Source organism: Anabrus simplex, chromosome X, assembly GCF_040414725.1.
Source record: "Anabrus simplex isolate iqAnaSimp1 chromosome X, ASM4041472v1, whole genome shotgun sequence".
Lineage (NCBI taxonomy): Eukaryota > Metazoa > Arthropoda > Insecta > Orthoptera > Tettigoniidae > Anabrus > Anabrus simplex.
In genome coordinates, this window is record NC_090279.1 from 140109172 (window position 1) to 140181260 (window position 72089).

General features: G+C 40.0%; 1 protein-coding gene across 1 annotated transcript; it reads left to right on the top strand.

The window, feature by feature from the left end:
* Positions 1–2645: 2645 nt before the first annotated feature.
* Positions 2646–60329, top strand: LOC137503364 (zinc finger protein OZF-like). The gene is made up of 6 exons (XM_068230923.1): positions 2646–2957; positions 8881–9010; positions 12848–12943; positions 43653–43735; positions 53116–53863; positions 60129–60329. Exons 2-6 carry the CDS (start codon positions 8945–8947, stop codon positions 60327–60329), a joined length of 1194 nt encoding a protein of 397 aa, XP_068087024.1. The 5' UTR covers positions 2646–2957; positions 8881–8944.
* Positions 60330–72089: the final 11760 nt, after the last annotated feature.

A 72089-nucleotide genomic window follows, 5' to 3' on the forward strand; every position in this document is an offset into this window, starting at 1 on the left:
AGATCGAATCACGAATGAAGAGATACTGAATCGAATTGGTGAGAGGAGATCGATTTGGCTAAATTTGACGAGAAGAAGAGATAGAATGATAGGACACATCTTAAGACACCCAGGACTTGTTCAGTTGGTTTTTGAAGGAAGTGTAGGTGGCAAGAACGGTAGGGGTAGACCAAGGTATGAATATGACAAACAGATTAGAGCAGATGTAGGATGCAATAGTTACGTAGAAATGAAAAGGTTAGCACAGGATAGGGTGGCATGGAGAGCTGCATCAAACCAGTCTATGGACTGATGACTCAAAACAACAAAACAGGGGCTTTACGTCGCACCGACACAGATAGGTCTTATGGCGACGATGGGATAGGAAAGGCCTAGGAGTTGGAAGGAAGCGGCCGTGGCCTTAATTATGGTACAGCCCCAGCATTTGCCTGGTGTGAAAATGGGAAACCACGGAAAACCATCTTCAGGGCTGCCGATAGTGGGATTCGAACCTACTATCTCCCGGATGCAAGCTCACAGCCGCGCGCCTCTACGCGCACGGCCAACTCGCCCGGTATTGTTTTTACTAACCTAAGGGCGCAACTTACATCAGTGCAAATAGAATCGTGGGAATATGGATCCCCACTAAGAACACTAATTTAATTTCACTTTATATACACTGCAGTGGATAAATAATTTGATAAATCTTCGTATAAACTTTAGCACTAACCCAATGACAGAAAAAACACGCACCAGTAATATAACCGCGAGATTAAAAACCGCACAAAGCAACTGAAAGAGCCACCAACTGATTCATTGAGACCTCCCCTATTACCAGAGTAAATGTCCGGCTCCATGGCTAAATGGTTAGCGCGCTGGCCTTTGGTCACAGGGATCCCGGGTTCGATTCCCGGCAGGGTCTGGAATTATAACCATCATTGGGTGTACGTGTTGTCTTCATCATCATTTCATCCTCATCACGACTCGCAGGTCGCCTACGGGCGTCAAATCAAAAGATCTGCATCTGGCGAGTCGAACATGTCCTCGGATACTTCCGGCACTAAAAGCCATATGCTATTTCATTTCACCAGAGTAAATGACATTGTAATGCGGGATAACATTTAGGGTCAGTCAAAGATTCTTTGACTCACCTACGAATTCCTTATTTTTGACACAAAAGGTAGATGGATATTTTAATAAGCATGTGTGAGATAGATTGCCTCCACTTACGCTTTACTTTCGAGCCCAGACGATGCTACTCTCTAGTGGCAGGTTCGCTTACCACGTTTAACATAAGCACGGCCGACTGGATCCCCCGCTGCGCTCCAAGGAGCTAGCTAGAGCGACGCATCAAGTCGGCCGTGAACATAAGGGTAGCAGGAGACATCGAGTAATTCTACCCCCTTGCGGGAGAGGAAGTAACTATAAACGGGATCAGTGAAAGTTGATCCAGGTTTACGGTATACTCCGCCGGCTAGGGGGAGTGTTGCAAGCTTGGCTGCGCCTGCGTATTGCTTCCTTCAGGCTACAGGCAAGGGCTCACTTCACATGAGCACGAGCCAGGTTCCCCGGGGGAACGGCGCTAGGTGTTCGACAGATGTCGTCTTGATTTTCACAAAACACAAATTCATATCGTACTCAAAACAACGAAAAGGCACCAGGATAATTGTACTGTACATAAATAATATTCCTTACAGTTCCAAGCTACGTGCTGGAGCCCGGTAGCACGTACTGACCGGCCGCCACTGATTAATGGAGTTGGTTCCGCTTATTATATACCTTCTCTAAATGTTAAAGAGCAATATGGTTTGCCTAGTGACTGTTCGATTTTTACAGCGGAGTTACTCGCTATACAGCAAGCTTTACTTCTTGTTCAGCGACAGGGATATACGAGAGTTACAATCTATACGGATTCGCTGAGTGCATTGCAATCTTTGGTTTCGTATGAGTTATCCTTTAATTGGTATGTATACAATGTCAAGAGTCTCCTTTATATGCTTGACAACGTCGGTATTTACATAACTTTAGTATGGGTACCAGGTCATGTAGGTATTGAGGGCAATGAAAAAGTAGATTGTCTTGCAAAACAAGCTTCTCGTCTTCCTGTTCCGAATACTAACAATATTGTTCCAGCTTCTGATTATGTAGTTGTTATCCGACAAGACTGGCAGCATTTTTTTCGACAGACTGCACAAGTCAAAGGTAACTTCTATTATCATTTACAACCAACACTTTTAGTTAAACCTTGGTTTAAGCGAGGATCTTATACTAGACGACATATTATTAACATCATTCGGTTACGGTTTAATCATGCCCTTACACCACAATATAGATCACGTTTCCATTTAACGCAGGATACAAACTGTTTGTGTGGTACAAATATCCGTAATGGCGACTCCAACCACATTTTATTTGAATGTTCTTTATATGCTAACCCCCGTAAAAAACTTTTGACTAATCTTAAGCGACTCAAGCAGGTTTTTCCAACCAGTGTTTCTTGTTTGCTCTGTAATCCTACAGTCGAGATTATTCGAGTGCTAAATTTGTTTCTAGATGAAGCCAATATCGTGTTATAATTCTGTCTGTAATATCGGGTGAGCATTGCTCATGCTTTTGAAGGTTCCATTTGAGTGATTCCTTATAACATTAGTGTATTACTTGCGAGTGCTATTTTGGATTCTTCGTGTGGGTGAAGCTTTAGACACAGTGTGTTTGCAAGACTGGAAGTTTCCCGTATGCAAACAGTATGCTCTAGCAACATAGGGTTGTTATGTGATATAGTGAAGATCAGTGTTTTGTGTTTTTCTACTTGCAAGCTCAAGCATCCATTATTGCACTGCAGTTTTTCATTTATACCAGTGTGTTTATATGAGTAAGCGAGTATTGACTGGGTGAAATGTCGTAGACACAGCCCATAAGCATCAGCAAGCAAGCAAGCAACTTTTCAATAAATGTCATATATTCTGGAGTTGTCACTGGTAATACATCCTTTCCTAAATTCAGCCTCTTTTACTGACTGATACAAATCAAATCCGTTCTTCAAGAGTTTGTTTTAAGTGATTAGCAATGGCAAACTACCTCACTCCTCATCCTGTCTAGTTCGCCTCATTTAGGCTCTGCCATTGGTTTTTGCGGTTTCCCTATAACTGCATAGCCTTTGGTAGTGCTATTTGAGGATCTAACCAGCCTCTGCGCTGATGACCTAACAAACTGTAGAATACATTAAAATGGTATTACCGTTAATAAAATATTATTATTATCAGGTTTTGTCTCGAAGTGTGAGGTATGTTGTTGTATCAGGCGCATGTTAACCAGTTGTACAGCTTATGCCGTTAATTGTGTTTCAGATTTTCTTCATTGAGGAATTGTGATTTCTATCACTTTACACTTATTGTCGGTAATGTTCAAGTTTCAGTAATTTACTTTTGCCAAACTTATAGATCTCAATTGAGAACCGTTAAAAGTTAATGCTAATGTTTCTCAGTTTCAGCATTATACAAATTTTTAAAATTTTCTTCATTTTATTTTTATTTAAGCATTAAAAATGTATAAGCATATAACTAGCTTTCTTTTTGAAACCTCCTGGCCTTTGCGTTACAAGTACCTGCAAATCGTGTGTTGTAGCAATATATCGGATATCTAAATTTATTGGAATGAGGAATGAGGTGAAGAATTGCGGATATTAGTTTCAGAAAAAAGTGACACGATAGTGTATCGCCGGGCTGAGTGGCTCAGACAGTTAAGGCGCTGGCCTTCTAACCCCAACTTGGCAGGTTCGATCCTGGCTCAGTCCGGTGGTATTTGAAGGTACTCAAATACGACAGCCCCGTGTCGGTAGATTTACTGGCACGTAAAAGAACTCCTGCGGGACTAAATTCCGGCACCTCGGCGTCTCCGAAGACCATAAAAAGTAGTTAGTGGGACGTAAAGCAAATAACATTATTATTATTAGATAGTGTATCGGTATCATTTTAATTATTGTGTTGCTGTGTTATTTGCCTCTTTGTGCGATTTAAAAGTGGCGCTATGAATGTTTGGTTGTTCTTTACACTGTAGGCTGCGAAAGATTTTAGTACTGGTAGTGTTCGAAATCTTGAGAGTTGTTCTGTGCAGGATATCTGTGAAAATATCTGCATATGTAGATTTCTTAGTATATCAGTGTTGTTATGAAGATTCTTTTGTATCACATCCTTATCCCACAACAGCTATATCCGGTATTTACTCCTCATGTTTTAGTTAACAGTAGGCTGCCTCTCTTTCGTAAGATATTTCCTGATTTATTGGTGTGTAAAAGATCTTCTTCATGGGCGTGTGGCAGTGAGTTTGCATGGGTTCAAATCCCAGGATAGGCAGCCCTGAAAATCGTTTCCGTGGTTTCCCCATTTACTCGTTAGTTAACCTTATTTAACGCAGCTACCTTCTTAATCCTAGCACTTTCGCTTTGACTTGTTAGGGCAATATTAAACCAGTAGCAGGAATGGAAGAAAAATCTTCAAGAACATATTGTGGCTCTGGAAACTGTAAAAGGTAGTTACTGTACGCGCACTTTTTAGTGATAGATTTGTGTATTCGGTGAGTAGTAAGAAGGAAGCACTGCCGGTTCCGGTAAATACTGCCAACTGAATGGAAATGAAATTTGAATTGAATCGATAATATGATCGATCGATATGAATTTTCTAAACCTTTATTATCTTAACGCCAACAACTGTGTCACACACACAATATATAATACTATATAATATTTCCCGATGCGAATCTTGTTCCTAGCATGAATTCTATAGTTTGGCTTTGCTATGTAAACAAAACAGTACGAGTACTTTAAGTGTACGCCAGATGTCGCACAGCGATGACAAGCGATTCTTAGTTTGTGTTTCAAAAGTTGCCAATACGAATCTCGAAGATAACCGAAGTCGATCGATTCAGCACTAGCGTGTAAATCTATCGCTAAAAAGTGCGCAGATAGTACTTGAAAGTGAAATCAAGAATATATTAATAGAATAACCAGTGAAGGCCTGAACAAGTAGGCCTAGTGTCCCCTACGTTGCAGTATACAAAATACAATTGATCATAGTTTCCTGAATAGATATGTGTTTCCATAGAAATGTGTTTCCTGGCAATGAGTAAGAATCAACGCAATTGGCCACAGGAACGAGCTCGTGTTACGTGTGTACATTATGTTTACTTTTACAGTAAAATATCACAAAGTGAATAACAAGCACTGTTATTGGCTGCAATGAATTCAGTTAGGCACCACTCGACGTATTCAACACAGACTAGTTTCATACCATGTAGGGAACAAACTGCAAAACATTTAAACCAGTTGTTTGACACAGAACTCCCTTCAAGGGGTGCTGTGTTAAGCAACCCTCGGTTGTGTCATAAGACATGACGTGCACAGACAAATAAAGAAAGTGCACTTAAGTAAAGGTTCGATGAAATGAGCTGGTAGAAGTGTTGAATACATTTTTGGCTTCATTTCAACAGATTCTTCTTCTTCTTTTTCCATTTCCAGTCTTTTGGATAGAGTTGTGAATTAAGGACCTCCTCATCTCATTTTTCTGTCTCCACAACTCCCTTATTTTTTCCAATATTTTTTTTCTACTTTTACTCCTCTCTTCTCTGTACTCTCTTTCCCCGCATTCATCCACCTCTTTCTGGGCATTCCTCGATGTCTTTCTCCTTTTATTTTCTCTGTAATCACTCTCTGGAACTCTACCCTGTCCCATTCTCATCATATGTCCATACCATTTCAGCTTATTGGTCTCTATCATGTCTTGCAGTTTGTAACGTGCTCCCGATATATATGTTTTCTTACCTTGTGCATATTCATTGCTTCCTCCCAGTGACATTGGACTGCTACGCTTACCATCCATCTGTTGCCTTGTCTGCCTCACGACTGTGTGTGTGCTTGCTATCCTCTCCCCGACATCCCCTGACGTCATCATTGTTCCCGCACATTCCACGCCTGGCTCTCCGGCCTATATAAACTTGCCGTTTCGCCTTGATCGGCGATCAGGTGTGAGCATTATGCTATTGTAAGCAGTGGGAGTTTTATATCGTCCGCGGCTGGTCCGTGCTGACTTATTTAACCTGTGTGGAAACCTTCTATGTCTCGCTGGGTGAGCAGACTCATGTTTTATTTTACATATTCATGTTGATATTCTTTCTAGCTCCTCACACACTTTGTTACAAATATCAAGCTTGTAAAATTTCGGCCCTTTTTTGGACTTTACTTTCACTATGGAGCACTTCCTTCATTTCTGTGAACTTTGACAACTGTGATTGGGGAGTTTTCCTTGGCGGACCAATAAGCGAGCTGGAACCTTACATCATGTGTTGAAATGAACTTAACCTTCAACGGGTTTTTGCAGGCTGATCGCTGCCTGTTACCTTAATGCCCTCACCTGTGTTTTGTTTTTTCTTTATCCATTTTCACTACCTCTCCTTCTACCGGTGTATGCCCTTGTTACTTCCTATTCTTCTTCTTCTTCTTCTATGAGAAATTAAAAATGCACTAGAAAGATTAGTAATAGTCTGCAAATTTTCATAGGTGTTCTTTCTATTCAATGGTTTTAAAATTAATGTCAAGTTATTCTTCTAGTTAAGTGAAATTCGTATTCGAGGGATTAAATATTGTGAAATATCCATGTGGTGGTTTCTATGCATTGCTATCCCAATGTTTACTGAATGTATCATTCCACTAGTAATATTTTTTTGATGTATATTCGGGGTACGTCCTTGTTACGATATTGGTACCATTGTAACTATTTGAATCTAATCATCTGTCCACATTCTCACAAAGTACTTGTACATACGCCTTATTTTCTTAACTTAATCTTCTAACATGTCTACTATTCCAGTACCTGACCAATACCAAAGATTATGAGTTTCATTGCCATGTATCGTGTTTATAAGCATTCTTTTGATGTTGCTACAATATATGTCATGATTCTTAAAACCTGATCCCTTGGGCTTTTTATTTGTTTGGTGTCCCCTTTTTATTCCTATGCTCCTACTATGGAATACCTCTCTGGAAGGGCCTTGATTTGTGTTCTGCGCGACTAACTGCGCATTGCCTCGTGCACGCTTCCACTCTGTTTGTCCTGACACGTAAACATTGTGCTCTGTCATATGATTGAGGGAGACTCTCCTCTCCTTTTTTTTGAGAAATCGTGTTTTAGAACTGATCTATGCTAAAAACATAAAAGGTAACAAGTTTAGGGAATCCAATTCTTTCCCTGATTTCTATGTTTCTGACTTTATCCCTTCATATCCTTCCTATTATTCCTCTAAGGAATTTCATCTTAGCCTCTTGTATTCTGCTTTCATCATAGTTTGCTGTTGTCCATGTGCCTGATGCATATGTCAAAATTGGTGTGTAATACATAGGGTGCAACATTTTCTTTCATTCCTTAGGGACGTCCCAGTTCCAGACTATAGATCTCACACATTGATAGAACTCATTGGCTTGTTCAATTCTCTTTCCAATTTCTTAATTTATTTTCCCATCTTCTGCAATTACTCTCCCCAAATACTTGAAGCTTTCCACAACTTCTAATGGTCTTCCATTTACTTCAATATTCCCACTTCCTTCTCTATTACCTCTCATCACGACTGCTATCATATACCTCTCCACACTTATGTGCATTCCATATACCTCTGGCTCCTAATTCTATACAATATCTTGTTCTTGTACTTCCATTTCATCTTCTCTCCATACTACTATGTCATCTGCAAAGAGTAAGGCCTTTGTTTCTTTGCTTTCCATTTTTTGTTGTATACTCTTGTGGATTTCATCCATGGTTGTAATGTAGAGTAGAGGGGATGATACACATCCTTGTTGAAGTCCTGTTTCTACTTAGAACCAGTTTGTTTGTCCCGTCATAGTCTTCTTACTACTTACTCACTTTTCGTGTATGGGTTTTATAATTGGTTCTTCTCCTGTCCCTCCCTTCTTCTTTATAAATCTATCGAAGACCGCTTGCCCTGGTACACTGTCATATGCCTTCTCAATATCTAAAAATGTCATCACTAAATCCTACCTAAACTCCTATCTTTTCTCCATCGTGTTCTTTAGATTCAATGCATTGAAGAACTTAAAATTGATGTTACACTGAGTGTGGAGTACGGCACTGCATGGAAGTGAAACATGGATAATAACTGGTGCTGAGAAAAACAGAGTTGAAGCCTTTCAAATGCCGTGTTATTGGAAGTTGTTGAAGATCAGATAGATAGAACATGTTAGAAATAAGGAGATAGTGAATCAGCTTGATGAGAGGAGAAGAGTTTGAGAGAATTTGATCCTAAGAAGGAAAATTTTGATAGAACAGATCTCAAGGCACTCTGATCTTGTTCAGTTAGTTTTGAATCAAAGTGCAGAAGATAACAATGTTACGAAGATTCCATGATATGGACCTGGGTCATCAGAATGATATGCAAATGGAATAGTCACTGAATTTTCAAGAAGTTTTGTGCATTTTGATCAAAGTCAATGTAGTTTGATTTTTAACAAGAAAACCCGTCTGCTGTGGTTTCACTTCCATGTAAAACTGTATGTTATATAGCTATGAATACGATATATGGTGTCATGTAAAACTAGGGATCCTTTGACAATGAACTCGATATTGACAGACATGTTAACTTATATTTCATATGGAAGTGATAACTGTATTTGAAGTCATGTAAAACTGGAGGTTCTTAGCTCTGATCATAGTATCAGTCATAGAAAACTTGTGGTCCTATAGGTATGTTCACAAAATCCACAGGCATGTGAAATTTTTTTGGCTTTTTTGTATGATCATGATATTGAGAGTCATGTAAAATTACAAGCTTATTGCTTAGTCTGTTGAAAAATAACCTAAGTAACAATAAGGTAATACATTTTTCTGGTCTGTGTTTCAGTGTAACATCATTGGAAGAAATCATAAACCCCAGTACCTTCTAACTGCTTCAGTTGCAGTGTGAAATGGACTTGCAAATAAAGATCAAGGAGGAACCAGCCTGGCTTGAAGGAACAACAAATGCATCACTTGTAAGTCTTATTCCACATAACTTCATGGAGGTCAGAATTTAACCCTTACTGGCTGAATAAGGTTGGCAGGGGCATAATTTACTATGTGCTTCCCCAATATTAACATCAGCAGTCATCTTTTGCTGCTTGGGCATCTAAGTATGGTATGTATCTGTTTTGTTTCTTTGTCTGAGAGTATGCCACAGTGTGCTACACAAAGCTGCCAACACTTACAAACTAGAAACAACAGTATTGATGTACATCCATGAGTCCAGCTAGTGACAAAAGCATTGTTCGTGGGACAAGGAAAGGGGTTCTGGTGGCATAAGCTCCCAGATAATTGCTGCCGAGTGGACAATTGGCCTCTAGCATTTACTAGGGAGATGGCAGTGCATTCTATGTTTGATAGTGGCAAAAAGCTGAATTAATATTGCGGGCTTGATAGTGAAGGAAGCATGGTTAGGTCCAACTAGTGATGAAGTTGTGATAGGCAGTGTCTCAAGATTGAGGCTTCAGGGCATTTCATGTGTTAAGTACCCTTTGACTGACTGTCTATTGTCTGTTGGTTATTAAAATTGATTTATGGAGGGTGTGTGGTAATGTCTTTATTCTGCTCGGTTTGGTAATGGAATCTTTGTGGGATTGACATCATTTCCTATCATATGTCAGCCAATTGCAGTGCTAGTAGTTGCTGAAGTGTTGGAAAATGGTGGGTGCTAGATTGAATTAAGTTATGGCCAGTAGGTCCATGGCTCTCGGGTGAACATATTTTTCCTCCAAAAGAAATTCCAGGTAAGATTTGCATCATTTAAACTTTTTTATATTGTCACTTATGTTGGGTGAGCACATATTAAAATTCTGCCTTGGCAGTTTACTGTGAGTGTAGCTTGTCTAAAGCAAACACCCTGATGAAGGTGGAGATGCAGTGAAAATTATTTAGAAGAAGCATGATTTTTCATCATCTTTCCTTGCTCTATCTGTTGCTACTCTAGTCACAGTCCATTGCAATCTTCTGAGTGTGTGACTTTCAGTTCTGTGGCTCTTCATCTGATAGCTCAGAGGGTAAACTGATGACATACTAATTTCGTGTTAGTGAGTGTGATTCATGTTCGGTCTAGAGGTATTTGAAGAAGCTGAATTATCCCAGCACACGTATGTAGTTATACTGGCAAGAAAGTGAATTCCTACACATCATTGTGGCACCTCAGAGTCTTTGAAAACCTTGAATGTTGGAAGAGAGATATTCAATGAATAACTGTGACTTGACAGTAATAATCTATTGCAAACAGTGTGAACTGCTAATTTATAGACCATATATTGCCCAAGACTTGCTTAAAGCTAAAATTCTGCAACTAATGCACGCTGCTCTCAGAATAATTGTGTGCTTGTTGAGGTTTTCTTTTCTCTCTCTACCCCCTGTGGGTTGGGATGCAGACGAAGAATACATCCACAGTATCCCCTGCCTGTTGTAAGAGGTGACTAAAAGGGGCAACCAAGGGATGATTGAATTAGAACCATGAAACTACTTGTGATTAGTACCATCACCTGGGAAAGCCATGGGTTGCCTTTACTTGCAATTAGTACCACTATGTTAGGTACACAATAGGTTTGTGATTAGTAGCAGCAGAGCGCGGCTCACTGTGGGTTTCCAGTGCCTGTGATTAGTACCACTATATGCGGAACATAACGGGCGTATGTTGCCTGTGATTTGTACCAATTTGTAAGAAACACCACGGGTATGGGCATCGCCTATGCTTAGTACCGCTTTATGAGCGTCACTTTTGGTCAACATTGCCTGTGATTTGTACCCATTATTTGAGGAACACCACGGGATAGTACTAGTCCCTGTGATTAGTACACCTATGTGAGGTGCACCATGGGTTTGCTGTGCCTATGAGTGTCGCCATTATGTGAGAAACACCGTAGGTCTATTTTACCTGTACGATGTACATTACTTGTAAGTAGTACCATAAGTTGTTGGAACACCGTGAATTTACACTACCTTTGATTAGTACCGCAACTTGAGAAATGCCATGGTTCTACTTTACTAGAATTAAATGCCATTATGAGGAACCGTTGACCTGGATATAGAAACCCTTTATACAACAAGCATCATTGATTCAGGATCGTGCTTTGGTAGGAGTCCCTTGGTCGGTAATATAGTTTCTGGGAAGGTGAGGCATTGCAGGTCTGATTCACTAATTGTTTTAAATTCATATTCATCCATTCGTTCTTCATCACGTTTTGAATTCTGGTCATTGGGTGATTATTGTACTTTTAAATTATAATTTCATTTCGTCTCATTTCGTACCATTAATGGCCGATGACCTAGATGTTATGCCCTTTAAACAACAAGCATCATCATCATCATCATCAAACCAGTCTACTAAACAGAGTGTTGGGCTGATGACCTTCGATGTTAGGCCCCTTAAAACAAGAAGCATCATCAAACAGGATGTCAACACAGGTGTGATTACTCTAGGTTACTCTCACATCCACAATCTGCTGGAAGATATGTGTATTAAGGAAAGAGCAGATTTGCGTATGGCATATTAGAGATAAAATAGCTTAAAATCTGAATGTAATTTCTCTTATAATAAGTATTTTGCTCAGACTTTGAATTCATTTAGAAAGGCAGGATAGTGATTAGCTTATTTTATTTCTCACATACAGGTCTATGTCTATGTTACTTATAGAACCTTGCATAAATCTAGAATACATGATTTTTTGAGAAAATTTTCTTTAATATGCCTCTTCTTAGAGGGCTCCAACACTCTCAGGATGTAAGGAACATAAAAAATTAACTTTTCTTTCCCTTTGTCATTATTTCATTTTGTCATTTTGTGCATCATTTTTCTTCCTTTCCTTAGTTCAGCCACTGTTCTTTTTCTATATTGAATGGGTTAAGTCAGTATATTCCAGAACTGTATAACTTACTATAATTCACTTTTATTAGTAATTGAACTTATATTAGAACATCCCTCGCCCACATCTTTATTACCAACGAGGTTCTATGAATCCAAGTGAGAAATTTCAAGGTGTTATTGTAGATCATGAAAGAGCTCCTGAAACTGCAGATGTACACTCCAACATTGTTGACTCTCTACTGATGGTGTTCTCATCCCCACATTTCTTCACGGAACACAACATAACATCCCCTTATTAGTACAACATTTTATGTGTAGTTGCATTGAGTTTGGGCTACATCTTTCCCTGGTATATGACTGTGATAAGCTTACTTCTTTCATGTTTGTTTTTTCTTTTTACAATTGGAAGCATTGAAATATGCTGTTTGAAACAGAACTGTCTCAATGCTTTATGTAGTCCCTGTGAGCTCAACAAAACCGGAGTAGAGAATGTGATTCAAATATTTCAAATTTTTTAAAAATCTTTCTGTAAACAGACTCTATGCTGAGAAGAAAAATGATTTAGAACAGTTTTAACACCTGGAAGTGGTTCAAACAACCTCTATGATTTGATTGATATGATTGGACATATGACAACAGTTCATGCGATTTACTTTTTATGTCTGTGGCAGCTTACTCCCAAATTCTGTGCGAGACGGCCTCAATTCCATGGCCAGTAGGATATCTTCTGTTATGGCTAGGAAATGTTTCTCATTTTATATTTGGTTCTCAGTCTGATCCTTTTTTCTAACATAAGGAGTGATCAGGGATATCAGCATCATGCTCAGTACAACCTTTGGTTTTAACAATCCTCTGCTGGTAGAAATCTTCCTTAAACATTAGTGAAATTTTGAAAGTAACTGTCAGGTAATGCTTTATCAAGCTCATTTGTTGGTGACTTTATTTGTAGATGTCTGTTATGTGCATACCTAATATATCTAACTTTCCACAGGAAAATATTGAACATGTATCAGGAGTGATAGCTCTGAAGAAAGAAGCCAAATCAGAGTTAAGAGAGCCAGGGCCAAAAGAGGAAAGCTCACTTGAGGTAATGTGCATAATTTGATAACCCGTCGTCAGGTAACGAAAATACCGTATTACGCGAATAATCCCCGCACCTTCATTTTAGGAAGGATCATTTTGAAAAAATGAAATGAACTAAAATTACTTGCATTGAAGGAGTAACATAGGCACAAACAAAATTTTATATGACTCCTCGAGTTCCACCTGGTCTTTTTTTTTTTGTTGCTACTTGCTTTACGTCGCACCGACACAGATAGGTCTTATGGCGATGATGACACCTGGTCTTTGTGCAAATATGAACATGACGGATGTAGCTACTTTGCCTAAACATATTAGAGTTGATAAAAATGCATAATCACTGCTATAAAATATATATGTCATGAAAATTAGCATGTAGTCCTTCTTACGTGACAAGTATTTAATTAATCTGAACTTGCAATGGGGTTGATTTTCTGTAGATCGGAAGATTCTTTGTCTCTTTCATTACTAGAATCCTTTCCTAAATTACTTAAAAATTCATCACACTCCACGTCTAAAACACTGTACGAAAACTACGTGACCCTGTAGTGTGTTGAAAATCTTGACGCAAGTAAAACATACACCCAAATTTTGTGCCTAACATTAAAAAAAAAATATGCAGGAATTATTCGCGTTAATACGGTAGTTAGAAAATGGCTCAACAGATATCAGTGTTTGACTCTTCATTTCAATGCATACAATTGATAGGCCTACGGAAAATATACTTTTTTCATGAGATTGACTGTTTACTTACCTAATTTTCACTTTTCCTTCAAGTTGTTCCACGATCTTGCGTTATGTATTGTGTAGCAGTTAGGATTGCTCCAAAGACCTCTACTGTATATCATTTGGGAGCTGGTATGATTCCTACTGATACTTTTCACTACTTAAATATTTTAAACACAGATTTTCTATAAGATACATTCTTTTGTTACTGGATATTTTATTAGTTGCTTCCAATTGAAACACCTTCGTAATCTTATTGATTATATTAATTACTAATTTCTAGATAATACAATTATTTGTAGATAAAAGTTGAAGGTGATGCTTGCTTATTGTGAGCATTCACTTACATGCTACACACATTGTAGCCATCATGTGGCAAGTGAAAAACATTGTTAATTTTCCGAATGTTGTCTGCTTACCAGGCTAGTTGGCAGTGCAGTTAGGGTCGCGCAGGTGTGAGCTTGCAGTGGGTTCGAACCCCACTGTCAGCAGCCCTGAGGATGGTTTTCCATGGTTTCCAATGTTTACACCAGGCAAATGCTGGGTCTGTACCTTCTTGAACGCCACGGCCGCTTCCTTCCCACTCCTAGCCCCTTCCTTTCCCATCGTCGCCATTAGTCCGATCTGTGTTGGTGCTACGTTAAGCTAGTTGTAAAAAAAAAGTGGTCTGTGGTGTTACTTGTCCATTGTGACTTATAATATTACTTAAACTTGCAGGGTCTTACTAATAAAAAGTCCTTATACCGTTGTTTAACTCTTGTTTAGTTATACAGTGAATAAACCCTGTATAAGCGTTTTACATTTTTCTTACTAATAAACGAGGTATGCGCATTGTATTACTACACAGCACGTATACACTCGTTCCAAGGAGTAGGAATCTCTTCCTGTAGTTCACTGACGTATTTCGCACGTTCACCGCCTTTATGATCGCTTCTGCTGGTTATCTACGAGCAAAACTTTCCGGAAAGTCGCACAGTAGCACGGCATATCGAAAAGGCAGTGGCAACACTAAGTGAGACAGCTGGAAATTCGCTTATATTGATATCAACATTTCTTCAGCTTGCTTGTGTAATGATCGCCAAAAAAAGAAATGGAATGGCTTAAGAAGAGATCAATAGCTCTTAACTGGGATAGTGCGGAAAACGTAAGCAATTGTAATTCAATCGGCGGGTTGAAAAGGGTACACATTCCAAAATCCTTACTTTTCAGGTGAAAGGAAAACCTGTTTTGTAGCTAAACAAACGGTTAGATCAAAAAAGTTTCTATTAGGCATTTATACATCACATTTCTACTTATTCAACTACAAAGTATGGAAATCATATTACGTACGGTTTTCAAGTTTTACCCTTTTTTATGTCAAGGAATATGTCCCTTTTTATACTCAAATTTGAGAAAGATCTAAGATCTTTCTAGAGGCAGATAATGTATAATAAACTCGCAATTTAAAGTCTATTAAGCAGTAACACCTTATTACACAAACATACGCCCAACCATAATTTCTTTTATAGTTATTCATTGTCATTCCGTGAGACAGCTGGAAATTGACTTATATTGATATCAACATTTCTTCAGCTTGCTTGTGTATTGGACGCTAAAAAAAGAAATGGAAAAGCTTAAGAAAATATCAAAAGCTCCTAACTGGGGTAGTTCGGAAAACGTAAGCAATTGCAATTGAATCGGCGAGTTGAAAAGGGTACACATTCCAAAATCCTTACTTTTCAGGAGAAAGGAAAACCTGTTTTGTAACTAAACGAAAGGTTAGATCAAAAAAGTTTCTATTAGGCATTTATACATCACATTTCTACGTATTCAACTACAAAGTATGGAAATCATATTACGTACGGTTTTCAAGTTATACCATTTTTTATGTCAAGGAATATGTCCCTTTTTATACTCAACTTTGAGAAAGATCTAAGATCTTTGTAGAGGCAGATAATGTATAATAAACTCGCAATTTAAAGTCTATTAAGCAGTAACACCTTACTACACAAACATACGCCCAACCATAATTTATTTTATAGTTACCGTATTCATTGTCATTCCGTGAGACAGCTGGAAATTGACTTATATTGATATCAACATTTCTTCAGCTTGCTTGTGTAATGGACGCTAAAAAAGAAATGGAAAAGCTTAAGAAAATATCAAAAGCTCCTAACTGGGGTAGTTCGGAAAACGTAAGCAATTGTAATTGAACCGGCGAGTTGAAAAGGGTACACATTCCAAAATCCTTACTTTTCAGGAGAAAGGAAAACCTGTTTTATAGCTAAACGAAAGGTTAGATCAAAAAAGTTTCTATTAGGCATTTATACATCACATTTCTACGTATTCAACTACAAAGTATGGAAATCATATTACGTATGGTTTTCAAGTTATGCCACTTTTTATCTCGAGGAATATGTCCCCTTGTATACGGTAGGTACTCAATTAAGAAAGATCTTTGTAGGGGCAGATAGTGTATAATAAACTCGCAATATCAAAGGTCTATTAAGCTGTAACATATTTTTACACAAAAATACGCCCAACCATCATTTCTTTTATAGTTATTCATTGTCATTCCGTCTCTTTAAAGTGTTTTACTTTACGAAGATGTCTAGCTTCCATAACCTCTGAATGGTGTACGGTACCGTATGTCTTCTATGTTTAAAATACCGTGAAGATCATCAGTGTTATCGTCATTCTTTCAACGTGTGTTCAATGTTAAATGGATAAGTCGAATATTTTACAACGATTATATTACTGTCGACAATAAATACCACGAAAATAAACTGCTCGCTCGTTTCTTTTTTCCGCTACACGCTGCTATACAACGCTTATACTAGGGTCCTGGACTGTATAAGCAATTCAGTGAATAACTATAACAGATGTATACACAGGAGGCTTATACACGGTTTATTAGTAACGAATTTCGCGTAAACGGTGTATAAACCTTGTATAAAAGTTATACACCGTTTATTAGTAAGACGGGCAGTGAATAAATAAGCTATTCAAGAGTGATCTTGCCTTTCTCTTTCATGCTTTGTAAGGGATAGTACTTATGAATAGGCATGGTGTGTTCACCATTACTCACCTGAACATTCGTTTCATGAATTAATCCGTCACTACCAGGATACACATTTGATCACTGCCATCATCCATTGCAAAGCATGCGCGTGGGCTTCTTTCAGTGTGAGCATGTTGCTATGGGGTATTTCATTGCCCATTTATTGAGATATTCCTTTGACCAGCTCTTCCAGGAGTTCTTGGTGAGCTGTTGTATATATACCCATCTGGGCAAGTTACTGATGAGAGAGGAAGTATAATCATGATCAGGGGAGTAGTAATTGGCTCTCCTATAAGGAAATGGGATGTAGTTAGGTAAGAAGTATCAAAAGGGTCTTCATTTAACTATAGCGAGGGGATGTATGTTTCGTAAGAGTGGTCTATTCTTTATTGATGAAGCAATAAGAATCCATCACTCTTCTGAGGCGATATATAAGACTCTTAACAGCTGCTTCACGGATTCCACCAAACTGTGGTACTGTAGGAGGGATGATATGCCATTTCAGTCCCATGCTTGCAGTTGCGCTGAAGAGTTGGTTTTTCCGGGGTTTCAATCACTCACTACTGATCTGGATTTAGGGCAGTCGGCCAGGTGGCAGATACCATATCTGTTGTTTTCCTAACCTTTCCTTAAATGATCACAAAGGAATTGGAAATTTATTGAACATTTCCCTTGGTTAGTTATTCCTTTCCCCAACTCCCCTTCGTATAAACAAATATTTGCACGAATTCATCCTCTTGAATTCCAGCTTTGTCTTCATATTGTGATCATTCCTAATTTAAAGACATCACTCAGACATATTCGTCTACTGATGTCAATCCACACCATCCCTCTACTGACAGCTCAGAACTTACCACTTATGATATAGATGTTGATTCATAGGGAACCTGAAATGTTTGTCCAAATGAGTAAATTTATAATGCCAACATTAATGTTCCTTTATTGGACATTACAACTAACTCAATCCTGGTTGTCTGCATTTTGCCCCATGTGCTCTGTTGGTCTCATTTACTCATTCAGACAAATATTTCAGGTTCCCTATGGGAATCAACATCTATATCATCTGATGGCGAAGCAGGCAACAATTTTTTTGGTAATGAGAAAAAGTCTCTCATAGTGCATTGGCACTGCTGGTGGCTCCAAGTAGCCTACGCAGTGGCCTCCATGGTATGCACAAGCCATGCGTCTTGGTGGGTGTGCTATGTACCAACTGATGAGCCCAACATAGCACATGGGGCCGAAACGCTGGCAATCAGGAATGAGTTAGCAGGAAAATTTATAATGTCCAATAACGGACAATTTATGTTGGTATTATGTATCACTTAGTCGACCAGCTCGTCTCCTTTCTCCCAAGTCTTCTCAGCCCGAACTTTACAAAATTTTTGTAATGCTACTCTTTTGTCAGAAATCACCCAGAAAAAATCGAGCTGCTTTTCTTTGGATTTCTTCCTGCTTTTCTTTGGATTTCTTCCAGTTTTTGAATCAAGTAATCCTGTTGAGGGTCCCATACACTGGAACCATACTCTAGTTAGGGTCTTACAAGAGACGTATATGCCCTCTCCTTTACATCCTTACTACAACCCCTAAATATCCTCATAACCATGTGCAGAGGTCTGTACCCTTTATAAACAATCATATTTATGTGATCACCCCAATGAAGATCTTTCCTTATATTAAAACCTGGCTACTTACAATGATCCCCAAAAGGAACATTCACACCATCAATGCAGTAATTAAATCAGAGAGGACCTTCCCTGTTTGTGAAACTCGCAACCTGGCTTTTAACCCTGTTTATCATCATACCATTGCCTACTGTCTATCTCACAACATTATCAAGGTCATTTTGCAGTTGCTCACAGTCTTATAACTTATTTATTATTCTGTATAGAATAACATCATCTGCAAACAGCCTTATCTCTGATTCCACTCCTTTACACATATTGTTGATATATATATCAGAAAACATAAAGGTCCAATGATACTGCATTGAGGAATTCCCTTCTTAATTATTACAGGGTCAGGTAGAGCTTCACCTACTCTAATTCTCTGAGTTCTATTTTCTAGAAATATAGCCACCCTTTCAGTCAATCTTTTTTCTAGTCCAATTGCACTCATTTTTGCCAGTAGTGCCCCATGATCTACCCTATCAAATGCCTTTGATAGGTCAATCGGAATACGGTTCATTTGACCTCCTGAATCCAAGATATCTGCTGTATCTTGCTGGAATCCTACAAGTTGAGCTTCAGTGGAATAACCTTTCCTAAACCCAAACTGCCTTCTGTCAAACCAGTTATCAATTTTGCAAACATGTCTAATATAATCAGAAAGAATACTTTCCCAAAGCTTACATGCAATGCATGTAAAACTGACTGGCCTGTAATTTTCAGCTTTATGTCTATCTCCCTTTCCTTTATACACAGGAGCTACTATAGCAACTCTCCATTCATTTGGTAGAGCTCCTTCATGCAGACAATAATCAAATAAGTACTTCAGATATGGTACTATATCCCAACCCATTGCCTTCAGTATATCCCCAGAAATCTTATCAATTCCAGCCGCTTTTCTAGTTTTCAACTTTTGTATCTAACTGTAAATGTCATTTCCATCATAGGTAAATTTTAATACTTCTTTAGTATTAGTCACCTGTTCTATCTGGACATTATCCTTTTAAACAACAATCTTTACATACTTCTGACTGAATACTTCTGCTTTTTGAAGACCCTCAAATACACACCCCTTTTTTATTAATGATTCCTGGAATGTCCTTCTTGGAACCAGTTTCTGCCTTAAAGTACCTATTCTTACTCTTCCATTTTTCATTAAAATTTGTCTGACTGCCAATCATGCTTGCCATCATGTTATCCTTAGCTGACTTCCTTGCTAGATTCAATTTCGTAGTAAGTTCCTTGAATTTCTCCTTAATTCCACAGCCATTTCTAACTATTTCTTTCTAACTTGCATCTCCTTATTGTCTTTACTTCTCTGTTATAATACAGTGGATCTTTTCCATTCCTTATCACCATTACGGGTACAAACCTATTTTTACATTCCTCAACAATTGCTTTAAACCCATCCCAGAGTCTGGTCACATTTTTAATTACCGTTTTCCACCGATTATAGTTACTTTTCAAAAACTCCCTCCTGCCTGTTTCGTCAGCCATATGGTACTGCCTAATAGTCCTAATTATAATAGCTTCCTTTCTTTCACATTTATTTTTATCTACGACAAAAACAGCTTCATGATCACTAATACCATCTATTACTTCGATTTCTCTATAGAGCTCATCTGGTTTTACCAGCACCACGTCTAGGATATTTTTCCCTCTAGTTGGTTCTATCACTTTCTGAATCAGCTGCTCTTCCCATATTAACTTATATAGCATTTGTTGTTCATGCTTCCTGTCGTTCGGCTTACCTTCCCAATTGACATTTGGCAAATTGAGATCACCTGCTACTGTCATATTCCTTTCCATATCGCTTCCAACATAGGTGATTATCTTATCAAATAATTCTGTATCAGTGTCAGCACTACCCTTTCTCAGTCTGTACACTCCAAAGACATCAAGTTGCCTTTTATCTTTAGAGATGGGCCTTATACATAGAATTTCATGCTTGTCATTTTTAACTTCTTCATAGCTTACAAATTCATCTTTCACCAGAATGACTACTCCCCCTCCTACCATTCCTATCCTGTCTCTACAATACACACTTCAGTTCCATGAGAATATATATGCATCCATTATACCATTTCTCAGCCATGATTCAACTCCTATTACAAAACCTGTTATGTATATGCTGTATCTATTAAATTACTTAATTCAATTCCTTTCTTTACAATACTTCTACAATTAAATTGAAAACTAGAAATGAAGTGGTTCAACCTATTCAGTACAAGTAAATAAGAAATGTAGTGTTACATTCTTATTTGGTTAAAAGCGGTAGCAGTTTCGACCACCAATCTGGGTCATCATCAGCTGATTAAAAATACAAAAGCAATGCATAAGAAAACAAAAAATTAAAGGATAAATCTTTCACAAAAGCAGTTCCACAAGCAATATAAGACAATAGGGATTAGCACTGCGTGATTTAAAATCATAAAAACCAGATGAATTCGAAGATCAGTCACTTTTATGTAGCAAGGCACATGTCCTTGAGGAGTAGCACAACACCCGCAATGTCTGGCACTGTGCTCTAAAATGTTTACGAAAAGAACAAGCATGCAAACACTGCCAGGCATGAAGTCACAACACAATTTAATAAATTTAAAGTCCCAAAATTGTGTAGACGTCGAAGACAAGTCGTTTAAATAAAGGAAGATGCTAACTCCTGAAGATCAGCACAACATGCACAACATCCGGCACTGTGCTTATAAATACCGACGAAACTCGGTGAATAGCTTAAAGAACAAGCCTGTAAAAGGTTCAGTCACAAAAATATATAATACAAGTTAATATAATTGAAGTGTATATTAATGCTAATAGGATCTTGTAGCTCCTTTAGAGATGCAGAACAGTTGACGTAAAAAGCAATTGTCATAAATTTGTCAAAATGAAGAACAAACTGTAACTACAGTAGAGTGTGTGGGGTAGATATCTCCTTCTGTTATTGCTGTCATTGTGTAAGTAATTTATGTTAATACAGGCAAGGATCTCTGGAATGTGTGTGCTTCCTACTGAAACCTCGATTTCGAGTAAACCCTCATTTAAGGTTTAAAAAATCAGGTCCCTGTAAAAACGTTACATAGGGGTTCCACTGTTTATGTTGAACATACCTTACACGTGATTGTCAGTAGGGTTGTTTTTTCCATTAGGAGATATGTACACTTCTTCTTGTACAGAGTAAATCTCATCGTGTAGTTCATTATCGGATACGTGGAGCCTGTCGTTTTCCTCTCTATCGAGAGAAACATGATCCTCATCATCAGATTTTTTGGGAAACACAAAATAAGGATCAGTGATGTGTCATCAGCTTCCTCTTATGTTCACTCTCACTAATTTCATACAATATATTTCGTTTAGATTTCTCACATAACCGCTGATGACCAGCCATATTTGAACATGGAAACAATGAACAAATTATTACATTCCTTACTGCAGCACTCCCAGTCATGGAGGTAGTCGAATATTGTTTCTGTAGTGACTGGCAGGTAGGGCAACATTGAAATTAATGGATGGGTCCATTCGACACATCATATATGTAATTTATTGAGCAGCTAGAGTAGTCAGCAAGTAAAAAATATTTTTAAATCATGTCAGTAACTACTTAACGAGATGAACAAATACACAAGGTTTTGGGCATGTACAATCCATATTTTATCACTTAAAGCAATTGAAAATTAAATCTGGCCCGATTAGCCCATTCAGTGTAGAAGGGGTAAACGGGGTGGAGACGAATCCTAGTGAACTTGTCCAGATGAAGATAATATTTCCTGACTTCATTATAATGCAACAGGTGGAGCACAGCTCATTTGTGGATTCACATACTCTGATGCAATCAGTTTAGGGCAGTATTAGCAGTTATGAATTAAGTTATATAGTATGGTGACACTGGGTTTGATTGTGGCAATGTGTATTTATGGTTTTCTTTGTCTAAACTTTCAGGGGCAAAGTGATATATTGAAATTTTTTATTCCATTTAGACCTTAATTTTTAGTGATCATATTTGTAAAAGTGCCCTTGAAATATAGTCACAACATTATGTCTCCATCGAAACTTGGTAATTTCATTTTTGGAAGCCAGATCTTTATCATATTCACTTATGCTGTTGATTTAAATAATTTTTTGCTTCAGTTCCATTATTATTAGGTACTGAATTTATGGAGTTTACCATTTTTTCCTCCAGTGAGTCTTTAAGGTCTTCAGATCATTTTTAATATATATATATATCAATGTCAGTGAGACACCCCTTTTTTAGAGGCTGGTTTTGTAGCTGTACTTCCTCTTAAAAATCATTCACTACTACTACCACACCCCTTATTTTAAAGCATTAAGTCTGAAGTTCCTTAGAAATGTTGTAGCTTTTATACGAATATTCTCATTTTCTTCAAGTAGTTGCTATGTCTTCCACAGAGTACTGTAATGCACTGCTAGGTGTTGTGTTACATCTGGCTTTGTTCCAATGCCTTACAACAGCTGATACTGTTCCAAGATTCTTTGCAATGTACATAATGTGTGGCAGTTGGTATCATTGCTACTTGCAGTATATTGCAGGAATTATTCATTTCAAACAGTGGCTTATAGCTAGGACAGTAGTGTGAATTTTGTACAAGTTGTTCTTTGTGGCTTTGCTGTTATGAATTGAGGGAGTTATCTTCACTATATATAATTCCTTGTACTAATCGGTACATACGCGGACGTCCCTATCTATGTGGTCATCTGGTGGAAAGGAACTGCTTGGGTTGGACGAGTCCGAATGCAATGGAAACTGCTAGGATTATCACTGAAGAGAGTAATCTGGGAGATACTTAAAATTAGTGACTTTTAACCTGGAGTATCAAAGATATTGATTGTATTAAAACTTGGTAAAATACTCAATGTAGACATCAAGACATCACCTAACTCCTGTAATTGTTGCACAGTAGTCCACAGCATACAAATGAAATATTTTGTACACTACTTGTGTTATTTGTACTAATAAAATATTATCTTAATAGCTTGCATGTTTATATATTGCCCCCAAACTACTCTGCACCCAATTGCTGAACACAGGGAATCCAGAGGTAGACCATTGTGTTGGCAATGCTTAAATATTTCAGGCATTTTTAGATGTGGTGGGACTTGGAACACGCCTGGCAAAAGAAACAAAGTACAATAGGAGACTACATTTATTTTAAAACATAACTGCTCAAAAATCACAAGAATTACACAAATTAAGTCTTCTTGATGTTGTTCAATATTAAAGTCTTTTTGAATTGAAAATCAACACTCACAAATTTCTACAGTATAGGTATTTAATACCTTTGAAGATATTCTTCACTGTCCTTGGAAGGTATGGAACATGGTTTAAGTAACACTGAAAGAAGAAGATATTAGTAGATACTAGTCACATGTTTACCGGCCACTGTCACCACATGCCCCTGGGAAAGGCCTCCGCCACACGGAATGTACTGTATAAGAGTGCATACTTAAACTCACAACCTTACTTGGCTGGAGATTTGAAACATAGGGCTTGGCAAAGAGTTCAAGCTTAACGTAACAGGCACAGATTCGACTTTAGGCCTAACCTTAGAGAAACTGGATTCAACCGTAGGCATAACCTTACAAGGGTGTTACCTTTACAGACTCAAGTTTCATGCCCAAGTTTGGTGGCCTTAGGTCATGGAGCTGAGAAACTGCAAAAAAGGCCAAAGGATTAAATGGCTGTAGGACAAAAGGGCTAAATGGCTTAAGGGCAGGAGGGCTAAATGGAATGAGCTATGGTGTAGGGCTCAGAGCTAAACTTGAAGTAAGATGGTGTTATGGGACTAGGGAGATGGTGAAGGGTTTAAAATATCTGCATTATTCATAGGGGCATACCTGCATAAAGCTACTTAATGTCTTGAGAAGCCGAGCGGCTGCAGAGTCACAGACGCTAGCACATGAGCTGAAGCGTAACATGCTGTTGGTTTTTAGTGTTTGGAACTCCAAATTTTACATTCTAACAATTAGAGCTTATAGATTATAACTCTAGGGATTTATAGTTGCTTATAATATTGCTGACATCATGTAGAAATCTAGAAAGATTTATAAACTTGCTACATCATTTTAAAAGTTGATTAAAAAAGAACATCACATATAATTTCAATGGCCAATGTTCCACTCAGTGCTTTGAAAGAGGTTTTGGATTAATGCTCCTAACAGTTTTATCCCACATTTCAAGACTCGGTGAACTTCCAACAAGGGGAATTTCACTTCGTATAAGGAAATGGTGCTATATTTTCTGCAAAGAAAACTTTTAAGCTAGTGTTATAAGACATTGTTTCAGGATCATGTTTTAATCACGTCAATTTCTACCAATTATCCATAAGGTTAGTGTACTCTCATATTTATTACGCATTGTTTTGTAACTCTAAGTATGTTATTGTCTGTTTTCAAGTTTATAGCTGAAGATTATGCATACATGCATTGAAGCTGGTCTCATTAATAATATTAAAATGTTATAGTTAAGCTTATAACATTGTGTTGCATTGAATAGGTGGACCCTACTATTTTGTTCCCATTTTATTCTCGGTTCAATACGGATTTAAAATGAAGTTCTTAAACTTGAATGTCTAGTTAGGTTAAGCCTAGGATCGAATCTCAAACTCGAATGTGAAAAGTCTGTGTAAGGTTGAGCTGGGCAACAAATCTGTGCCTGTTAGCTTAAGCCAGCACTCTTGGACGTCAAACATGAGTCTGTAAAGTTAATGACCTTGTAAGGTTACGCCTAGGGTTGAATCCAGGGCCTTTGATGATAGGTCTCGAGTTGAATCCGTGCCTGTTAGGTTAAGCTTGCACTCATGACCAAGCCCTACTTTTCAAATCCCCCAATAAGAATCATGATCACTTTAGGACATAAAGAAGATTTGTCATTCTATCTTTGCACATTATAGAAGACAGACTAATAGTGGTTTAAAATTTCTGTCAATTAGGTACGTTTTATTAATTAGACAAGCTTGGTGTTGTTGAGTGAGAACAGAGAGTGATTATTATCTTAAACTGAGCTGGTTGCCTCATATGCTCAGTAATATACTCTCCATAATGCAATGTTCGTTGCTACTTCCACAGTGTTCATAAATATGAACTATCATCCCATTCTGTCACTTAACAAGGCTGGGCTGATCCCATTGAGCACGATCTGCCTTCTTAAATAGAGCATCGTAGGTCATTAAATCCTATTATTAACAGTCAGTCATTTACATCGACGTTCATTACTTTTAATATAACGTATTTTTTATCATAAGTTTAGTTCCTAACGTACATGAATGACATTTAGGTGACAATTTATACTTCATTGATGAAATTAAGCAAGATGGAGTGTCATATTCTATAAAAACTCACAAAAGAATGCTCCGTATCCATCCCAATTATATTCTTTTAGGTTCTAAGTTAAACAAATTGGTTTATGGTTTTAAACACTTGATTGTTAGTACACTACGCTGTTAACGAATTTCAAATAATTGAAGACTTACAATATCAACACATTTCAACTGATAGAACTACACTCATATTCATAAAAAGAAAACGCCTTGAAAGACTAAAGATAGGAAGTTCATATTCACAAGACATGTTCATTAGTAGGCTATGTTCTGCAGAAACGATTAGAATTTTAGTCACCCAGGTTCGGCATGTGCCCTATTGCTTAGTAGGCACTGGGGCATCCAGGGGCACTGATAACTTATTCCATGTGTGATGGCATCGACAAGTATAAGGCGCGAGTGGTGTCCTGGGGTATAGCCATCCATGCTGCATTCACCCGGTTCCAGTTCATCTTTGGTAGTTGGCATTGGGTCACAGCGCCGCACCTGTCCTTTCACCATATCCCACACATTTTCGATTGGTGACATGTCGGGTGATCAGGTGGGGCAGGGCAACAGTCTGACATCATGTGACAACAAGAAGGCATGTGTTCGGGCAGCAACATGTGATCGCGCATTGTTCTGATGAAGTATGGCGTCTGGGATTTCGTGCAGAAAGGGTATGGTTACTGGTCGCAGGTTGTCATTTACATGCATCAAACTGGAAACAGTGACCTGGATATTCACCAACTGTGATTTGTCTTTCTACCCAATAGCACCCCACACCATATCGCCTTGAATTGGCGCTGTATGTCTTGTGCGAATGCAGTCAATGTGATGCCTCTCCCCCTGTCTGCGGCAAACCAAAATGCGGCCATCATTTTCAAACAAACGGAACATGGATTCGTCCGTAAACATTATCTGCTGCCATTCCTGTCCCCAGTAATGTCGTTGCGTACACCATTGCAGTCTAGCATGTTCATGCACATTAGTCAAAGGTAGGCGGAGAAGTGGACGACGCACCGGTAACGCAGATCGTAATATACAGGGACGGACTGTCACTCCTGATAGTGTACGATGTGTTATACGGTTCTGCTGTTGCGCCAGAGCCGAGGAGGACGCAGATCTGTCCTGCAATGCCATTCGGGTGAGGTGTCAAACTTCTCGGGGCGTGTGGTCGGGGTAGTGCGACCAGACCCATCTCGTCGTGTTCTGCGGCCTTCTGTGAGCGTTCTGTACACACCCGTTTCACTGCCGACACACTTCTGCACACACGAGCAGCAATTTCACGGATAGATGTATCACGTTCTCTCATGCCAATACTGCGCCCTCTTTCAAACTCACTCATTTGACAGTACTTTTCTTTCACACATCTACAAGGCATCCTGCATGTCTGCTCAAGTCACACTGATCCATTACCTTCGGTTTATAGTGACAACGAGAGCCGCAGGCACAATTTACCAGTCGGTGGTGGTGCGCAGAGATATTAATGTGGACCTTGAACCTGAGGGTCGACATGGTCAAAATGCTAACCATTTCTTCAGAACATACTAGTGCACATGTCCCGTGAATATGAACTTCGTATCTCTAGTCTTTCAAGGTGTTCTGGATTTTATGGACGTGAGTGTATTTCAATCATTCACAAAATTTACCGATACCAATAAGTAGATCAGAAGCGATAAGAAACTGTAACAACACAAAATAATAGAAAATATTATTGTATGAATATTTTAATTTATTATCCTTCTGAAAAGAAAATTAATATTTAAAAAAAGGTACTTACTTTTTTTATGATGGAAGTTGAAACAGGCCTAGCTGGCAATGTCTCACGATTGGTTCTTTTAGAACCCTTTTAGGGTGTGTTTGCTTCTCCCCTTTTAGTAGTCCATTCCGGAAGGACTATCCCGTGCAATGTGCACCATGATGAAAGTAGAGTTTCTTCTTGCAAGCAGTTGATGATCCCCCTTGTTCCTTGTCTTGCAGGCTTCTTGTAACTGTAGGCTCCCTCACACACACACACACACACACACACACACACACACACACTGAAACTAAAACTGCACATTAATATGTGCACCAACCATGCCTATTTAAATGTCAGTCGACACTTAACTTGCGTGTTCAGATGGTTTATGCATACCTCACGTGTTCTGGAATTAATATTGTAGTGGTTATGTCTTGTAGAAGACAAAATAAAGTGTTCCCTTTGTAACACATTACGGCGAATAAACGTCGCTTGGCGTAGAATATCTTGTAGAATTGTAGTGGGAAAGCGAAGTGTAGTTGTGCTCTAAAGTAGAGCAGTATGAAAGCAGTAGATTAAGTGCTGAGTAAGTGGAGCGTCGATTACACACTGCCTTTATCAGTTCTCAGCCTAGAAGGTGTGATTATTTGGAAACCAATCATAAATTTTCTTTACGTCTTCTTAAAATATAATGGTTCGAAACTGGTCTTGTGAAGAGTTCTGAAAACTTGCCAGGCGGTGCTAGCCTTGAAAATATTAACTATTCATACCTGTCGCATGCTAGGCACCTGACGAATAAGAGAAAAGGAACAGATTCCCACATGGCCATGCAGCTATGAGCTTAAAGGCGACTTGCTCCAAGGTTATCTGATCCTGCATTTCATCACAGCTGCTATAAATGACCCACTGACCGAATTAAATTAGGCTTTGCTTTGAGGCAATCTCAATTTTAACTCCAATTATGCCTAGATGTACAGGTACAATGTGTTGTAGATGATAGATATTTTTCAACAGTATATACTATTGTATAAATGATACAGAAGTATAAAAAATGTAATATTTTGATATATTTATGTTGAAGTGAATGAACATGTCATCACCTTTGTAGGGTTTTATTAAACCTAAGATGATCAACTGGTGCATAAACAAATTCAGTGGCAACAGTAACATCTGACAAGACAGTGTCAGGGAAAATATACAAATAAGGCAACTTTAAAACTGGATTAAGAAATGTCAAAGAGATCACACAAATAAGTTATATCATTCACCCCCACCTAGATAATAGTCTTTAACGTGGGCAGGACGGCGATGGATTCTTGAGCTCCGTCTCGGTAGCTGTTCTGGAGTGGGAGGGGCGGTTGGAACCCTCTCCTCTGACCTTGATGATTCAGGAGATTCCGTCTCGCATGGAACTGGATCTGAAGATCTGGGCGATGAGGCAGCGTGTGGCAATGTTCTGGGCTTCCATGGGAATGTTGTCCATCTATTACTCCTCCGGCATCTTCTTCCCCCCTTTCTTCAGAAATCCCTATTTCAGAAGGAGAAGGCAATGGTGCCCGGTTTCTGGTCGAAACAGTAGTTTCCCTTTCATCTTGGTGTTGTATATGAGCATACTCGGGATTTGCTTCAAGAAGAGTAACTACTTCCATGAGTGGGCCCTACTTAGATTGCCTGACATACTTCCTTAGGAGTTTCATTGGTAGTAGTACATAGCAGTGATCTGACGGCATGGAGGGCATCATGTACAACTTCCTCCCATTGTTGGATATCCATTCCCCTTGTTTTCTACGCGAGTTGTATATTTTTCCACACAATTACAACATATTTTTCTGCGTGTCCATTGCCTCTTGGATTGTATGGAGTCGTCCTGCTCGTCGCCACACCAGAAGCCATGAAGAATGTCTTCAGTTCTGAGCCTCGATCGGAGTGAACATTTGAAGGTAATCCAAATTTGGAGAAAAGTTGCTTAAGTTTAGGAATGCAGTGGACAAGGTGACATCTGGACAAGTAAGGGCGAAGGGAAATCTGGAATATTCATCAACTAATATGAGGAGATAACGGTTTCTAGATTTGGATGGTAGAGGTCCCTTGAAGTCCATGTTGATGCGTTCAAAGAGACGGATAGCTTTGATGAGTTTATCCTCATGCCTTATGAATCTAGGTTTCAATTCGGCACAAATTTTACAAGATGGTATGACCTTCTTTTCATATCTTCTAATGAATAAGGCAAGTTCTTCGACTTCATAAAGTGTTAAACCGGGGTGACTTAAAGCTTCATGTAGGATCTTCAGTTTAGGACCGCAACACTGAATAGCCAGATGCTGGAGAAGGCATCTGCAGCTTCACTATGTTACCCTGGTCTGTAAACTATTTTATAATCAAAACACGAGAGTTCAAGTCTCCAGCGCAGTATCTTCTCATTCTTCACCTTATCAAGATGTCTAGTATCAAACATAAAGGCTACTGACTTCTGGTCAGTGATGAGTCGAACATATCTTCCTAGCAGATAATGTCTCCACCTTTTCACGGATTCAATGATAGCCTGCGCTTCTTTCTCCACAGATGAATGTCGATTGAGTGTGCGAGAGAAGAAAGCAGTGGGGCGTCCATTTTGTGATAGTGTTGCTCCAGTGGTGTGTTCTGAAGCATCAGTCTCTACAGTAAACATAGCTTTATCATCTGTAGCTGAAAGTAGTGCATTTTTCACATCATCGTTCAGCGCTTTGAATGCTTCAATAGCTACCACTTGAAGGGTTATGTATTTTTTGGGAGAACTTTGGGATGAAGTTGGCAAAATGAGCGAAGATGCCCTTCGATCTTCGAAGAAAAGCAGTGTCAGTTGATAATGGGAGCTCTTGTAAAGGTGTCAGTCGGTCGGGATCATGGGCGAATTTCATGATTGGAGATGACATAACCCAGTAGCTTTATTTTTTGACCGGATAAACACTCTTTTTCTCATTTATCGTGGATTCATACTTTACCATGGCTTTCACGATCTTCTTCAAATTGAAGTCATGTTCTTCCTTGTTCTTGCCACGCACAATGATATCGTCTAGGTAAGCAGTAACCCCATTAAGTCTTTAATTTTTGATAATCGTACCTATTCTTTAGAAACAAGGTACTCCATTTGTGGGGCTAAATGGAATCCGTTTGTACTGGCACAGTTTACCGCATGCTTCGAATGCTGTATAAGGGCGATCCTCCTCACAGATGGGGATCTGGTGGTAGGCGTTTTTCAAATGAACTGAACTTAACACTTCATAATTAGCTACCTTGTTGACTATATCCTCGATACGTGGGAGTGGGTAAGCATCTAGCTCGGTATACTGATTTATTGTTCGTGAATAGTCAACTACCATACGGCGCTTGTGGCTTTCTGATTGGGTAACAAGAACCTGAGCACGCCATGGAGATAAGCTCTCTTCTATAGCATCCTCATTCAAAAGTCGCTGAACTTCTTGATCAATGAATTTCGTATCAGTTGTTGTGTGGCATCGGGACTTTATGGCGATTGGCTTGCAACCTGGAGGTATATTTCGGAAAAGTCGAACAGGTTCGACGTTCGCGACTGTTAATCCGCAGATACTCAGAGGTTCTCTAGAACCCCAAACTCAATCCCTACGTATGAATGAAGGCCAAGGGTATCACGTCCTAAAATGACGTCAGAGCAAAGGTCTGTCAAGATGTTTAGTTCAACATCTTTGTAAATATGGTTTCCGTTTTTATATCTACAGAACAGGCTCCTTTCACTAAAGAGCTAAGCGACATTGAAGCCATAGTGATATTGAGGCCACTACCAGAAATAGTTATTTTGAGCTTACTGCCCGTATCAGCAAGAGCGTTTGTCTTCATTCTGTTCAAACGGATGGGTATTATAGCTTTAGATAAATAAATCTTTGGAGGAATAGAAGCTAAATATATGACAATGGCAAGATTTGGCAGAGCTTGAAGATTTTGAGCTCTTACATACCTTTGTGTAGTGGCTGATTTTTGAGCAGGTAAGGCAAGTGACCTCCCTTGCTGGACAAGAGTTCCTGTTGTGATAATTAAGTCCACAGAAGTAGCATTTCTTTGTTGTTGTAGCGACAGCCTTACCTGAAATTTCACTACCCGCCGAGCTACATTAATGTCTTTCGCCGATTGAGTGAGATTAAATAGAAAAACGATGCTTCTGGACAGTATTGACTAAAGCAGGTCCTTGGTATTGAATAGATTGTTCCAGTGCCGACTCTAAAGCCTTTTCTTTAAATGAAGCCTCCTCGAGTGTAAGATTAGGATTCTCCAATAACCTCTGACGAATTCTTGAGTCGAGAAGACCGGCAATAAAAGCATCGCGAATACAATCGTCCCTCTTCACTTCTGCCATCACAGCTTTAAAATTTAAATCCTTGCTCAGAAGCTTTCAATATTGTATATATATCGATACAGTTTCGCCACATAGCTGCTTCCTAGTTGCCAATTTATGTCGGGCAAATATCTCGTTCACAGGTTTGGAAAAAATACTAACCAAGATACCAATGGCGTCATTATAAGTTTTGGCTTCCTTCATATATTCGTAAACGGTAGGTGAAACATGGTTGATCAATATGCGTAATTTGTCAGTGTCACTTACTTGACACGCCAAAATGAAGATCTTGAACGTGCTGTACCAATGTTTCCATTTGTTTTGAGCGTTACTGGGTTCTGGATCAATGCTTAAACGTTCCAGACGAAGTAATTCTTCATTATCTTGCTTTCTTCTTTAGTTTAATAAATTGAAGTGAATGAGCATGTAATCACCTTTTATAAGGTTTTATTAAACTTAAGATGACCAACAGGTTCATAAACAAATTCTGTCTGCAACAGTAACTTCTAACTAGAAAGTGTCAGGGAAAATATACAAATAACGTAACTTTAAAACTGGATTAAGAAATGTTACATCAGATGTGTTGTTGTATTAGTAAAATGGGTTTGTAGAAAACCTATGTGTGGTGTGTAAATATCATTTTCAATATAAATTGTTGTGTAGAACTTTAAAGTGAAACTATCTGTAGACTTTACAGTGCTTATGCAGCGTCATTCTACGTTATTAACAGTTAACTTTTCTGAGATACCCAGCTATCTTTTAGCTGTTAATTTTAATACTATAATTGGTTTTATGGTAAATAATGATAATCATTAAATTTACTATTTATTAATTGATAATTCACCCAAGTGTGAATTGTGTTTGATCCAATCCAGTCTCTTCCCTTTGGAGATATACAGACCCATGAGCGCTTTTCTATGTCCAGATACATTTGATCCATGATTCTCTTTTACAGCATATACCCTGCAATTTACTAGTGTTTTTTTACATTTCTCTGAGTATTAGCTTCCCAATATTCTATGGGATAATTCTGGACGTCGGTTTATCTTCAAACAAGTGTATACTTTGTTTCTTAATATGGATAGATCTGTTTGGTATAGGACAGTCTAAGTTCATAGAACTATTCGATAAATGTATTTGTTGATTGTTGTCCCTCAGTGGGACAATTAGTTTGTTGTATCGTGTGGTACTGAATGTTCACATTGTCAACAAATGTTAGTTGAAGTGAATTGTTTTTGAGTGTTTTACACCAACTGAAGTTCTGTTAGGATCAACTTTCGTTAGCTTGATCACCTCAAGAGTCATATATTGGCAGTTTTTCTGAGTAGGGTACTTTCATGCAGTTATTTCAGACTGTGGTGCAAGAATATAAGCATAAACTTTGAAGCTTGGTCTATCGTAATTACAATGCCGATATGCTTGATAAATCCCTAACTGAGCTCGAGAGCTGCAGTCGCTGAAGTGCGGCCAGTATCCAGCATTCGGGAGATAGTGGGTTCGAACCCCACTGTCGGCAGCCCTGAAGACGGCTTTCCGTGGTTTCCCCTTTACACACCAAGCAAATACTGGGCCTGTACCTCAATTAAGACCATGGACGCTTCCTTCCCACTCCTAACCCTTTCCTGTCCCATCGTCGCCATAAGACCTATCTGTGTCGGTGCCACGTAAAGCAAATTGCGAAAAAAGGTAAATCTCTTAAAAGGATTCTTGGTGAAAGACATACGGAGAAGCTGCGAACAAGTAAGGGCTACCTCGATCCTAGCCCATGTTGGCTTCAAGGGAGGAAAGCATGCTCTGCATGGAATTTTGAAAGGTGTGCGTTTGGAGGAGAATTTTGGACATATATATGAAAACTTATGTCCGAAGGTGCATGTAAATCTGGGTAACTGTGAACACTGAATATTTAAATTAAAAACTGACTTCTTAAAATATTGTTTGAAATTACGTATTAGGATAAAAAATAATGTGAGAGGAAATCTCATATAGCGACCACTCGCGAGTTAAGATACTCTCACAGTAAGTATTGGAAGAGGAGGAATTCAAGCAATTGCTTCATTATGGTACTGAAGGACTGGCCGTGTAACTATCAACCTGCATTTGGGAGATGCTGGGTTCTTACCCACCGTCGACAGCCCTGATGTCCATATTTTCCATGATTTCACATTTTTACATCAAGAAAATTGTGGGGCTGTCCATTAATTAAGGCCACAGTTGCTTCCTTCCCACTCCTAGCCATTTTCTAGCTCGTCATCGCCATACGACATATCTATGTCGGTGTGATGTAAAACAGTAGTAAGAAACAGTTCTTTGGTGGAAGAGAAATAGCATAAATCATAAACAAGCAATATGCAGTAGGTTGTGTTTAATTAACTTTCGTTAGTAAAGCTTAAATTTATGAATTCAACTGGCCACTGTTCTTTGACTGATAATTGCATTCAAACTTTTCACCTTTTGTCTCTTTCATAAACGAATGAAACTAAATGTTATGTACATAATAAATTAAAATTTACAGGCACGTAAGTTCCATAGATTCATAGTTTAACAATATTTGTTGTTACAGTTAAACTATTGTAATTTGGATACATGTAAATGTCGCTTAGAATTATTGTTGTGTAATTATTTTATTAGTAAATGTTATGCTTGATTTATTATTACACAATCTTTTAATTGTAGGGGAGATATCTCCCTAGAGATTTAGTTCTCACTAAAATTGTATTGTTTCAGTTAACCTGTTGTAATTAGGATAATGTAAGTCCGGTTTAGAATTGAAGTGTAGCTATGTAAATTAGATAGTAAGTTGCTTGCTTTGGAAAGGCCAGAAAACTCATGACATCAGATATGTCTATGAACTTATCTACCAGGGTACATCCAGCAGAATGGTGTTGACTTAATTGTTTGCACAAGTCCTCAAAAATGAGTTGCTGAGCTTCAGCGCTATTCAGACGGCCTTATGTCAATTACAGTCGACATTGCGTCCTCTCGAACGTGTTTTCTCTGTAACAGTCTGGCTGTGATGACGTAGATAAGGAACAGCATTGGCAGCAGCTACGAGATCATGTTTCCGCGTGTCCTAGAGATGAGTTTCCACTTCTCTGTGGTGATATTAATGCGCATGTTGGTCACATTAAAAATTGTTATAGCTGCCATGGTGGTAATACCTACGGTATCTGATATGATGATGAGGCAAATGACTTGGTTTCTGGTAATACGTTCTTCAAAAGTGCATCAATCACCTCATCACCTACACTTGTGACTGCAGCAACCAAATTGACCTTATCGTTCGGCTTCGTGATCTCCGACTAATATGACTGTATACCACCTCAGCATAAGGTAGTCATAGCGGATTGAATGCATCATAGAGGTGGAGGGAAAAATGCCCCCGGGAATATCAAGTGGTGGAAGTTTAAATACTAGAAGAAGACCCTAGCGGAGAGCATAAATTTTCCTCTCGTTGACTTGAATGCAACTGACAACACCTAGACACATTCTACAGATCTTCCACTGCAACCCTCACAATAAACTTGGGTACGACATAAACTAGTTCGTACTGTATTGAAAATCAAACGTTTTTGTGAATGATTCCAGTCCACGAAAATGTGTAGGAAAAGACAAAGACATACTGTATATAAACTGGGTTTCACAAAAGACTTAAAGACACAGGGTAAGAATTGTCTTTGCCAAACGTGTGGCTAAGAAATCTGTCGTTAAATCGAGGCGCACTCACTGTAGTAACCTGTGTACAAGGTGTACCAGAACTATACTGACAAGAGAATCAGACACGCTCATCGTGTGATGTTGAGAATTTTGGTGAAGTCGGATTTTGGAGGAAATGAAGTGACCTTGTTACTTCAGGGCGTGCAGATCAAATTGACGAACTTGCCGTATTTGCTGTGCCAGAGAGCCAGCCACTGTGCGTCAGAAGAGGGAAGGGAGGGGAAATGAAAATTGAGAGGCAGAGGTAATGTTCGATAAAAATGCACATGTTCATTTCGCATAGTCGTTTCCGGGCTCCGGTAGGAGTGTACAGTTTGTTCTACACAAATTGACTACAATGCGAACCCCATAGGAAGAGAAGGCATACTTGTACAAAGAACGCAGACAGCTTTCCAAGCCGTTCGCCACACATTACACGTCCTGGACAGAGACTACACCACTGTGAACTATGCACCAAAGTAGGAGGGGGCCGTATTGAACATCTGCTGTAATCAAACCACTGGGCGTATTGATTCCCGTCGTTCAGTAATTCATTGAATTTACAATGTTGTGAGTGAAGACCGGCCCCGCGGTGTAGGGTGCAACGCGTCCGCCTGTCACCCGGCGGCCCCGAGTTCGATTTCCGGCCGGGTCAGGAATTTTTAATTGTAAATGATTAACAGCCCAGGCCTGGAGACTGGGTGTTTGTGTCGTCCTGAACGTTTCTTTTCTCACATTCAACACTGTACACTTCCGCAATTCCAATTACACGCAGGTTCATATCATATGGTGCAAGTAGTGGCAAAAGATGTCTAGAGGTCGGCGCCACAAAAAATATCATTATTAAAAGAAAATGTTGTGTGTGAAGGAATACACAATCGCGACGCGTCAGCGTTGCTTCTTCGAGCATGTTAATTAATATAGAATATTACTGCGACAAACAGACGAGAGGAGAAACAATCTGGTGCTTTCCTTGACCGACAAGTGTGTCTTAAATACAGTGTGTTCTTTGACTGTGTGTGCAGTCACGGCTATTAAAGAAATGAACTGTGGATATTGCCTGTTAGAGACAATCCTACCGAAGTCGTGTGAGGAATCTGCATCTTACACTCCACAGCCCCTTTCTACCCTTGTCTTCCGTGAAACACGGCATCAGCTCATCAGTTTGAATCGTGCACCCGCAAGTAACAATTTAACCTTATTTTCTCAAAAAGTATAGTTTTCCCCGCCAACCTGATTGGACCATTATTCCTAACATAACACGAAGGGCATACTTGTTTTTGTCTGTATAGTTCCGATAAACACTGTACACCACTGAACTGAAAGGAAGGAGAAAAGAACTATTTTCTAGCTGACCAAAATTGACTTACGTAGTGAGCACTCTGTGTGCATTAGAGGCAAAGATGACCAGTGATTACAGGACAAACAAGAAATCCCCTAACATTGGCAAAAACATTTGTAGAATTTTGCCGCACTGAATTCTCACATCACCCTATTATAGATGGTTAGTCCCATCTTATCCATCATGTCAAAGGAAGTCGACAGTGCCATTAGGAATATGAAGAACCAGAAAGCGTCAGGACCAGATGACCATCCAGCATACTTCTGGAAGTTGTAGCAATTTAAAGAACTCGTTATCAACTGGCTGGCAGGCTTGTTCAGTGCCAGGCTTGACTCCGGCTCTGTTCCCAGTCATTGGGCTACAAACACCCTTGTGCCTATTTTAAGCAAAATGACGATCCAGGAGAATGTGCACATTACCGTTCAATTTGCCCCCAATTGTACATGAGAAGATCTTTGAAAGTATCTTTCATTATTGACTGGGTGAAATCGTCGGCATTATTGCTAACCAGTGCATCTTCATTAAGGGTGCTGGAACAACTCATGCAATTTCACTTCCAGAATGCTAATTGAAAAGCACTGAGAGCAGCAGCAGGCAGTGTACATTGCCTTCCTTGATCTTGAAATGACTTTCGACCGTGTTCCACACCGGTTGATCTGGTCTGCACTCGTGACCATGGTGTACCAGAAATGCTTATAATTTGGATGAAGGTGCTATACACGAACACCAGAGGTTGTGCATGTTGCGTTGTCAACGTCTCGGAGAGCTTCTCAGTGAAACTTGGTGTGTACACCAATGTTCCACTCTGTCCCCATTGCCCTTTGTCCTCAACATGGATACCCCCACATGGGAACTGCAAAAGAGTGTTCTTAAGACTCTCTTATATGCAGATGATGTTGCACTTGCTGATAGACCCAGAATGGGACTGCGGCATCAAGATGAAGATTGAATACCTGTTTCTCACAATACAACCTTAGCATGAACAAAGATAGGAGTGAATACCCGGAGTCATCCGAACCATCCATCTAATGGCTCCATCCAAGTTGATTCAGGTATCTAGGATCTTGCCTACAGACTGATGGTGGGGTAGTTGTTGAAGTGCGAATTATGATAAAGTCAGCATGGATGAGATGAGGGGAATTCACAGGCACACTCACTGACTGAAGAATACCACTACATCTAAAGTCCAGAATATACGTCATGGTACTATGTCTTTTTGCTTTTTACGTTGTTGAATGTCAACAGACTGAAAAAGGTATGGAGTAGCAATTACACAACATGGGAATGTGTATACTCCCTTAGTCGATAGGCATCGCAGTCCTGCATCACATGAAGAAGACACTGTTCACAAGCAAATGAGCATCGCACCCGTCAATCATGAGGCATAAGATATGTCACAAATGGTATGGTCATGTCCTTCTGCAGTACCTGACGCAGTTGACAATATCACCCAATCTTTTGAAATTACGAGTACTTTGCAATATCCAAATGTACCTACAGTAAAAATTATACATTGAAAATAAGATACAAAAATTTAAAAGTAGAAATGCTGCTGGGATTGGTAAAATTTCTTGGTATATACGAAAGTCAATTCGTTGAGATATAGAACCAGATGTGTAGTGCTTAATTGATTAGTATATGTATGAAGCAGCTATACCAGATGAATGAAGGATTAGTGAATTAGCACCCTGTGTATAAAGAAAGTGTGATAAACATAAAGCCAATAATTACACACTAGACATCTTGACAGGTGTTGCATGTCAGCACTTGGAATGCATTCTTTCTGATTATATTATACACATTTACGAAATTACCAACTGGTTCGATAGAAGGTAGTTCAGGTTTAGGAATCATTATTCCACTGAAGCTCATCTGGTGCATTCCAGCAAGATATATTAGATACAGGAGGTCAAATGTATCACGATTCACATATCTAAGGCTTTTGATAGGGTAGATCTTGGGAGACTACTGACGAAAATTAGTGCAGTTGGGCTAGATAAAATAGTGACTAAATGAGTGGCTATAAATTTGTGGCCAAATTATTAGAGTAAACACTAAAAAATTGAGGATGGAACACGCAATATGTTACCAATTTTAAAGTTTATGACTTTAGTACTTGGTATGCATCGCCTTAGCTTTCATGAGTGACTTGATTCGTATTCTACACTGACTCTTAAAATCGTCATCATGAAACGAGATTTGACCGAGCTTCTCAATCAAGCCAAATTTTGTCATTGTATTCGTTTTTTTTATTTGCTGTCGTCCAAGTATTTTATACGGGGTTCATGACTGGACTGTTTCTAGGCCAATCAAGCAGTTTTACATAGTTTTCCTTTAAACATTCCATTACTTTTTTGTCTTTGTGGAAAAATAAATTCACTTTGGCCAAACCACTCTTGCACCTGAGTTAGCAGACGTGTTCTTAATACTATACTGTTCACGTCTCATAGTTCCTTCGACAATATGTTGTTGTCCTCAGCTGTACCAAGAAAACACACTCCAGATCGTCACTGAAGTTGGATGCTTCACTCTCTGCTTCACACAATCTGGATGAAATGCTTCCTCTATTGTGCTGACATATTGACTTGTCTCTTCTTCGACAGTAAATACTGATTCGTCACCAACACAAACCTGAAATAAATAAAAGAAATAAGCCTAGTATTATATGCAATAAGCTGTACAATTTCATAGAAATAAAATTACACTTGTATCATACTGTATGGTTACATCAGTTAGATTGGGTTAAAATTGAATTAATGAGTGATAATTTATTAATTAACATTCTTCTCATGCACTTGCCTTTTTTCAGTCATCAGATGGCCAGTTCTGGAGATTCTTGGCCTACTGAAACCTCTTTGCAGCCATAGCAGGAGTAATCTTTGCTTTTATTCAATGTTGCCTCGCTTTCATTCCAGCATTAAACAGCTCTCGTCGCACAGTGCTGGCTGATACGAATGACCCATACTCTTCTAATTTCTTACGTAAATCCGAACTAGTAGACTTTCGATTGTTAACTGACAAATTAATCAGTTTTTGCTTACTCCTTGGGGTTAGTTTCTTCTTTTGCCCACAGTAACCAACACGTTGTTGACAGTTTGTCTTCCTCTTATCTTCACATTTTATAATTCTACTAACAGATTGCTGAGATATTTGCAATCTAGAAGTTATCTCTTGCTGTGAATAAGATTTCTCAACAAGTAGCTCTCTGACAGTGCCTATCTTTCTTGGCGAAAAGGCCTTTCGTCTCCCCATAACATCAAAATTAGACAGATATCTAGAACTACTCTTAAAAAATATCAGCTGAAATCCTAAATAGCATCAGTAATGCATGTAACTTATAGAATGCACAGTATTAACAATAGGTCGCGTTATTTACTTCCATACAGAAACAATATGCAGATATAGACAATAAACAATGGAACATGAGCACTAACAAAAATGACACAAAAGCATCTAAATAATGAAATTACATTGTGAAAAAATACATTAGTGAGGACGGGGATATGCCATGGGGTAACTTTACAACCAACCATGTTCAAGGATTAGGCTATAAAGGTCAATAAATATACATGAATAATTTTTCAACATCTGGTATATTTCGAGAAAATAGAACTCAGACCATTAGAGGAGGTGAACCTTTATTTGATCCTGTAACAATTATGGATTGGGTCCCACAGGACATATTATGAGACCTTTATTTTCTGATATACACTATGTAATGAAAAGTACCCGGACACCCCCAAAGAGATTCGTTTTTCATCTTAGGTGCGTTGTGCTGCCACCTCCTGCCAAGTACTCCATAGCAGCGACCTCAGTAGTCATTAGACATCGTGAGAGAGCAGAATGGGGAGCTCCGCGGAACTCACGGACTTCGAACGTGTCACTTGCGTCAGAAGTCTGTACGCGAGACTTCCACACTCTTAAACATCCCTAGGTCCACTGTTTCTGATGTGATAGTGAAGGTGGAAACGTGAAGGGACACGTACAGCACGAAAGCGTACAGGCCGACCTCGTCTGTTGACTGACAGGGACCGCCGACAGTTGAAGAGGGTCGTAAAGTGTAATAGGCAGGCATCTATCCAGACCCTTACACAGGAATTCCAAACTGCATCAGGATCCACTCCAAGTTCGGCGGGAGGTGCGAAAACTTGGATCAGGGTCGAGCGGCTGCCCATAAGCCACACATCACGCAGGTCAATGCCAAACGACGCCTCGCTTGGAGTAAGGAACGTAAGTATTGGACAATTGAACAGTGGAAAAACGTTGTGCGGAGTGGCGAATCACGGTACACAATGTGGCGATCCGATGGCAGGGTGTGGGTATAGCGAATGCCCGGTGAACGTCATCTGCAAGCATGTGTAGTGCCAACAGTAAAATTCGGAGGCGGTGGTGTTATGGTGTGGTCGTGCTTTTCATGGAGGGGGCTTGCACCCCTTGTTTTGCGTGGCACTATCACAGCACAGGCTTACATTGATGTTTTAAGCACCTTCTTGCTTCCCACTTTTGATGAGCACTTCAGGGATGGCGATTGTATCTTTCAACACGTTCGAGCACCTGTTCATAATGCACGGCCTGTGGCGGAGTAGTTACACAACAATAACATCCCTGTCATGGACTGGCCTGCACAGAGTCCCGATCTGAATCCTATAGAACACCTTTGTGATGGTTTGGAACGCCGACTTCGTGCCAGGCCTCACCGACCGGCATCGCTACCTCTCCTCAGTGCAGCGCTCCGTGTAGAATGGGCTGCCATTCCCCAAGCAACTTTCCAGCACCTGATTGAACGTATGCCTGCGAGAGTGGAAGCTGTCATTAAGGCTAAGTGTGGGCCAACACCATATTGAATTCCAGCATTACGATGGACGGCGCAACGAACTTGCACGTCATGTTCAACCAGGTGTCCGGATACTTTTGATCACATAGTGTATATGAATAATGAACTGGAATCAGAGATAAGGCTCTTTTTAAAAAATATGTTTCAGGATTGTGAGTGACTGCAAAAAGACCGTGACAATATTGTTAGATTGATATCAGGCAATGTTTTGATGGTAAACTGGGTGAAAAGCCAGGTTGTGTGTTTCACAAATAGGAAGAGTCCTCTCTGGTTTAATTATCGTGTTGATGGGGTGAAAGTTCCACATGCGGATCTCTATAAGTATCTAGGTACTCATAATAAAGACAGATCTTCACTGTGCTAATCACATAAACAGGATTGAAAATAAATTATACAGATCTCTTAAATGATTATGAGGTTACTTACGGGTTGTAAAGGAGAGCGCATATAAATCTCCAGCAAGGCCACAGTGAGAATATGAGACCGTCACCAGTATTACTTGATTAGAGAACAGGAAAGACGGAAAAATTGTGTTATAGAGATGTTGCAAAGTTTCGGCTGGGAAGACTTGGAGAAAGGAGACGAGCTGTTAGATTAAGCAGTATATTCTGAGATGTCATTGGAGAGATGGCTTGGAATGACATTACTTGATGAATAAATTTACGTCATGTTCTGTTTTAAATGTTGGAAAGTTCACAACATGAAGATAAGTTGGATTTCAAGGGGACAAATTTTGGTAAATATTCACTTATTCGAAGATGATTTAGTGATTGAAATAATTTGCCAAGGGAGTTGTTTGATACATTTCCACAATCCTTTTCAACATAAACAACCGACAGACATAAATGCTGTTGTTTGTTTGATTGATTGATTGATTGATTGATTGATTGATTGATTGATTGATTGATTCATTGCAACATTGATTATTTTATGTTTTTTGGTCTTAATGTGATGTACAGAGAGGGATGATGGGTATTTGAATGGTTATGATATAAGCATTTTATACTTTTTGGGAAAGTGCTAGCAATAATGTGGGATTATTTGAAATTACTTTGAAGTGTTTTGGGAAAGAAAGCATATAGGAAGATGGAAATGAGCAAAGAGGTGACAAGTCAAGTCATGTATAGAAAGATGGGAACAGGGGAATGTGAATATAAGAGGATGAAGAAAATAGCTAGTCTTTGTGGAAATAGGGATCACAGAAAGAGAAACAAAAGCAAGGAATAGTATTGGGCAATATTTGGAGATAGTGTTTATTATTATTTATTTTCCATAAACTCTGGATGTGCACACACACCATTGTGCCTCTATCCCCACATGCATGTGTACATATACTCTGCTGAATATTCACAAATCTGTAGGCAATTTTTAGTTTTCATATTTACGAAGGTTCCTCCTTTTCTATTGGTACCTTGTCTGCTGCTATCCTACAGTGTGTTCCTTTTCACATTCTTATCTCTGATATCAGTTGTCTGAAAAGCAGTGGGGAAAGGGACTCGTGTTAAGATGCAGCACGTCGTTATACAAGTTGGGTTCCAAACAGGGTAAAAAATATAATTAAAAAATGCAATGTAAATTTTAATCTAATAGCAGTTATATAGTATTATTTGAAGTAATTCCACATGTTGTATATTATTTGATTATGTTTGTAAATACAGAAGGTATTATGAGCAGAATTTTGTAAATAACATAAATTCATAATGAATGAGTTGTGTGTTTTGTAGAAAAAAATTAATGTTTATTGTTTAATACTCTATTTTAGGAAATTGTCATATTCTCTGTTCATTTCATATTTAGTGCTTGATAATAAAGTATTTTTGTGTGCCATTTGCCACCAAGGTATACACCTCCTTTGCATTTAAAGTAATTTTGATTTGATTGTTTCTTTCCATTCTTATATTTTCAAAATGGGAGATAAATTAATTATACTCTTTTTGTGCCACTATGAAATTTATTTTCTCAGCTGTTTCATGTTTAGGCCTATATATTTTTATTCCCTTCTTTATTCTTACTTATAGCCTTCTGAAGATATTAAGGAGGAAATATTCATAGAAGAACATACTGATGATCAGCTGTTGCCATTCATCAAAGAAGAAACAAAGTACGTACACTACAAATCCTATACAATATGGAATAAGTTGTACCTACTCATAGTAGTGTTCAGTGATGGTTGGTTTATCTCCAAAACGTGGCCATATTCATCAGTTTAATCCTCTGTTACAAGGAACACTAATATCTTTAAATTCTACTGGTTAAAATTATCTAACTTGAAGTTCATATTTAATGTTTCATCATGTAGCTTTATTGAATATATATCTGAAAAAATAATTCTTTGGTAATGCTAGATATTTTTGAATTGTATTTGTTTACAATACCTTTAAGCATCCATTAAAAAGTTTTCCTTCTTTCACTGTCACTGCATCATTTGTTCATCACATTCTCATCATCTGAAATGCTCTTTGCAACTATTTACTCCAGATACTCAGTAATTTTGTACGTTCATACCAACAGTGTCACACAGAAAAAGCCATGTATGTAGATTATGAACTAAATCTACAAATACAAAAATGTTAGGTATTATGTACATTGTAAACAATATAATAATTTCAAACTAACATAATTAGGTTCACTGACCAGTATAATGATGGCTGAGTTCAATAGTGTGATAACACAAAAAATGTCATGTTAAAATTATTTATTTGGTTAGATTTTTTTAAAGCATCTTTTCTCTTCTCTTGTGTGTTAAGTCAGATTCCACTATTTGTGGACGCCAAAGCAGATAATGTGTTGTAGAAATGAAATGTTCAGATCAGTAGTGCTACATCTTACATATCATAGTTTTCAAATAAAAGTTCCACATTTTTGTAAACATTAAAAAATATCGTGGTATTGAATTGTTGTTTGTACCAGTGTTGTGGTCACACTTGCTGATTGTCGCTAATTCCCACTATTCATTTTGGTCCTCATTGTCAGTCATGTGCTTGTAGTGTGTTGATTGCAAACACATTTACACAATTAGTATAAACTAATAAAATGGACAGCTAAAAGTGAAGTTTTAAATTTGTGCAGGTTGCCTAAACAAATTTCAGATTTTGTCAAGTAAGTGAATTTATTATCTTGTAAGGGTAGGGAAATAATGTAATGAAATGAAATGAAATGTCGTATGGCTTTTAGTGCCGGAATATCCCAGGACGGGTTCGGCTCGCCAGGTACAGGTCATTCTATATGACGCCCGCAGGCGATCTGCGCGTCGTGATGAGGATGAAATGATGATAAAGATAACACATACACCTAGCCCCCGTGCCACTGGAATTAACCAATTAAGGTTACAATCACCGACCCGGGGCCCTCTGGACCGAAGGCCAGTACGTTGACCGTTCAGCCAAGGAGTCGGACATAATGTAATGATATAATATTATTTCAAAATTGTAATTCTTATCACTGACGTTAGAAAGTAGCACGGGTGTATGTCCTATTTTCAAACATGTAATGTAGTAATGTTTTTTGAACTGTAGGTGTGCCATTGGACTACTTGCTAATTAATTTTTTGCTCTCACACGTTTGTTGGTTACTGTGTGAAACGATCATTGATAATCCCTGGGAAATGATTGAATAATCTCGGATTGATGCTCTCAACCGAGCCCTTGTGTTGGCAGGTCCTGCAATGACTAGTCATAGCCGAAGGTTGGACTTCAAACCAGATTAGTGATGGAAACTATGAATTCTGAAAGGTTTATCTGATTTTGTGGGTGGTTAGAGTCTTCTCGACTGTTATCTGATGCATTGACTTGTTCCTACTGTACATTCACAACTAGTGGCAAGAAATATTCATTTCAGTCCTCAGAATTGCCAGTACCATGTTACACTCTGTAATTAGTCAGAATAGAACCATGCACACAACTGAAGATTGCCCAAATACGTCTACTCTTAGAGATTCAAATTCTGCTGTTGCTTTGTCATTATTGTGTAACAGGACACAATAGGCTATGTTAGAGTACAGTCTTGTATTATGACCACCAATAAAAATGTTGCTTATGAATACTTTTAACACACAAAATGCACATTTCTACTTTTGGATGGAGTTTAGATTAGCTTTCTTCTTCCTAAACATATCTTGCACAGAGGCACTCTCGAACCAGCAAGGCAACAAGATTTCTGTGTGTTTTCTTTTTCTTTGTTATACAAGGCAGAGGACTTTCCATTGTCTTTATAGCATAGTCCATTGTGTATCATAGATTTTAGATGCTTCTGAAGGATTCAGTTGACCGGATCTTATCTACTGCTTCCCACTTTGTTTTATATCTTACCTCATGTGCTATGTTATCTGGACTCTCATTTCAGCAGTCTACAAATATCATTCAGCAACTTAAATGACCTCTTGTAAAATGTCTAAAAGATTTGCCATGTTAATTTGGTACTGAGTTATATAAGAACAGGTTTTAAGATTCAGAAAACTTCCTAATTGCTGACTTTTGGAAAGACACATATTTCTGAGCTTACCAATTAGTGATGAGATTACCTTCCATTACTTGAGAGGCACATCGCCCTGAGCTATATAATTAGTGATGAGGCTAACTTCTGTTTGGGTAGGGACACATGGTCTTGAGCTAACCACTTAGTGATGCCGTTTCCTTCCACTTGTAGAGTGTCGAGTGTCACATGGCCCTGAGCTGACCACTTTGTGCCACTGCTCCATGGTCTTCATATTTATAGACTTGATTGGGGTGAAAATAACAAATTTATTCTGATCGTCTGCTATCTACGACGGATGTATGCAGAAATATGAATTGCAAAATTTCATTCAGGCTAGCATTAACTGATGGACTCCCCTCTTGTTGGTACTCATAGAATTTCACTGGATATTCAAACTGTCACTCCTGATTAATACAGCTAATCCTGAAATTTTGATTTTGTTGAGTTATATATATTTTTCTTTATAATGCATTTATAGGAGTCACTTAAGCATGGAATCGAGAAGCGTTCGGTCATTCTAACATTACTGTATTTTTTTATAATAAGTCTTTTTAGATATTGGACATAGGATTTAGGGGAGAGAATATGAACATACTCAGTTGAATGATAGGATGTGTAAAATATCCATAGTATCCCATTTTTATAACAGAATATTCATCAATCTGCTTCTTATTCTGCTTCTTTAGTGTTAGTCCTTTCTGGTGGCAGGTTCCGGTGTTGTGATTCATTCTCTCCAGTTCGATTTCGGGCCATGTATATATGTAGTTTCACAGCATCCAGTTCGTTGTGCACTTTATCTGTCCTATGCTGTCTTGTTCGTCGCTTGCACCTCTTTTCACCGACTTTCTGTGTATACGCTGACTTTCCCAATATACCGTCCTCTGCACGCAACACATGCCCAAACCAGCGCACATGCCTTTCCTCAAATGCCACAACGTTTTCTAATACTGCAGAACCTCGATAAATCGAAATCGGTTAATTCAAAATCCCGCCTAATTCAAAGCATCTCCCTTTCCCAGAATCATTAGGTGTTTTGCATGTTATTTAAACCCTTAATTCGAAATACGGAAAATTCGTAATTCAGAGAACAGTGCCGATCCCCATTACTGAAATTCAGACTTTTAATTAAAAACTGCCTCAACATTTAAGAAAGTTAGTATTTTTCAGATTATTTTAAATTCAAAATTTATCCCGGTCATAATAGAATGCGTCTTCCTGTACCTGATGGGTTAGTTTTTCATACTTTCACTCACTTCGGTGTGGCCACAGTCTGCTTCATATTTGCTAAGTTTCAGTAAAATCGTAATTCTTTTGTATTCAGCGTTTTAAGGAACGCCACAATATCACGTAGCAGGCAGTGTGTGGAAAAGTAGAATCCGCGAACACTGGCGGTGCTAACAGTTGGCGAAAAAGCGTGCGTATAAGCAGTTGATACGCACCGAACAATATTGTAAATGCCAATGAAACTGCATTTTTTAATGCCGACCTCAAATGGACTTGGTTGTAAAGGAGAGGGTGCAAGCCGGGAAATCGTACAAGGGTGGGGGTCATTGTACCGTGTTGCAACGCGCTTGTAGCGACAGACTTTCTTTCCTGGTCATAGCAAAGTTCGATAAGCTACGATGTTTTGAGGGCATCGGGCACTTCCTGTGCTAGTACAAGGCATCTAAAAATTCAAACAGTACAGTAAACCTAAAAATAAAACATTTGCACAACTGAGCCAGCATAATATGCCCTCGTCTTTGAAACGTATGTATTTTTCCTTTGTTGTGTAAGGTTATGTTTGCCAGTGATTTATCCAAGTGCATTATTTGAATAACCTAAATGCACCTTTTTGGATACTTTTTGGAAATAGCTTCTTCCATTGCATATGCAAGTTTTAAACTGTGAATCAAAGTGATTGCATGCATTAATGGGTCTGAGAATACTTTGTGACGCGGCAATTACTGGAAGAATTTCAAGAGAGATGCCATAGCAGGAAATCGTAAAAGGATAGCCTCACTGTACTGTGTTATATATTTGTAATGCAGACTGAAGCGAGAGACTTTCTCCCCTCTCCATAGAAAAGTTCGATAAGCCACGGTGTTTTGAAGACATCGGGTGTGTACTTTCCTTGCAAGTACAGGACATCTAAAATGCATACAGCACAGTAATTCAATGACTAAAGGACAGAGGAGCTAGCATAGATTTCTTCTCGTCTTTGAATCATACTATTTTTCCTTTCATTGCATGAGGTTATGTTTGTCAGTGAGTTGTCCAAGAGCGTTATTTGAATACTGTAAATGCACCTTGTTGGATACATTTTAGAAATAATTTTTTCAATGGCATTTGAAACGTTTAAACTGTGTATCAAAGTTAATTGCATGCAGTAACAGGTCTTAAGAATACTTGGTGTCGCGGTAAGGGTTGGCATATCTAAACTGTGACTTGGTGGTTAATTCGAAATCGCATAATTTGAAGTCCGATTTTGCATCCCAACGGCTTCGAACTAACGAGGTTTTACTGTAACATCATTTGAAATGTGATCCACTCTTGTTATGTCAGCCTTCCTCTTAAGCATCTTCGTATCCATGATGCTTAGTTGGCGTCGTACCTATTTAGCTGGCCACGCATTGTTTGCCGTAGAAGACGACAGGACGGATAAGTTCGGTAGAATTAGATTTTAGATGGTCCTTCATTTGACGGTCGCAAGGGCACACGTTGTCATTGTCTACTTCAGTCAGGCTTTGTATATCCTTAAGTTGACTTCATCTGTAAGTCGGCCATCATCAGAGATAGTGGAGCCAAGATACTTAAATTTCTCTGCTCGTGCTATATCTTCACCGTCAACATGCATGGTTCCAACTTCTCGACGATGTAATGTCATGTATTCTGTCTTCTTTTTGTTGAGGCGCAGGACATATTGCGCTGGTCGATTGTTCCAGTCTTGTGCTTGACGCTGGAGATCAAGCTTGTTCCTTGCAGCCAAAATGGCATTATTTGCATAAAGAAATATCCATGGTATTGGACTGCGCAGGTCTGATATAATGGAGTCAATCACAAGAATGAACAGCAATGGTGGTAAGGCAGGGCCTTGGTGGAATCTTACAGTTATGCAGAATTCATTAGACGCTCCTGCGGCAGCTGGACATAACTCCTTGTTTCTTCGTAGAGCAGTTATACCCTCTCGACAAGGTGCTCTGGAATGCCCATGTTCTTGTAGCGTTGACTGATTAGGTTATGAGGTACCCAATGGAAGGCCATTTCAGGGTCCAGAAAGTCGTGATGAAGCCTCTTATTATTTTCACAGTGTGTCTCAAGTAACAGCCTAGCAGCGTGGGTTGCTCCTATTACGCCACAATTTTACACAAATCCAGGTTGGCTTGTTGTATGTTTGGCTAAATTGCTAATCCTTTTGTCGAAGATTTGTTCGAAATCTGCCATTGCGTGGCTCAGAATTATGATCGTGTGGTAATTAGAAAAATCGGCAGGGCTTTCCTTACTTTGAATGGCTACTCCGTCGCCAGTCTGTTGGTTTTTGACCTTCTTTGATGATCTGCTTGAAAAGCTTGCTTTAACCACACTGCTGCTTCCCCCCGTTTAGAGAAACAAAAAACTGCCGTAGATAATCGGACAGATGGCTTTTCCTGGTTTGATTTCTTTCAGCGGTGACGTCAAATTCGTACATTGGCCCTTCAACAGCGGAGGTGATGGGGATTGGTAAATATGGAAATCCCAGGATTGAAATTTTGTCAAAATAATCAGCCAGTGTACTCGCGCTTCCCGCTAGTCTAATAGCAAATCGTCTGTTTCCTCATTGATGCCGTAAAAACGTTGGTCTTCTTCCATTTTGCGATGTCTCGGTTTGACTAGCTGTTAAATATTCCGCTCGATTTCGTGCATGTCAAGTTTCTCATATAGTCCTTCTTACCGGTTTGCTTTTGTTGCAGCAACAATCTCCTTCATTTTACTAGTGGCTGCTTTGCAGGCATTCCAACAAGCAAGAGACTCGTGGTACAGCTGTTTCTTCAACTGTGCTGCACACTTAACATAGTCATTCGGAAGCCACGTGTCATAGTTAATCCTTCGTTGTCGTCTCCCTGACTTAGTTTTAAAAGGAATAGAGAGTGCGGCGTCTCTCAGTTTAGTCAGGCTCATTTCATCTACGGTGATTTGTGACATTGTATCTTTTGCAACAACGATGGCCTCCTTCTTTAGGCACCACCATTTGGTCCTATTTGGTCCGTTTCCAGCGAAGTATACGGCTGTTGGTAACGTTATTCACAGCTTGCAGGTGACGGGTAGAGGTTGCATCACATTGGTTTCGTAAGGAACAACTGTTGTCTGTAGAACATCCTTGAGATTCCTTCGTCTGACGAGGATGTAGTCCATGTGAGTTGGATGGGAGCCACTGTAGTACGTGACTAGATAAATATCACGATTTGAACCGTGTGTTTGCGATTATCATGTTCTGCATAACCGGGAATTTTTGGCCATCGTCGTTCCTCTGTCCATATCTATTTGCGCCATGGACGGTGTGTTCTTCTTTCCTCCGTCCGACATGTCCATTCATTTCACCAGCAACGATAAGATAGTCAGCGGTCTTCTTGTTAGGCAGTGCTCAGAAGGCATCTTTGGTTTCCGCACCCTGGCGAGTTTTGGAGTGTTGCACTGAAAAATTAGCATTTCCTTCTCTCCCCAATGTAGACGAGTTACATCAAGCGATTGTCATACTTTTGCACCTCGGAGACTGAAACGTCAAATTTTGCTGATATAACAATGCCAACACCATTATTTCTTCTTTGGCTTCCGTTGTACATCCGTTAGTAATCGCACCCCATTTCGCATGACTTTTCACCACTCCATCTTTTTCCTGCACCTCACAGATGCCTATATGCCTTCTCTCGAGTGCTCTGGCTAATTTGATATCCAGGTATAGTTCGGTGATGCGATACAGAATGGGGGTACTCGCTTGCTTAGCCATCACAGCCCGTGTGACGGTAACCCTTGCATACTTTTCATGCTGACTGGGTACGGCCAACGTGCATCCCTTCAAGAGGACGCCCTAACCATGGTTCTGATTCTATGAGACATATTTCTGTAATCATGTGTCAATATTATTTTACGACCGGCTTGCCTTGAAGCATTTTAGAGCTCTTGATAGCAGGTAGTTACACCACTCCAGACATGGGGAACAGACGCTTTTGTAGCCGCTCCTCTAGAGAAGAAACACTACGCTCCTTTCTGCATTAACTTCCAAAAAGGCACAGTACCTTTTTTCTGCCAACTGCTTCGTATCGAACGTCTCGATGTCCGCGAAAGTTACCATTGAGGACTTTGTGCGTGTTTGGTCCGCGAGAGCTATTATATTTCACTGAAGTCTGCCGGCAGGCCATTGGGGAATCCGTATCCCTCACCTGGGACGCGCCACGTGTTTCAGCAATGTAGCTGGTTCGTGCAGAATGATTATCAGGGCAAAGTGAAATACCATTTTATTGAAAAACTAACTGTGAACCTGATAAATCACTTGTGACAAAAATCACATAGTCACGTAAAGAACAATGGCCACAGACATTTGCACCTTTTGCTTGGCGTGATATGCCAATACAATCCAGTGTCATCTTTTCTGCCCCCTGTTGTCTAGTGATGTCAACATCAGTATCTTGTTAGGTGATCAAGAGGTCTAGCCTGTCGTATCTGGAATCATTCTCCTACTTTTATTTGTCCACTTATTTTCTCCTAAGACTGCAGTAACAACATATGTTGAAGCTTCCCAGTACTTTGCTTGTGAGGAAGCCATGCATTCGACTGGGCCATGCGAACTCATTTCATACAGCATAAGTTGGGAAGTGCCACTTCATGTTACAAAGTATTTTGCCCTGCGTGATTGACTTTTCCCATGTTCCTGATCTCACCTTTAACCAAGAAATTTGTATTTCTTGCTCTTCTTTCCTAAAGTATATAGAACCAATCTGTGGTGGGGAGACAGGCACAGGGTTGGATGCTATCCTATGATGTTATCATTCCACTCAAAATAATCACTTTGTCTATGAAGTCTTCAAATAAAAGGAATCTCTTTCCTTCTTTCACATAGCCCCAATATTCACTGCGGTGAAATTCAACGTCCTGTCCTCTGGAATTTTCACTCTGGCCTTGATTTTCATGCTCCTTCTAGCTGTAGTGTTAAAGGAACACTATTACAATATTCGGTGACATGATAGTTTGCATTTCTGTTCAAATTCGGGATATCAGAACATTGTAATAAAACACTACTAACAAAGCCATCCTAGTTTTTGGTCCGCTCAGTCGATTGCACATCAATGCTATGCAATTAGAAATTACCACACTGTGATGTAATAGAACGCTACACTGATATCATAAAAATGTACAAATAAAAAATGTATGTTTACGTGACTGTAAATAACATTCATAAAAGTCAGCCATGGCTCAGCAGATCTTGCTGACTCTCGGCTAACAATGATGTCAATTTTATTAATATCTACAATACTGATTCTCTAAAACTACCTCAGCAACAAGGGTATTGACAAAAATTATTACTTGCTTGCCACAAAGCGCAGAGTGGTTGAAGAAGGTACAAACTCCAAACCATATGCCGTACTTTATGCAGGAGAACAGATGTATTCAGATTTCAAGAGATAAATGTGTGCCAGATTAAAGAGCTTGCATTTCTCCTTTTTAGGCTGGACCACTTCTCATGCACTCTTTAATTGAGGTTGTCTATGAGCTCGCACATTCCAAAATCGTCATAAGTTTCTTGCGCAGGATATCGTGATTCGAGAGAAAAGACTCACCACATTCTCGTAACAAGTGAGAGCTTTCAAAATGTGAGACTATACTCTGAATTTGACCTCAGATGAGGTTTACTCTCAGGAATGTGATGTTCATGAGTAAGGAAGTCTGATGGGTCATCAGTGAGAGGAATGTTCAGTAGCAATTCCTTTGTGTGAGAGTTGTAGTGGAAATTGCTGTTGAACTATTGGTCATGTGCTTTTTATTTTGTCACTGTAGGTCGAGACCCGGAGTGAGCAACGCAGATCATAATCCTTCTGATGGCGGAGCACGTTGTTTTAGGTGCAATGTCTGTGGCAAATCCTTTAGGCGGAAATACAACTTAGCAGGTCACACTCGGACTCACACAGGCGAGAAACCGTTTTGTTGCAATATCTGTGGAAAACTCTTCAACGATAAAAGCACACTCCTGAAACACGTGCGGACACACACGCAAGAGAAGCCATACTTTTGCAATGTCTGTGGCAAATCCTTCAGCCAGAAAGGCACACTAGTTCATCACATGCGCTCTCATACAGGAGAGAAGCCTTTCTGGTGCAAAGTCTGTGGAAAGTCGTACAGCAGCAAATCCTACCTAACAAGTCACCTGCGGTGTCACACGGACAACAAGATGTACTATTGCATAATCTGTGGCAAATCCTTTAAACACAAAGGCACTCTAGTTGATCACATGCGCTGTCACACAGGTGAGAAGCCGTACTGCTGCAATGTCTGTGGCAAATCCTTCATCCAGAAAGGCAGTGTAGCTCGTCACATGCGCTCTCACACAGGTAAGAAGCCGTACTGCTGCAATGTCTGTGGCAAATCCTTCACCCAGAAAGTCTATGTAGCTCGTCACATGTTCTCTCACACAGGTGAGAAGCCATACTGCTGCAATGTCTGTGGAAAGTCATTCAGCACACAATCCATCTTAACACGTCACCTGCGGAGTCACACGGGCGACAAGACATCAGGTGCAAAATCTGTGGCAAGTCCTTCATCCAGAAAGACACCCTAGCATTTCACATGGGCAAGTAGTCACACAGCTCAGTATTTTTATTAAGCACTTTTCCGGGAGAATTGCACTCTCGAAACACAAGCAGACGCATACAGACGAGTAGCCTATTGTTAGAATGTATTGGCAAATCTTCAACCAGAACGACTATCCATCATTGCACACGAGTGTCAATGCACACAGTTGCTCATTAATGCGATAAAATGTTCAAGGAATATTCTAACTTACCGGTGCACAAGTGAACCTCACGGGGGGGATGGAGCACTGCTCCGTGTTTTGTGGCAAATCGTTCGCACGCAGCACCAAGCTGTCGCTACACACGGGCGAGACAGCGCACTAGCGTTACGTGACGCCGAGATTAAGGTGCACGGGTTTAAGTAATAATGTAATTTTGCTTCATGTCCCATTAACTACTGCACGAGTGTTCGGAGTTCTACGAGACCTTCTCATTCTGTAGCCAGACACGTGATCGCAAACAATAGAGAAGTAGAAAGTTCTTCAGCGAGAACGGAACTTTTTCGGCACAACTCGTGATGTACACCGGAGTGTGGTCCTTCCCTCTTTGCCATTTTCTCTGAGAGAATCTTCAGGTAACATAATGGCAGGTCCGTGTGCGTAAAGAGCAGAGGTTATTTCAGGAGTTATCTCCTCATCAATCACAGATATGTGACACCCGCTTGTTCTAAGCCATGGATGACATTCTGTTTTCGGACGTCAGTAGAAGTGTGCTCAGTAACACATTGAGGAGCCGTCCACATGCGCGGTTAAGAAGTATTCCGGGTGAACACAGAAGAATCATATGACGAAGGCGAGTGGTAAAAGACCAGAAGTGCAGGATAAAAATTAAAATGTTTGAATAAGCAATTCAAGGGAATAAATAAGTACCGAACCATTTCAAATATTGTATGCAGTTGAAGAGATTGTTGCTGAAGACTGAGCACACCTGTGCTCCCCTTCCCACATGTCACTGGTGTGTTACTTTAATTATGAGTAGACCAGTAGCTCAAAACTCTACCTGCTCCTTCGGCTCTTGTTACGATAATATTGTGTCTGTCAACCTGTTCTGAATGCAAATTGAAAGTTCAACTTCAGTGTCGGTAGCTATTCATGAAGATCACGTAGTTTTCGAGGAGGGGTCTGTAAGTAAGGACTCGTATGTCGACAACTGTGGTATACTCTTGCAAAAGTTTCTCCATTTTCGTTTACTGAGTGGCCGAGATATGGCCACTCAATTTTCTCTAATCAAACCTCACATAAGTCACTAAAAATCTCTTACAACTAAACGTTGCAAGTGTTGAAGAGACGTAGCGAGTCATGTCAAACTGTTATTTGCCTGTTCCATATCTTCAGCATGAAACATTAACTCTTGTGTTTCAGGGATGTTAATGAAACTTGGTCACCTCCAGACATGACTATCCGGAATCAAGGAGGGCCAACTTACTTAAATTAAAAGCTTACATCATCTGACTGTGTTTATTCAATCAAGAATAACGAAATATGATGGCGGGTGTGTTTATAAATATGGCCATAAACAGTTGTCTGCAGACCATGACATTAATAATACACTGCAGCTTGACGATTTCAGGATGAAATTAATATCCACCACAAACAAAGTCTGAAGGGCTATTTACAGAAAACCACTTTGTGGAGAAATAGAAAACAACAGCATGAGATTCAATTTACTCAGCTCTATAAACAACTGTGCAATATGCTTCCGATTTCTCGATCGCCTAAATATCAGGAAGTGATCTCCAGATCATTTTTAATGTAGGCTGACCACTAACTGACCATCAGCCTATGATGAGTTACCTGGACCTTCAATTAAATCTGAGTAACCTCCAATTCAACCAGTGAGCTATCGTGGTCATCCAATAAAGTAAATGTTTAAGGTTAAGGAAATGTGCCTGATGGCCAAAGTGACCCAACTGAAGTTAATTGAATGTGGCTGATGACGAAAGTGACCCTTCACTGAAGTTAATTGAATGTGCCTGATGACCTAAGTGTCCCTCCAAAATTGGAGGACTTCAAGTGCCAGTGAATTAGTGGTGTAATATTACACAGCATAAAAGAGTATTATTTATATTAAATGTATGAAGTTATATCACAAACCAAAACAACAGGTTGAAGTCGGTGATTGGAATAAATCTATGAAAACCTGTGAAAAGTAATCCTATACTACTACAATTTTACCCATGCTATCATTTTGTTATAACGTTCAAACAAATTCCAAAATAAACTCGACTCATGGCTGACCCTTAAACAATATTGGTCACGGAGTTCATCTACGTCCACTTATATAGTCCTACTAAAATATAAACATGCGAAATATTACACATTCTCTATGAACAACATGGCCATAAATCATGGATATCCCATGGACTAATGACAGAGTGCTACAACATCTTATGGAACACCATGTGGTACTGACTCTCTCTCGAACTAGAATACTCACCTCTCATTGAGGTGAGGCCCTAGCATGGCCGAGCAATTCCAAGAATCCCTTCCATGCACTTCACCCACCATCCTACGTTTCCACTGGAGGACACGCCATCGACAATCCTTAACACATAGCTGCACTACGAACATTTCAAGAAGTGGAAATCGTAAATATTTAAGGACATCCTTCTGACACCAAAATAATTATTTAAATGCTCAGTGGGAATATGAACTATGACTGTGTTATAGAAACATCGAAACTGGAATAAAAGAGTCAAATGTTCAGAACTGTTACTGAGAATCCACTCTATAATTTTCCTATGCAATAGAATTGAAATTCAAATAACTCCCCGTTTACTTTAACGTCAATCATGTTGTAACACCCCCGTTTTTTCGAACAGGTTCCGCCTCATATAAATGTGGACACCTGTTATCTCATGAAACAGGTTTATACCTGCACCACTCTACTGGCTTAGAATTGAGCAAACAAATCTCGCCACTGACGGCCTTTTATTACAGCACAAATCTACATCCAAATCCTTGTATTATCAGGCAATATATCGGTCAACATCATTGCCATCACGAATGAACTCGAGTCTAATGCGATCTGTAGAATATGATATGAGTGTCACTGGTATTAATGGAGTTATTAGGTGAACAAATGATCCCTCTGTATATAGGACCCAATTCAGTGTTCAAGCCATGGACCTTACCATATTTCAAAACATTCTGTCCTGACGGTTTTCCCTCGAGTATTCTTCACTATTAACTCTGGAATATCTACTAGGAACATGTCTCACTAACTGGATCACATGGTTTCATAACTTCATGGAAAAATAGACCGTATCTACCACCGACAGTTATGGACAGTTATGAAGTTTCTCACTTCACTTGGAAATACAGTACTCCAGACGCATATGACACCGACTTCAACATCGACCTCAAACCTCATTAGACCAAACAACGTGCTATCACCTTCCGTCAAATTTATCGCAGACTGACCTTTCACAAAACAAAGCATACCACATGAATAGTAACTATTACTCATTCCATTGCTTATTATTATTTCATAATGTTGTGCCCAAATAAGGAGCGCGACTGTACTTATTTTGCAGATGAGTGTGCTTTCTTCTCTACCCAGATTCTCTTCTTCCCTTGCTGTGTTTTTCATCCGTTCTTCCATCCATGCAGTGGTGTTCTCATCTTGGGTTTTTAGCAAAAATGTATATGTTCATTAACGTTCTAAAGCTAGGCGTGTCCCATATAATTTTATCTGGTTTGCTGATTACTTGAAAAGTCTTTTTTTCTATTTTGAATACCCAGTTATTCTTGACTTTTAGTGAGGAGGCATTATTAAATATCTTTCTAGCGATAGATTAAAATCGAACTCTCTCCTGTCTTCAACTTACTAGCTGGATGGAATCAATTATTATTGTTATTAGTATGAGATAATTATTCTAAATATTGTCCGACTCGTTGGCTGAACGGTCAGCGTACTGGCCTTCGGTTCAGAGGGTCCCGGGTTCGATTCCCGGCCGGGTCGGGGATTTTAACCTTAATTGGTTAATTCCAATGGCACGGGGGCTGGGTGTATGTGTTGTCTTCTTCATCATTTCATCCTCATCACGACGCGCAGGTCACCTACGGGTGTCAAATAGAAAGACCTGCACCTGGCGAGCCGAAACCGTCCTGGGATATCCCGGCACTAAAAGCTATACGACATTTCATTTCATTGTAAATATGAATTGTTTTTAGTGATGTAGCCATGCGCCAAATAAATAAATAATTATTTTAATTATTGACATTTACATATTACAATTTGACCAAACCTTTCCAATTTGCATACACAACTGATTCTACGTAAGTAGACATGAAATCTCCGAAATTAACGTGCATGAAATTCCTCTAAATTTCGCTGCTCTACTGCTAACATGTTCTTCATTACGTCTGAAAAAATTTGATGAAAAATGCAATAAATTTAACGCCCCATCTTGAGGAAAAGTATGACAACATTTCTGTTATAACAAATTGACACTTCTAACATACGCAAGCATCGTATATTTCGTCTCATGTCTTCTCAGCACTACAATTAATATTTGAAACTGGTAAACTTTCCCTAAAATAATACAAGGTGAAATCAGCCCTACACATAGCAAAATACACCGGAATACGTCGTAGATGTTACTGGAATACGCAGACTTTATTTAACACTTATCAGCTCTCATTTTCTGCTCGTTGTCATCCTCTGTATTGAAACGGGAATGCCCTACGAGCATTCGCGTTCATGTATTTCTTGAGAAGAACGAACTAACACCCGACTGTATGGATTCAAATCGAGCGCCGAGTGCGCGCGCATCATGGGTGACAGCATGCAAGCAAGCGCTGCTACAGAGTGCCTGCCAAGACCAAGCGACGTCACACCGAAAGTTCTATTCGATTCTATGGCATTTCATCACGAACGGAAGGTTAAAACGTAATTTCGAGAACGTCCACCTTGCGGGCCTGGTCAGCAAATGCTATATCCAAAATTTCATTAAAATCGGCGGAAGGATGCCCGGGATATGAATTTTTTTGTAGCTCATATTTCCAGTCTCGCCGTCCCACCTTGAGTAGTATTAGGGGGTCGCCAGCCTCGAATAGATCAGAGTGTGTCAGTGTGTCACAATGTGTGTCACAGTACTTCGTCATGAACCAGTCGTCTCGCTGATGTGATACAGCTCGTTACTCTGTCCGGTTAAGGACAGGGGTTTGAAAGTACGCAATACGAGTGTTTCTAACTTCGCGTGTAAGCGAAAGATTATTGACTGATAATATCGGTCTGTCGAGCCGAGAGACTGTACAGTAATCACTTGATATTTTGAAACTGTGCTTAGACGTAGGGCATAAAGACTGTGCTTTAGTTGTTTCCTGTACAAGAGACTGTGTTAGGTTATTTCGTAAAATTGTTCCCTAATAAAAGAACGAATCTTTTTATGGACAGTGCCACTTTGTTTCGTAAATGAGAGTGCCTACTTTTCTCTCAAAGACTGTGTCAATTACTCCGTGAGAAAACAGTGTCGACATATTCCTTTCATAAAACTGTGCCAACCTTCATTTTCAAAAGACTGTGTCAATCCATTTCACAGAACTGTGCGAACATTTACTTTCATAAGACTGTGCCGATATTTCCTTTCAAGGACAGAGCTGATTCGTGGAATACGGTACCTTTATTTCTTGTCAAGGGACTATGTTAATTCCCCTCATAAAGACTGTGTCTACATTTACGTGTAATATTGTGCCTCAGTAGAAAAGTTATCTCTGAGAAATAACGTGATTTTTGTTAAGACTGCGCCGTAATAGAACTTGGTTCTCTTTCACAAGACTGTGTCATAAATTGTTTTCTTTCTGTCTTCGCAGAAACTTTAACTCATTTCTACGTGTGCGTGTGCTAGAACATTGCATATACTCATTACAAACAGTACAAAGACTGTGTCCGTGAGGACTTAATTTATTTTCTTTTGCACTGAGATTACGTGAAGCGGTAAACGGTTGTATCTCAGATGATTCCAGTTTATTTTCATTATCTATCACTTTACGTTCGACAGTGACTATTGCACGAACAATATTAATCATTTTCATTGAACTGTAGTTTTGAATTCATCTCTTTTTTCAAATGTGTGTCCAACACCATTCCCGGTGGAACATGTTCGACCAGTAAACAGTGTCTCGCCATAATTTGCAGTGCAGTGCGGTAGAGAAGTGTCGTGTCAGATTCCATTGACATTCTGTGCGAAAGTTTTACATTTCTCTGCTCCTTTATTAGGACTTAGTGGAATACAAAACTCAACAAATATTCCACGCTGCACTATCATCAGACGACCGCCCCAGGTTCGAGAGTCCTTCAACATCAGGGGCTAACAACCACCGTGGGACGACGCCGACGCTGACGACGTGGGACGACGCCGACGCCGCAGAACGACGCCTTCTCCATATCTTCCAGGACATTCCAACTATTCGTCTGTAAAAGGTGATATAATTTCTATGCATTTTTTGAATAAACTGCAAGTTCCACTTTAAATATGAACTCATTTCACTACCCTTCTCTCGTACTCTCTAAAGCATGAACCGTACACGCCTTGGCGTTATCCATGCTCTCCACAAAACTGAAGTACGGGCGTTCCTGTTTCAGTATGTATGGGTTTAGTGGTTTATGTTACCGTGTTTTTGTGGTAGGTAGGCATGAAAGAAGGTGCTGGGGGGTGAATAGGTCTCAAGCTACTAAAGTGAAATTAATTTTAAAATTTAACAAGGTTATATTTTCTTTTCAAAATTAGGTAACAACAAATAGAACAGGTACTTAGTAGCCAAAACACGATTGAAAAAAAAATACATTTACAAAGGTACCCCATTTGGGGCTTCAAAAGTCAGAAACATAATTCTTGAGCAATGAGCCCAACCTTACAATGAACACCATACAACAAAGGGGCCGAAAACCCCCAAACATGCCAGAAACATTTGCTTCCAAGTACACCCAAAAGCCTCCTTGAGGCAGAAACACAATTTTCAAGAAAGGGTAACTTCCCCCTAAAATACAAGCCTATCATAGGCCACTCCGAACTCCACCTTTAAGCTGTCCTCAAAGGACATATACACAGGGGTAAAATACCCAACCTACTGAGGTCTGTTAAATGACAAGAAGGTTAATGCGTGACCTCTAAAATACAATTTGAGAGGAGGCGAACTTGCACTCCCAATACACTTTGCTTAAGACCTACTTGGCACTAGGCCGTTAATACAAGGGCTAATCCCATACTACAGAGGTGACTTAATAGCAATTTACATTATATTACGGAAGAATTGGTTGAGAAAAATAAGTTCACCTCAAGACGATGTGAGTGGGAGCTCGAGAGGGTTAAGCACTCTCTATCCCGATATGTCGTTTGAAAACAGAATAGATACCAGTTGTTTTTACATTTTAGGAAAAGGTTACATGGTTGAACGCTTAGAACCCGCCCCGAAAGTTAAACTGCTGAGCTAGCAAAGAAAGAAGTTATTAATCGGCCATTACCTTGTTGTTGACCGCTGCCGAAGAAAGAGGCGCTTCCCGCCCCCTGCTATGTACTTAACACACTGATAGATGGAACAAAAGTGGCCCGGAGACCCAAAAATCAGCAGTTTATAACCTCTCGTGGAAGGTTCTAGGCGTTAGGGGAATGAAAACACCCGCCCACAATTATTTTATTGGCTAGGACCCCGCAATCGATACAAGTTGGGGGAAGATACTCCAGATTGGTCAGAAATTAATAGAAGAATTCCGGGATTGGATACATTCATAACAAGGGGAAGAAAGGGGTAAATATTGCCAACTTAAACAATGACTGAAAAAAATTTAACAAAGAACAAACTCTTGAAATTAAATTTTCTCCAACAAAATAGTTCTTTGACTCCGCACTAGGTTGCACTATTGTTGATCTTCAGTAGTGTCCTCTAGGAGAGAAGGTTTACACTTCTTACTTCAAGCGAAACAAAAACACATAAAAAATGACACAGTTCAAAAACTCAAAATTTTCCACGTGGTGACATCTTCTGAGAAGGTAAAGAATTAACAGCGTAGATAAAGTTCAGACTTCCTCCAACAGAGGAGTTTCAACTGGCGCACATTTTAAATTAGCGGAGTGGAGGTGTACCGCCCGGTACAGACCTCCCCCCCCAAAAGTTCCTCCAGGGATTTCACATGAAGTCAGTTTGAAACAAGTTCCAAGTTATGATGTGAATATGAAGATAGATTGCAGAAGCATTTATGAGATTTTCTTAATTTGGTTTTTTTTTGTGTTTCAAAATTTTGTTGTTGCAAGTGATGTAAAGTCTTTAAGTTTGTAGAATTTGAGTTCTGAAGATTAACTTTTAATACTTAAAAGTGATGAAAAATTTTGCAATGTCCACCAAATATTGCTGTTGAATTCCCGAGTGTAGTCATTACTTATAGTAATTGTTCATGTAGTAGATGGTGATGAAGTGGGATGGCCAGACCGGCCGTTGCAGCTTGCGTCCAAAGGAGGCCGCTCGGACCCCTCAAGTACCCTGAGATACCGCTCGCCCGCACTATGAGGGGAGCAGAGGTGTTGAAACACGCCGCGCCCGCGGTGAACATATACAGGCTGCGGGCAAGTAGCAAGTCGTGCGCCGCACATCAGCCTTGGCCGGGAGGAGAGCTCCGGCTCGCCGTGCACACGTCGTCCTCGCTGGGGCCGAGGGGGCCCATCCTCTGCTCCAGTAGCTGCACGGCGTCGCGCGGCTGCGGGGGCACTGAAACATTAAAGCTTGGCGGCAGAATTGTGTTGGACTATCATCTTCCTTGAGGGTACAGGAGAGGTTGAGGGGCCAGCGGCGTGCGGATATCCATGGCGTTTACTTAAATCAAGCCACAGAGTGTATTGAAGCAGGAGACGGGAGCGTGGTAATGGCCGAGGCAAGGACAGAATAGCAGTTTAACGGATCGGGGAAGGTTGTACAAGAGGCTTACATATAACCAAAATATTATAGAAGGGGCAGAAAGCCTTAAAAGTTGAACTCAAAAAAAAATATAACCTTCATATTCCTTTCAAATTATATGAAGCAAGTTGACACAAAATTTACACTGGTTTCACCTGTGACAGGTGAACCCTAAATATCCTCTCGGTGGCTGGATTGCTTACTAACAACGTAACCGGGGTAAGGAAATCAAGAATAATGCATGGCCCATGAAATCTGGGAGCAAGCTTGCCCGCGGGAAAAAAATTCTTGACCATTACCTGGTCACCTACATTCAAAGTGGTGGGTCTCCGTCCACGATCATACCTTTCCCTGACCTTTTCGTGAGACACTTTAAGATTGGCTTTAGCCTTCTTCCAAAGATCTTTAATGTTATCCGGATCTATTGTCTCGGGTAGAATGTCATTCAGAGACCAGAGGTTAGAGAGCGGCGAGTTGGGAACAAACTTGAACATCAAAGAAGCTGGAGTAAACTTGTGAGATTCATGAACCGCCGAATTCAAAGCAAAAGCTATCCAATGCAGGGACGTGTCCCACCTGGAATGATCTTCATGATGATAGGCAATAAGTGCGGACCTGAGATTACGGTTAACCCGTTCAGCCAGGGATGGTTGAGGGTAATAAGCAGAAGTAGTTACATGAGAGATGGACAAGTCAAAACAGAATTTACGAAAAAGATTAGATGTAAAAGCCTTAGCATTATCAGATACAATATATTGGCACGGACCAAAAGAAGCAAAAATAGAATTTAAGCAAGTAATTGTAGACTGAGCGGTAGCCAGCTTAGTCGGAAACAACCACGAAAATCTGGTAAAACCATCTACACATACAAAGATGAATTTGTTGGCATTTCCCTTCGACTGGGGGAAGGGTCCTACATAATCAATATACAGGCGTTCCATGGGGCGCGATGCTTGATGCGAAGACAAGAGGCCTACCTTGGTGGACATGGTTGGTTTACTAATCAAACAGGATTTACAAGCCTTTACTAGTTCACGGATTTCACCGTCCATACCTTTCCAGATGAACATTTCACGAATCTTTTCACGAGTTTTAAAGATTCCAAGATGCCCTCCTAATGGGGTCTCATGATAATACTTGAAGATCATAGGTACAAGAACCGCTGGAACAACAACTTTCATCATCTTGTCATGCCTCGAAGGGCAACATAAAACACCATTCCTCAGAACATAAGGGACAACATGTTCCCCAGAAGAAAGGGTTTCCATTATCGGAGCCAGCGTCGGATCTTCACGTTGGTATTTCTCGATATCCCTAAAAAGCATGGGAGCATCTGTTAGGATGGCATTAACCTCAGATAGCATGGACTCGGGAGGTGATGAACTGTCGACCTGTTCATGGTTATCAACGTCGTCTGAAAACATACGGCTGAGTCCATCAGCAACAACATTTTCAGTACCTCTGATATGCCTGACATCGAATTGGAAGGCAGAAATACGGATGGCCCAACGGGCTATACGACCAGTACGACGCGGCCTACCTAAGACCCAGCTTAAGGCTTGATTATCTGTCTCCAGGTCGAATTTAACATGTTCTAGATAGAGACGGAACTTCTCTAAGGCGAATAAGACTGCCAAACCTTCGAGCTCATAGATGGAATACTTGGCTTCTTGAGCCGACAAAGTCCTAGATGCATAGGCGATGGGTCGCCTCCCTAGTTCAGTCTCTTGAAGAAGGACTGCAGCTACTGCTGACGACGATGCGTCGGTTTGGACGATGAATTTCTTCGAGAAATCAGGCATAGCAAGTACAGGGGCATTACAAAGTGCTAATTTAAGGTCTTCAAAAGCGGCTTGTTGAGAGGGTCCCCACTCGAATTTGATGCCTTTCCTACGAAGAAGGTTTAAGGGCGCCCCTCTATTAGCGAAGTTAGGAATAAACTTCCTGAAGAAATTCACCATACCAATGAACCTGGCGATACCTTTAATGTCCTTGGGAGGTTTAAAATCACGAATGGCCTGTGTTCTAGAATGATCGACTGCTACACCATCAGGTGACACAATATGCCCTAGGAAAGACATAGAGGGCTTAGCAAAGGCAACCTTGGACAACTTAACCGTTAACCCAGCCTTACGAAGGCGATCGAGAACTTCTCGCAGATGATCTAGATGTTCTTCAAAAGTCTCCGAAAATACGACGACATCATCCAAGTAGTGATATAAGTACTCAAATTTGATGTCGGAGAAGACCCTATCTAGTAGCCTAGTGAGCACAGCTGCCCCCGTGGGGAGCCCGAAAGGCACGCGGTTGTATTCGTATAAATTCCAGTCCGTGGCAAACGCTGTAAGGTGTTTAGACTCTTCGGCAAGGGGAATTTGATTATAGGCCTGATTCAAGTCCGAGATAGTAAAGAACTTGGCCTTACGAAACCATGAAAAGCAAGAATGAAGGTCGGGAAGGGGCACAGATTGTAACACCACCTTCCGATTGAGAGCCCTGTAATCAATGACAGGCCTGAAGCCTCCTTGGGGTTTCGGGACTAGAAAAATAGGCGAAGAATACGCCGACTTAGAGGGCCTAATAATACCATCCTTCAACATCTGATCGATGATTTCTTTCAGAGCCTTCATTTTAGGAGGAGATAGCCTATAAGGTGGAAAACGGACAGGAATCGAATCCGTGACCTCAATTTTGTATTCAATAAGGTCAGTAACACCAAGAGTATCAGAGAACACCTCGGGAAACGACTGACACAGTTTGCGAATACTATCGGCCTGCTCCTCAGGTAGATGTCTAAGGTCTAACAACATCTCATCCTGGGTAGGCGAAATAGAAGAACATGACACAGAATTACACTTTAATAGTGGGATTTTACCATTAGAAGCAAATTTGAATGTGCACGACCTAGACTGGAGATCGAGCACAAGACCAGAGTGAGAAATAAAGTCAGCACCCAATATAATGGGGCAAGACAGTTGCTTGGCCACAAACAATTTAACTTTCCATGTAAACTTAAAAATACGAATTTTGACCAGTAAGGAACCTAGAATTTCTAATGGAGATGAATTAGCCGAAACGTATTGAACAGGAGAAGAGACATAGGCAGGTAGTTTACAAACAGATTTCAATTTAGAATACCATTCAGCCGAAATAATCGAACAAACACTGCCTGAATCTAAGAGAGCTGTTATAGGCTCGTTATTTAACTCAATCTTAAGAAAAGGAACCGGTGCGGGGGAATCCGCCGCAATCCTAAGACATTCTTTAGGGCATTCAAAAGATGAATTTGAAGGCTGATCGTTCTCTGAATTTACAACCTGTTTGCCAGGGGCTGAGTCTCGGGAAGATGGATTAGTCGACTCAGCCGAAGCCACTAGTCACTTTTTGTTATTGGCGTAGGTGGAATTTGCACCAGAAGTTGAGCAGGAGGGGGTGCTATTTGAGTTTGGGCAATTCTTGGCGATATGTGAGAAGGCCCCACACTTAAAACAGCCTTGTGATGACCCGGTTCCATTATTTGCCCTACTACTTTTGACCAATGGACATTTATTGCGAAGATGGTCAGGCGACCCGCAAGCATAACATTTACGGGGATTGACTGGTCGGCGAGGTGGAGGTCGAGTGTTACTAAAGGAAGGCGGGGGTTCTTTCGCGACACGCAAGGAATCGGCGTATCTAACTCCTTCCGCTGAGACGGCCAATGCTTCAAGTTCAGAGAAACTTTGCGGGCACGCCGCGAAACACAAATATGACCTATAGGGAGGTGAAATTCCCTCGACAATAGCCTGTACAATCTGATCTTCAGGAAAATGAAGGGCAAACACCCTAGTATAAAACTTAATGTCCTGTATGAAATCAGCCAAGTTTTCATCCAAGCGCTGTACACGATAATAGTACTTCTGAATAAGGGAGGACCTGGCCCTAGCCGGGATGAAATTAGCTAGCAAATGGGCATGGAAATCCTCAATAGATGATTGCTCGGCAATGGCTCTTACGATTTTATCTGAGAGAATACCAATAGCATACGGATAAATAATTTGCAAAATTTGACATGGAGAAAGAGAAAACACAAGGGCATGGTCCTGAAATTCAACTAGAAATCTTAAAAATGCAATTACATCACTGGTGGTATTAACAGAAAATTTAGAGATACCTCTGAGCAACATTGCCAATGGATGAGGCAAGCTGCTAAACCCAGGTGACATAGTAGGTAAAGGTTTCAATGGCAAGGAAGTTAATTCAGAACGGATGTTACTCAATGATGCACGACGTTCAGATTCGTTGTCCAATGGGGCAGGGATAGTTTGAGCAGCAACGGTTATCCTATTAACTTCTCCCTTGGGAGGCGCTTCCTCACTACCTGCATTCACTATGGTGGGTTGATCAGATTTGGGAGGAACTTCCCCAGTCAACAATAGAGTGACCTTGCTAGACAAATCAGAAATATTTTCAAGCAGCGTACTAGCTTCCTTCCTCTGAACGTCATTCAGTTTTAGAGACAACAGATCGTTAACCCTATTCGAAAAATGATATAGCCTGCCTTGCACACGCTTAATTTCATTAGGAGACGGATCATTTTCATCAAAAAAACTAACTACAGAAGCTAGCCCAGTAACATTCTCCGTGATCGTGGAAAGAGAATCGTCAATTTCTTTCTCTCCCAAATTGGGGATGGAAATGGGCAAATCAAGGGACTCTCTAAGCTTGTTAGTGTCTACTGCAACCGTGCCTCCAGATTGCACATTTCTGATATTTAATTCATAGATTAACTCCTCTTTGCGCAAATAATTAAGATGGAGAACACCGCGAGGGCCGGGCATGGTGACAGAACAATTTTTACAAGTCAAAAAAAATTCCAGCAACTGGGAAAATAGTTAGAGTTCGGAACAAACAATGTTTAGCCGTCAAAAGGGGCTAAATTGAGACCCATTCAACCACGCTCTGCTACCACTTGTTACCGTGTTTTTGTGGTAGGTAGGCATGAAAGAAGGTGCTGGGGGGTGAATAGGTCTCAAGCTACTAAAGTGAAATTAATTTTAAAATTTAACAAGGTTATATTTTCTTTTCAAAATTAGGTAACAACAAATAGAACAGGTACTTAGTAGCCAAAACACGATTAAAAAAAAATACATTTACAAAGGTACCCCATTTGGGGCTTCAAAAGTCAGAAACATAATTCTTGAGCAATGAGCCCAACCTTACAATGAACACCATACAACAAAGGGGCCGAAAACCCCCAAACATGCCAGAAACATTTGCTTCCAAGTACACCCAAAAGCCTCCTTGAGGCAGAAACACAATTTTCAAGAAAGGGTAACTTCCCCCTAAAATACAAGCCTATCATAGGCCACTCCGAACTCCACCTTTAAGCTGTCCTCAAAGGACATATACACAGGGGTAAAATACCCAACCTACTGAGGTCTGTTAAATGACAAGAAGGTTAATGCGTGACCTCTAAAATACAATTTGAGAGGAGGCGAACTTGCACTCCCAATACACTTTGCTTAAGACCTACTTGGCACTAGGCCGTTAATACAAGGGCTAATCCCATACTACAGAGGTGACTTAATAGCAATTTACATTATATTACGGAAGAATTGGTTGAGAAAAATAAGTTCACCTCAAGACGATGTGAGTGGGAGCTCGAGAGGGTTAAGCACTCTCTATCCCGATATGTCGTTTGAAAACAGAATAGATACCAGTTGTTTTTACATTTTAGGAAAAGGTTACATGGTTGAACGCTTAGAACCCGCCCCGAAAGTTAAACTGCTGAGCTAGCAAAGAAAGAAGTTATTAATCGGCCATTACCTTGTTGTTGACCGCTGCCGAAGAAAGAGGCGCTTCTCGCCCCCTGCTATGTACTTAACACACTGATAGATGGAACAAAAGTGGCCCGGAGACCCAAAAATCAGCAGTTTATAACCTCTCGTGGAAGGTTCTAGGCGTTAGGGGAATGAAAACACCCGCCCACAATTATTTTATTGGCTAGGACCCCGCAATCGATACAAGTTGGGGGAAGATACTCCAGATTGGTCAGAAATTAATAGAAGAATTCCGGGATTGGATACATTCATAACAAGGGGAAGAAAGGGGTAAATATTGCCAACTTAAACAATGACTGAAAAAAATTTAACAAAGAACAAACTCTTGAAATTAAATTTTCTCCAACAAAATAGTTCTTTGACTCCGCACTAGGTTGCACTATTGTTGATCTTCAGTAGTGTCCTCTAGGAGAGAAGGTTTACACTTCTTACTTCAAGCGAAACAAAAACACATCAAAAATGACACAGTTCAAAAACTCAAAATTTTCCACGTGGTGACATCTTCTGAGAAGGTAAAGAATTAACAGCGTAGATAAAGTTCAGACTTCCTCCAACAGAGGAGTTTCAACTGGCGCACATTTTAAATTAGCGGAGTGGAGGTGTACCGCCCGGTACAGTTTATTTTACGCAAGTTTGCATAATAATATTTTGCATTTGATTATTTTATTTCTATTATTGACTTAAAAAACCAAACCAAAACCCACGGCACTACAGCCCTTGAAGGACCTTGGCCTACCAAGCGACCGCTGCTCAGCCTGAAGGCCTGCAGATTACGAGGTGTCGTGTGGTCAGCACGACGAATCCTTTCGGCCGTTATTCTTGGCTTTCTAGACCGTATTATTGACTTAATTCTAAGAATATGAGAGGCAATAAGAAATATATACCCTCACAATTTTCTCCATACGCTAATAAAATGCATTCAGGAAACTCACCGAAACTAGAATCTTCGCCGTCCAAAAATCAAGTGCATGCGTTTAGTGGTTGAACACCCTCAGTGCTATCCAATATCCAGATCCTCTCCCGTGATGACATTGAAACTCTTACAGTAGAGCGCAATTAATTAGCCACCAGGTACTGTATTTAGACTGGTGAAGCCTTCCACCATCATTATGTGAAGTTTGTGGTGGTGATTTCAACAGTCATAATACAACACCCGGCTACTCAGTACCGACAAGAGCGGAGCTGAGGTAGAATGTGCAGATTCGTGTGATCTATTTCTACAGCATGATAACAAACGTCCAGCGTCATTCAACAGTGCGATACGGAGGCATGGATATAATCCAGATATTAACTTACAGTATCTGCGTAAGCAAACACTTATCTCAGTTATCGAAATCAGTGCAACAAGAAATCCAGCATCGTCCTGGTTTATGCCAGATATATGCTGCAATATGACGGGAGACAGTTCCCTTTCATACATACGTTTTCATTACAGACTGTTATGCCTTTCAGCGTTCAGTCTGCGACCCACAGGGAATTTACTAAACACCATCACAATCTTCTATTTGCAACTAGTTTTGTGGCCTCGTTTTGGTATTATATGTCTTATCCTTAAATCGTTAAAATCTGAGTTCCTGTTCGAATAATATATCATTTTAAGAAGGCAGACTGTGACTTCACTTGACGAGAACATTCTGAATATAGAGCCTTTTCCTGAATCATATATCGTGAAGCATTGTTCTCGTATCACAAATCCCTGAGGCTGCACACAATATACACAATGTAGGGAAATATTGAGAAACACTCGCGATCTATTTGAGCTCCAATACCGTCAAAGCTGGGGAAGATTTCTTAAAATCGACATGTAATAACAGGAGCGATTGGGCAGGCAGATCTAAGTGTAGCCAGCAAGCCTGGAGGTTTCATAACCGTCTGAGTTATGACCCAACAGCTAGAGAGGGTCATGCGAATGTAACAGCTAAACAGATTGCCCGCCAGCTCGTGGAAAATGGTAAATACTTCTGCATGGCAGCCATTGACTGTTGTAAGTGCTCTAAGCCAGGAGGGATAGACGACACCACATTACAGCAGATTAACCACGAACCTATTTCGCTGTCGTAGCGGAGGGAGAGATGTTACTCCCACGTGCTGCGTCCCAGGAGGCGGGTAGGTGGGTCCTACCTGATTTGCCGGCCGACATGAGTGAAATAAAATAGCTCTCGCGGACCAATCACGCAAACCTCTCGGTGGGACACAAGGCCGATGAATGCTGAATTTTGAACCAAATAACATGTGTTTAGTTCCATTGTCCTTGTAATTAGTACCATAAACTGAGGAATACCATTTGTCTGTTGGAGGATCACTATGTGTTTAAAGTACCCATGTATAGTACCCACCACTATGACAGGGGCTAACACTTTGCCCCGATTCGGTTGGAGTATCCCAGGGAGAAAGACAGAGGCTAACCTCGCTCGGGTGTTTCACCATCTGGTTGTGGACATCATGGGCCTGCGTTCCGAGGAACACCACGGGATGGAACGGGTCCCTGTGATTAGTACAACTATGTGAGGAACACCACGAGATAGTACGGGTCCCTGTGATTAGTACCACTATACGAGGAACACCATGGCTTTGCGTTCCGAGGAACAGCACGGGTCAGGGTTTTACCTGTGATTAGTACTCACTATGAGTGGAACACCACGGTATAGTATGGGTCCCTGAGAGTTGTACAACTACTTGAAGAACACCATGTGTTTGCTCTGCGAGTAACACCATGGGATAGTAGAGGTCCCTGTGTTTAGTACCACTATGTGAGGAAACTACGGGTCTGGGTTTACCTGTCATTAGTACCATTATGTGAGGTACACCTGTACGGGTTCATCAGACTTGTACAACTACGTGACGAACACCGTGGGCTTTCGCTGAAAGGAACAGAACGGGTCTGGGGTTTACCTGACATTAGTACCCACTATGTGAGGAACATCACGGGATAGTATGGATCCCAGTGATAAGTGCCCTTATCTGAGGAACACCGCGGTAGATTACGGGTCCCTCTGATTAGTACCACTATGTGAGGAACATCATGGGTCCGCGTTCCATGGAATACCACGGGACTGGGCTTTACCTGTGATTGGGACCAACTATGTGAGGAACTCCACGGTATAGTATGGGTCCCCGAGATTTTTACAACGATGTGAAGAACACCATGGGTTTGCATTCCATGGAACATCGCGGGATTGTATGGGTCCCTCTGATTAGTACCACTATGTGTTGAACACAATGGGCTTGCATCCGAGGAGCACCATGGGTTTTACCTGTCATTAGTACCGCTATGTGAGGAACACCACGACAGTACTGGTCTCTGTGATTAGTACCACTGTGTGAGGAACACCATTGGTTTGCGTTCCAAGGAACAGCATGGATCTGGGGTTTACCTGTCATTATTGTTCCGGGGATTGTGTGGATCAAGGAGCTGAAGGAAGGTGCGGGCAAGAATGGGTGGATATACGGAAATTGAAAGCATAATTTTA

Bases quoted from the DNA above. Each gene is read 5' to 3' on its own strand.
- LOC137503364 (XM_068230923.1), top strand. From the start codon at position 8,945: ATGGACTTGCAAATAAAGATCAAGGAGGAACCAGCCTGGCTTGAAGGA. The intron at 9,011-12,847 runs GTAAGTCTTATT...AACTTTCCACAG, and splicing joins GAACAACAAATGCATCACTT to GAAAATATTGAACATGTATC. The intron at 12,944-43,652 runs GTAATGTGCATA...TCTTACTTATAG, and splicing joins AAGAGGAAAGCTCACTTGAG to CCTTCTGAAGATATTAAGGA.